The sequence below is a fragment of the Salmo salar genome, chromosome 16 (genome assembly GCF_965601325.2).
Source record: "Salmo salar chromosome 16, fSalSal1, whole genome shotgun sequence".
Classification (NCBI taxonomy): domain Eukaryota; kingdom Metazoa; phylum Chordata; class Actinopteri; order Salmoniformes; family Salmonidae; genus Salmo; species Salmo salar.
In genome coordinates, this window is record NC_138306.1 from 18952755 (window position 1) to 19024843 (window position 72089).

The 72089-nt window shown below is 42.9% G+C and overlaps 4 protein-coding genes across 7 annotated transcripts in view; 2 read left to right on the top strand and 2 right to left on the bottom strand.

The window, feature by feature from the left end:
- sspn (sarcospan (Kras oncogene-associated gene)) overlaps nucleotides 1-9354 on the bottom strand; it is an 18131-nt gene extending 8777 nt beyond the window's left edge. The window contains exon 1 of the mRNA NM_001146512.1: nucleotides 9008-9354. Within this exon, the coding sequence (NP_001139984.1) occupies nucleotides 9008-9268 (261 nt within the window). The 5' untranslated portion in view covers nucleotides 9269-9354. The remainder of the gene's footprint in view (nucleotides 1-9007) is intronic.
- Nucleotides 9355-14930: 5576 nt separating this feature from the next.
- bhlhe41 (basic helix-loop-helix family, member e41) lies at nucleotides 14931-19083 on the top strand. Its single transcript, XM_014148255.3, has 5 exons — nucleotides 14931-15248; nucleotides 15359-15422; nucleotides 15593-15700; nucleotides 15813-15924; nucleotides 16135-19083. The coding sequence occupies exons 1-5, from the start codon at nucleotides 15187-15189 to the stop codon at nucleotides 17085-17087; spliced, it is 1299 nt and encodes a 432-aa protein (XP_014003730.3). The 5' UTR covers nucleotides 14931-15186; the 3' UTR covers nucleotides 17088-19083.
- A 4530-nt stretch (nucleotides 19084-23613) lies between these two features.
- Nucleotides 23614-57965, bottom strand: LOC106573311 (ras association domain-containing protein 8). Of its 3 annotated transcripts, none has more exons than XM_014148256.3 (6): nucleotides 57620-57959; nucleotides 44137-44378; nucleotides 37979-38796; nucleotides 34552-34749; nucleotides 31659-31809; nucleotides 23614-28105 (listed from the first exon to the last, which is right to left on the bottom strand). In XM_014148256.3, the coding sequence occupies exons 2-6, from the start codon at nucleotides 44237-44239 to the stop codon at nucleotides 27984-27986; spliced, it is 1392 nt and encodes a 463-aa protein (XP_014003731.1). In that variant the 5' UTR covers nucleotides 44240-44378; nucleotides 57620-57959; the 3' UTR covers nucleotides 23614-27983. The 3 variants fall into 3 exon arrangements, with proteins under 3 accessions (XP_014003731.1, XP_014003732.1, XP_014003733.1); XM_014148257.3 differs by having other exon boundaries at nucleotides 44137-44414; XM_014148258.3 differs by lacking the exon at nucleotides 34552-34749 and having other exon boundaries at nucleotides 57620-57965.
- Nucleotides 57966-68817: 10852 nt separating this feature from the next.
- rask (GTPase KRas) overlaps nucleotides 68818-72089 on the top strand; it is a 16499-nt gene continuing 13227 nt past the window's right edge. The window contains exon 1 of one of the 2 annotated variants that reach the window (XM_014148191.3): nucleotides 68818-69086. The gene's annotated coding sequence lies outside the window, so the exon portion shown is untranslated. 2 annotated transcript variants of the gene reach the window in all.

Below are 72089 nucleotides of genomic sequence, written 5' to 3' on the forward strand. Positions count from 1 at the left end.
CATCCAGCCAGGACGGGTTGTGCCAACTCTACGCTCGAGACCTCCAGTGCGCCTCCACTGCCAAGTATATCCTGTGCCTGCCCCACGTACCCGGCCTCCAGTGGGTCTATCCAGCCTGGTACGCCCTGTGCCTGCCCCACGCATCTGGCCTCTAGTGCGCCTGCCCAGTCCGGTGTGTCTTGTTCCTGCTCTCTGCACTCGCCCTGAGGTGCGTGTTACCAGTCTGGCGCCACCTGTGCCAGCCCCACGCATCAGGTCTCCAGTGCGCCTTCCCAGTCCAGAGCTTCCGGCGGCAGTTCCCAGTCCAGAGCTTCCGGCGACAGTCCCCAGTCCGGTGAGACCTGTTCCGGCTCCACGTAAGAAGCCTCCAGTGATGATCCATGGCCCAGAGCCTGCATGGATGATCCATGACACTAAGCCTCCAGTGATAATCCATGGCCCGGAGCCTCCAGTGATAATCCATGGCAAGAAGCCTGTAGGGATGATCCATGGCCCGGAGCCTGTAGGGATGATCCATGGCATGAAGCCTCCAGTGATAATCCATGGCCCGGAGCCTCCAGTGATGATCCATGGCACAAACCTCACCCTCTCACCTTCCCCCCCTACACACAAGGCAGGCAATACGCTTGACCTCATCTTTACTAGATGCTGTTCTTCCACTAATCTCATTGCAACTCCCCTCCAAATCTCCGACCACTACCTTGTATCCTTTTCCCTCTTGCTCTCATCCAACACTTCTCACTCTGCCCCTACTCGGATGGTATTGCGCCGTCCCAACCTTCGCTCTCTCTCACCCGCTACTCTCTCCTCTTCCATCCTATCATCTCTTCCCTCTGCTCAAACCTTCTCCAACCTATCTCCTGATTCTGCCTCCTCAACCCTCCTCTCCTCCCTTTCTGCATCCTTTGATTTTCTCTGTCCCCTATCCTCCAGGCCGGCTCGGTCCTCCCCTCCTGCTCCGTGGCTCGACGACTCACTACGAGCTCACAGAACAGGGCTCCGGGCAGCCGAGCGGAAATGGAGGAAAACTCGCCTCCCTGCGGACCTGGCATCCTTTCACTCCCTCCTCTCTACATTCTCCTCTTCTGTCTCTGCTGCTAAAGCCACTTTCTACCACTCTAAATTCCAAGCATCTGCCTCTAACCCTAGGAAGCTCTTTGCTACCTTCTCCTCCCTCCTGAATCCTCCTCCCCCTCCCCCCCCCCTCCTCCCTCTCTGCGGATGACTTCGTCAACCATTTTGAAAAGAAGGTTGACGATATCCGATCCTCGTTTGCTAAGTCAAACGACACCGCTGGTCCTGCTCACACTGCCCTACCCTGTGCTTTGACCTCTTTCTCCCCTCTCTCTCCAGATGAAATCTCGCGTCTTGTGACGGCCGGCCGCCCAACAACCTGCCCCCTTGACCCTATCCCCTCCTCTCTTCTCCAGACCATTTCCGGAGACCTTCTCCCCTTCCTCACCTCGCTCATCAACTCATCCTTGACCGCTGGCTACGTCCCTTCCGTCTTCAAGAGAGCGAGAGTTGCACCCCTTCTGAAAAAACCTACACTCGATCCCTCCGATGTCAACAACTACAGACCAGTATCCCTTCTGTCTTTTCTCTCCAAAACTCTTGAACGTGCCGTCCTTGGCCAGCTCTCCTGCTATCTCTCTCAGAATGACCTTCTTGATCCTAATCAGTCAGGTTTCAAGACTGGGCATTCAACTGAGACTGCTCTTCTCTGTGTCACGGAGGCTCTCCGCACTGCTAAAGCTAACTCTCTCTCCTCTGCTCTCATCCTTCTAGACCTATCTGCTGCCTTTGATACTGTGAACCATCAGATCCTCCTCTCCACCCTCTCCGAGTTGGGCATCTCCGGCGCGGCCCACGCTTGGATTGCGTCCTACCTGACAGGTCGCTCCTACCAGGTGGCGTGGCGAGAATCTGTCTCCGCACCATGCGCTCTCACCACTGGTGTCCCCCAGGGCTCTGTTCTAGGCCCTCTCCTATTCTCGCTATACACCAAGTCACTTGGCTCTGTCATATCCTCACATGGTCTCTCCTATCATTGCTATGCAGACGACACACAATTAATCTTCTCCTTTCCCCCTTCTGATAACCAGGCGGCGAATCGCATCTCTGCATGTCTGTCAGACATATCAGTGTGGATGACGGATCACCAGCTCAAGCTGAACCTCGGCAAGACGGAGCTGCTCTTCCTCCCGGGGAAGGACTGCCCGTTCCATGATCTCGCCATCACGGTTGACAACTCCCTTGTGTCCTCCTCCCAGAGTGCTAAGAACCTTGGCGTGATCCTGGACAACACCCTGTCGTTCTCCACTAACATCAAGGCGGTGACCCGATCCTGTAGGTTCATGCTCTACAACATTCGCAGAGTACGACCCTGCCTCACACAGGAAGCGGCGCAGGTCCTAATCCAGGCACTTGTCATCTCCCGTCTGGATTACTGCAACTCGCTGTTGGCTGGGCTCCCTGCCTGTGCCATTAAACCCCTACAACTCATCCAGAACGCCGCAGCCCGTCTGGTGTTCAACCTTCCCAAATTCTCTCACGTCACCCCGCTCCTCCGCTCTCTCCACTGGCTTCCAGTTGAAGCTCGCATCCGCTACAAGACCATGGTGATTGCCTACAGAGCTGTGAAGGGAACGGCACCTCCATACCTTCAGGCTCTGATCAGGCCCTACACCCAAACAAGGGCACTGCGTTCATCCACCTCTGGACTGCTGGCCCCCCTACCTCTGAGGAAGCACAGTTCCCGCTCAGCCCAGTCAAAACTGTTCGCTGCTCTGGCACCCCAATGGTGGAACAAGCTCCCTCACGACGCCAGGACAGCGGAGTCAATCACCACCTTCCGGAGACACCTGAAACCCCACCTCTTTAAGGAATACCTAGGATAGGATAAAGTAATCCTTCTAACCCCCCCCCCCCCCCCCCTTAAAAGATTTAGATGCACTATTGTAAAGTGGTTGTTCCACTGGATATCATAAGGTGAATGCACCAATTTCTAAGTCGCTCTGGATAAGAGCGTCTGCTAAATGACTTAAATGTAATGTAAATGTAAGCCTCCAGTGATGATCCATGGCGCGGAGCCTGCAGTAATGATCCATGGCACAGAGCCTGCAGCGACGGCCTACAGTCCGGAACCTCCTGAGACAGCCCACAGTCCGGAACCTCCAGCGACGTTCCCCAGTCCAGAACCTCCAGCAACGTTCCCCAGTCTGGAGCCTCCAGCGACGGTCTGCAGTCCAGAGTCTCCAGCGACGCTCTGCAGTCCAGAGCCTCCAGCGACGGTCTGCAGTCCAGAGTCTCCAGCGGCGGTCTGCAGTCCAGAGTCTCCAGCGGCGGTCTGCAGTCCAGAGTCTCCAGCGGCGGTCTGCAGTCCAGAGTCTCCAGCGGCGGTCTGCAGTCCAGAGTCTCCAGGGGCGGTCTGCAGTCCAGAGCCTCTGGCGATAATCCACGGTCCGGTTCCTTCGACGACGATCCACTGTCCGGTGGAGGGATCAGCGGGCGGAGCGGGGGCTACGCCCCGAACCGGAGCCGCCACCATGAGTGGATGCCCACCCGGACCCTCCCCTATAGGTTCAGGTTTGCGGCCGGGAGTCCGCACCTTTGGGGGGGGGGGGGGGTTACTGTCACGCCCTGACCTGAGAGACGTTTCTCTCTGTTTGGTTAGGTCAGGGTGTGATATGGGGTGGGCATTCTATGTCATTGTATTTCTTTGTTTTGGCTGAGTATGGTTTCAAATCAGAGGCAGCTGTCTATCGTTGTCTCTGATTGGGAATCATACTTAGGCAGACCTTTTTTCCTCCTTCAGTGTGGGATCTTGTTTTTGTACAGCTCAGTATAGCCTGCAGAACGTGATGTTCGTTTTCCGTTGTTTGTTGTTTTGATTTAGTGTTCTGAGTTATAATAAATATTGAACATGAGCACTTACCGTGCTGCACCTTGGTCTCCTTCACCTTACGAAAACCGTCACACACATTGAAAGTTACTGAGCTCTTCAGTAAGCCATTCTACTGCCAATGTTTGTCTATGGAGAATGCATGGCCGTGTGTTCAATTTTATATACCTGTCAGTAACGGGTGTGGCTGAAATAGCCGAATCCACTCATTTAAGGGGGGAATACACTTTTGTATATATAGTGTAATTGTAATAGGCCTCTGATTATGAAAATAATGTGTTTTTTAAATTTCAAGTTTGTTAAAAAAAATGCAACATTAGGCTTCAATGGTAGGAAAATGTGTGTTAATAAAAAAAGGAGAAATTCTGTTAAAATCACATCAAAATGGATGAAAAGCATTGACATATAACACTGAAATTAAGTCCTATTTTGTCTGAAATAGCCAAATTGATCAATTCGATCATCCACATTTTTGTATTTCGCTATCAAAAAGATAGATATTTTCAATATATATGAACTATTTGTTGGGTTTTGTATGCATGGAGAACATCTACTGTAGTGGAGACTTGTCATAATATTTGGTTGTCCATTCTGGATTAATGTAGAGAGAGAACCTTCTATCTTACTTCTTTACCATAAAATGAATGGTCGTCAAAGGCAGTATTCTTACCTCGTATACTACACACAAAAAAAAGAAAAAAAAAAAAAAGAAAGTTTTTTGTTCTTTTGATGTGCAGAGGGGACATCAAAGTTACTCTTGAAGTATTTTGTTGTCCATATTTGCAGAATTTTGAAGGAGAACAATCTCTCTAATTTGTCTATCAATATATGAATGTGGCCCAATGGCTCAGTTTGGCAACCCTTTAATCCCAATGTTGTGTTTTTGCAACACTTACACAACTACCTCTAGCTCTGGCTCAGAATGTTTGTTTATCAATTCATATTTTTTTTACATAATCACTTTATCTTAGAGAAGACAGGAACAAATATTTCTAGTCATTTACTTGCATGGATAGCCTACAACATATGCTTGCGTAGGGGGCCAGTATGGTCTTATACGAGTCGGAGGGTTTCTAATGTTTCAGAGACTACTGATGCCACAATAATCACACAACAAATACTACTAAGAGATACATCTGGGTCTAAGGAGATGCACTATGTAGTGTTTGACATGATTTTTGCGTTTAGGACCTGTACCGGATGCAAGTTAGGAAATATTGCATTTTCACATTGGGTCTCATACAATGTTGTTTCAACTGTTACTACTGTGCAGTAATAACAGTAGGGTATAAGGGCAATGTAAAGTAAAGTGCTACCTTCAGTTTCTTTCAGTATTATTTGCTTTATTTATCTGTAGACATTAGCAAACTAAAGGATCAGGGTAAGAGGCTACTGCCCCACACCTGGCATTCTAGAGTTGTTGTTGTCATGCCATGACTACAGTTGCCATGACTACAGTTGGGAGAAAGTTTGAAACTTATAGAAGGGTCTGCCACGAAATGAGTGCCTTTTGCATCCCTTTGATATTTTAAGTAGAAATTGTGCACCAATATTGAAATTTCAAATGAAGACCACACAGAGAATTCAATAAATCTGATTTTTAATATGAATAAAGGCTTGCTGAAGTGCTCAAATTCAGCATTTTGACATGTCCCTCCGTCAACCCTCTGTCAGTTCTAGGAAGGTTTTTACCCACTTAATTACAAAACCTCTCCAAGTTTCCCCATCATTGTAAAGCCCTAGTTATTTTGTTGCTTTAACAAATTCATTTCTGAAGATTAACCCTGCTACGTGAACTCTCGTCTTAACAGGGTGAAACTATTCATTTTTAAATATTTATTTCAAAAGAAACATTGAACATCTATTTGTCAAATCATAGAATAAAAGTGTGAGCTGTTCTCTTTTTGGCCATTTTCTGGTGTTTTGTGGTGGAAAACTGAGTGGGTTGAGCATAACACGTCAATCCTGTTATCAATCGCTAGACAGTCTGGAAATGTTTTAACAATAAATAAAAAATTGTGAAGCTTGCATTCAATTACCACTCCCTGTTGCACACAACACTCTTCCAATTCCCCCTGTCACAATGGGATTTATGGCTGATTTAAGAAGAAATCGTAAACCCTGTTAGTCAATACTGTTAGTCAACCCTGTTACTTTATTTGGCAATTAATATGCACTTACTATCATTTTTTTTTATTTAATGGGAAAATGTGTTTTTATGAATGTCATCTTTATGACAGAAAGTTAAAATGAGATGAAATCAAATGTTTCTTTTGACCAAGTTACACTCCTTAAAAGGCACCGAAGTGGTAGAATGACCTAGAAACTCTTTAAGCCAGTTAACTATTTCTAGAGGGGATCGATCTAATCAACAGTAAGAGAGTGAGGGAGCTAATGTGAAAATAACATCAAGCTAATTGGTAGCAGTCAACATGTTGACATTTAGAATGTCACCCAATTTGTTGGATGAGACTGAGGGAGGTTAACGTGGGTCATCCATCAGGAAAACAAGGCAAACAAGGCAACTTTTAACCTGAAACTGGATCATAATTGTTATTTATGGTATCATTAGTTATTCTTTTGCCTGGCCAGAAATAAAATAACGGTATATGGAAAACTACAGCCACTGTATGTCACTGCACGGCACACTACGCTCCATATTGAATAGGGAGTACATCTGAAATAATTTCCTATGTAAAACCACATGGCACTAGTAAATGACTATGAGTCATCCTATCCATGTGTCATGTTTATCTCTGTGTCATATGAGGCGGGGAACTTTCCCATTAAAACACAAGTTGAAACAGCTATAGAAAAGGCAGTAAAGCATGATAAACAACCCTTATTTTGAGTTTAGATGTAACTAATGTAAGATAATGTGTGAATAGAGAGATAAGACTCGGCTGATAAGTAGGTATGTGTAGATACAGTGAGGGCAAGGTGGATGTACAGTAGGGACAAAGTCTGAGTAGAATGACGTATGGCGTACAAATTGAAGAGGTATCTTTGTGTTGAGACAAAGATGGCAATGAGGAGACAAGATGGTGATGAGGAGTACAAACGTCTGTGTGGCCATGCCATAGACATACAGTTGAAGTCGGAAGTTTACATACACCTTAGCCAAATACATTTAAACTCAGTTTTTCACAATTCCTGACATTTAATCCTGTTAAACATTCCCGGTCTTAGGTCAGTTAGGATAACCACTTTATTTTAAGAATGTGAAATGGCAGAATGATAGTAGAGAGAATAATTTATTTCAGCTTTAATTTCTTTCATCTCATTCCCAGTGGGTCAGAAGTTTACATACACTCAATTAGTATTTGGTAGCATTGCCTTTAAATTGTTTAACTTGGATCAAATGTTTCGGGTAGCCTTCTAAGAGCTTCCCACAATAAGTTGGGTGAATTTTGGCCCATTCCTTCTGACAGAGCTGGTGTAACTGAGTCCGGTCTGAAGGCCTCCTTGCTCGCACACGCTTTTTTAGTTCTACCCACACATTTTCTATAGGATTGAGGTCAGGGCTTTGTGCTGGCCACTCAAACACCTTGACTTTGTTGTCCTTAAGCCATTTTGCCACAAGTATGGTTGGGGTCATTGTCCATTTGGAAGACCCATTTGCGACCAAGCTTTAACTTCCTGACTGATGTCTTGAGATGTTGCTTCAATATGTCCATATAATTTTCCTTTCTCATGACGCCATCTATTTTGTGAAGTGCACCAGTCCCTCCTGCAGCAAAGCACCCCCACAACATGATGCCGCCACTCCCGTGCTTCACGGTTGGGATGGTGTTCTTCGGCTTGCAAGCCTCCCCCTTTTTCCTCCAAACATAACGTAATGATGGGCATTATGGCCAAACAGTTCTATTTTTGTTTCATCAGACCAGAGGACATTTCTCCAAAAAGTACGATCTTTGTCCCCATGTGCAGTTGCAAACCGTAGTCTGGCTTTTTTTATGGCGGTTTTGGAGCAGTGGCTTCTTCCTTGCTGAGCGGCCTTTCAGGTTATGTCGATATAGGACTCGTTTTACTGTGGATAAAGATACTTTGTACCTGTTTCCTCCAGCATCTTCACAAGGTCCTTTGCTGTTGTTCTGGGATTGATTTGAACTTTTCGCACGAAAGTACGTTCATCTCTAGGAGACAGAACGCGTCTCCTTCCTGAGAGGTATGATGGCTGTGTGGTCCCATGGTGTTTATCCTTACGCACTATTGTTTGTACAGATGAACGTGGTACCTTCAGGCGTTTGGAAATTGCTCCCAATGATGAACTAGACTTGTGGAGGTCTACAATTTATTTCTGAGGTTTTGGCTGGTTTCTTTTGATTTTCCCATGATGTCAAGCAAAGAGGCACTGAGTTTGAAGATAGGCCTTGAAATACATCCACAGGTACACCTCCAATTGACTCAAATCATGTCAATTAGCCTATCAGAAGCTTCTAAAGCCATGACATCATTTTCTGGAATTTTCCAAGCTGTTTAAAGGCACAGTCAACTCAGTGTATGTAAACTTCTGACCCACTGGAATTGAGATACAGTGAATTATAAGTGAAATAATCTGTCTGTAAACAATTGTTGGAAAAATGACTTGTGTCATGTACAAAGTTGATGTCCAAACCAACTTGCCAAAAGTATAGTTTGTAAACAAGAAATTTGTGGAGTGGTTGAAAAACGAGTTCTAATGACTCCAACCTAAGTCTATGTAAACTTCCGACTTCAACTGTACATACTGTATGTGTTTATACACATCATTAGGCCATGCATGCAGTGAAGGTAAAAGATAGGTCCATTCAGCTACATTCTGGGGGATGAGGCAGTACAACCCAGTGTGCATTGTAGGTGAAGTGCATGGGAGACACGGTAGATAGAGTATCAGGACAACAATAGTGGCCATATTGAGAGTGCATGCATGTAGATACACAAGGTTGCATTGGGTTGTTAGACGATGAGGACGAGGATCCATGCAGTCACGTAGTGAGGCGAGTTGAAGATGGACATAGGGACCTAAGTCACTTAAGGCAAAGGCCCATGCAGCTACAACAGTGGCACAAGGCCATATTAAGTGTCCATGCATACAGAAAGACGAGGTGGGTCCATGCTTACAATGATGCCGGCCCAGTGTGGTGTCTCCCTGGCCAGAAGTGAGGGGCTGATGGTGACCATGAGGAAGGCCACGGCTGTGATGGCCACCCCCAGCAGCAGCTGCAGCAGGGCAATGAGCAGGGGGAAGCGACAGCCACAGCACTTGTGGGCATCCTCGGGCGCTGGGCCTCCCTCGTCTGCTTTCCCCCCTTTCTTCTCCTGGATGGGGGGCGCTCCTCCGCTCTTCTCCCCTCCTCCAGATCCCTTCTTTCCTTCTCCCATTCTTCACCTTCTGCCTTGAGATGAGACTAGGGCGTATTCTTCAGCTCCTTGGGAGGTTGTTTTCTCTTTCTCTATTCTCTCTCTTTCCTTTCCCGTTTCTTTGTCAGTGTCTTACCGTTGTGCTGTCTGTCAGTGTGCTACCCTGCTCCCTGCCACGCCCCCCGTTCCCTTCCCCTCTCTGCTCAGGGTTCCTCTCAGTATTATCCCTGCTCGGCTGCTAGGCTATTTGGAACCAGAGAAGGCTCTGAACTAATATGGAAAACATTTAGGGCAGATTCCTGGAGCGGCTCCGGGCGCCACATATAGCAGAGCAGCAGCACACTGTGAAGTAAAAGAGGAGGAAAGGGGGGGCAGAGAAGACACAAGGGGGGACTCCAACACACGATCAGAAGCACCACTGTGAACAGACAATTGCATATAAAATGAAGAAAGCTTGTTTTAATATGAAATAAAAAAGCAAGTTCAGTAGCAGTTGGGCCTATGGGTTAAAGGAAGATTGGCACAGAGGACGTCACCAACGTCATTCTCGAATGAGAGTGGTTGGATCACTGTTGTCTACACCATTACACGGACAAGTGCTGGAAGTCAAAGTCACATGATTTAGTGGAAGAAGTAATGTGATCGGGAGACATGTGAAGGCATTACTATAGCTCTGATCCTCTATTAAAATGATCAAAACATGGATTAATTGGTCCAATTACAGTTCAGCCTCTAGGGTATATAAGGAATTTGGGGGTATTTTATTAAATAGCTATGCCAAAGTAATGGAATAAGTCATTACATATTATTATATGGTTTCAGAGAAACCGGGGCCAGACGATTTTCCCAGACGTCATGTGACTTGACCAGGAAAAACTCTTGGGATTATACCCTATGGAATCCAGCATTTTTATCTGGTCAGGTCACATGGTTAAGGAAAACTCATATGGCCCTAAGATGTTGGTTACCTATCCCAGAAAGTTAATACACAGCTAGCACATAACTTTCTGAGAACCATGTGTTTCTTAGCTGGGAATTTCAGTAGTTATGTATCTAATTAGCATAATAAAGAAATCCCCATGAAAATCGGTCAGTTTAAGCTAGAGATATCAGTTTGCATTGGATGTGTCTCAATCCACCGCATTCGCCTAAGTCGCCCTTCTGCATCTGCGGTAAAAGGTGACAGAGCTAGAGCAGTGCTTGTCAGACCATGAGACATCCCGAAAATCGGTCTTCTCACAAAATCGTTTGAATGGTTTGTGAAAAGAGGACTCTCATGAACACAATGGTGTTCTACGGTTTGCTCTACAACCCCTACAAGTGTCTTGGGACTCGTCTGAAGTCGGTTTAGCCGATTTGCCAAATTCTGTCTGTAGCGTCCGAACAGTTTGGGCTACACACTAATATGACCCCTCTGTGGAAAGATGAGAATCTCCTATATGTCAGTTGTTTTGCTCTAGGATTCCCACATGCCTCACAAGATTCATCTGAAGGTCCCCTGGTACCAGTTGAAAAAATGAATGGAAGTATACAGTGCATTTGGAAAGTATTCAGACCCCTTCACTTTTTCCACATTTTGTTACGTTACAGCCTTATTATAAAATGGATTAAATCATGTTTTCCCCTCATCAATCTACATACAATACCCCATAACGACAAATCAAAAACAGGTTTGTATAGATTTATGCAAATGTATTCAAAATAAAAAAACTGAAATAATACATTTACATAAGTATTCATACCCTTTACTCAGCACTTTGTTGAAGCACCTTTGGTAGCAAATACAGCCTTGAGTCTTCTTGGGTATGACGCTACAAATTTGGCACACCTGTAATTGGGGAGTTTCCCCCATTCTTCTCTGCATATCCTCTCAAGCTCTGTCAGGTTGGATGGGGAGCGTCGCTGCACAGCTATTTTCAGGTACCTCCACAGATGTTCGATCGGGTTCAAGTCCGGGTTCTGGCTGGGCCACTCAAGGACATTCAGAGACTTGTCCCGAAGTCACTCCTATGTTGTCTTGGCTGTGTACTTAGGGTCGTTGTCCTGTTGGAAGGTGAACCTTCTCCCCAGTCTGTGGTCCTGATCGCTGTAGAGCAGGTTTTCATCAAGGATCTCTCTGTACTTTGCTCCGTTCATCTTTCTCTCGATCCTGACTAGTCTCCTAGTCCCTGCAATTGAAAAAAAATCCCCACAGCATGATGCTGCCACCGCCATGCTTCATCTTAGGGATGGTGCCAGGTTTCCTCCAGACGTGATGCTTCGCATTCAGGCCAAAGAGTTCAATCTTGGTTTCATCAGACCAGAGAATATTGTTTCTAATGTTCTGAGAGTCCTTTAAATTCCTTTTGGCAAACTCCAAGTGGGCTGTCATGTGCCTTTTACTGAGGAGTGGCTTCTGTCTGGTCACTCAACCATAAAGGCCTGATTGGTGCAGTGCTGCAGAGATGGTTGTCCTTCTGGAAGGTTCTCCCATCTCAACAGAGGAACTCAGGAGCTCTTTCAGAGTGACCATCGGGGGCCTCCCGAGTGGCGCAAGGCACTGCATCGCAGTGTTAGAGGCGTCGCTACAGACCCGGATTCGATCCCAGGCTGTATCGCAGCCAGCCGCGACCGGGAGACCCATGAGGCGGTGCACACTGGCCCAGTGTCATCCGGGTTAGGGGAGGGTTTGGCTGGCTGGGATGTCCTTGTCCCATCGCGCTCTAGCAACTCCTTGTGTTGGGCTGGGCGCATGCACACTGACTTCGGTCAACAGCTGTACGGTGTTTCCTCCGACACATTGGTGCGGCTGGCATCCGGGTTTTGCAAGCAGTGCGTCAAGAAGCAGTGTGGCTTGGCAGGGTCGTGTTTCAGAGGACGCATGGCTCTCGACCTTCGCCTCTCCCAAGTCCGTACGGGAGTTACAGCGATGGGACAAGACTGTAACTACCAATTGGATATCATTAAAAAGTAAAATATATATATATATATATACATATCAATATATTCATTTTTAAATAAAACATAAAAAGGGTGACCATCGGGTTCTTGGTCACCTCCCTGACCAAGGCCCTTCTCCCCTGATTGCTCAGTTTGGCCAGGCGGAAATCTCTAGAAAGTCTTGGTGGTTCCAAACTTCTTCCATTTAAGAATGATGGAGGCCACTGTGTTCTTGGGGACCTTCAATGCTGCAGAAATGTTTTGGTACCCTTCCCCAGATCTGTGCCTCGACACGATCTTTTTGCTCTGATATGCACTGTCAACTGTGGGACCTTATATAGACAGGTGTGTTCCTTTCAAAATCATGTCCAATCAATTGAATTTACCACAGGTGGACTCCAATCAAGTTGTAGAAACATCTCAAAGATGATCAATGGAAACAGGATGCACCTGAACTCAACTTGGAGTCTCATAGTAAAGGGTCTGAATACTTATGTATATAAGGTATTTCTGTTTTAGTTTTTTAATATAAATTTGCTAAAATGTATAAAAACATGTTTTTGCTTTGTCATCATGGGGTATTGTGTGTAAATGTATGAAGATTTAAAAGAATATATATATTTTAGATGAAGGTTGTAACGTAACAAAATGTGAAAAAAGTTTTAAAAAGTATTTGTTGTTCCATGTTGTAAATATGTTATGCAGGTGTTTGTGTGGGCTAATAGCAATAAGCCCTGGGTGTTGCTTTGGGATTACCACTGTCATCGTAGTTTTGCCACTAGCTCGGTTTCCATCCAGCTGCCGACAGATTTTCATGCAAATAATCTAAAATCCGCATAAGAACAATATGGGCATTTTCCCACCAGAGATGTGTTTCCATAAAATTAACCTGTTGCAGATAACAGGCTGTGCGTGATGACGTAGTGCACATAAAAATAACTTTTGTGTTTAAATTCCCGTTTACCAAATAAAGAATGCAAGTTAAATGGTTTTGCATTGCATTTTCAACTCTACTGATCGTTTTGTCCCCACCAAAAATTGCGTTACATTGCTAATGTGCCCACTCTGGTCTTGGCACTTGCACTTTAGCCAACAGCTCGCAGATAGAATGCGGGTAGGATAGCCTTCATGACTAGATTATTATGGACAAAAAGAGCGAGATTATTTGTATTTGTCAAACCGGAGCCAAGCATCGATGATCAAGCAGCATCGATGATCAAGCAGCATCAATGATATGTTGTGTGGTCCTTCCACTCTGACTCGGGAAAGCATACAGTTTATTTGGCTACAGATAATATAAATGTATGAACATCACAAGGTGGTGAAAGTGCACGCGGTGATTGATGCTCCCTTTCAATAAATATCGTGAGAGACATTATGATCGATGCTTGGCTGCCGTTTGACAAATAAAAAGAATCTTGCTCTTTTCTTTTGTCCATAATTATTTCATCATGTACGCTATCCTTCCTGCACTGTAGGCTATCTGCCAGTTGTTGGTTAAAGCATGCCAACACCAGAGTGGGCACATTCGCTATAAAACGCAGATGGAAACTTGTTTTTTTGTTACTGAAGTTTATATTAAAGAGAGAGTTCACCCAAATTACACAATTACACTGGTTTCCTTACCCTTTATGCGTTATGTGTGACAGCAATCCATGCTTTGGTTTCGTTTCCCTGGCAGTGGCTGGCACTGTGTTTCCAAATGTTAACGTTTTAGCATTCAATTGTGGCACAAATCCCATTCAAGTCATGGGACCGATATTAGCATTTTTCGCGCATCGTGTTCAAATCATCCATACATGAGTTTGGTGAGCTTCACAATACAGTTTAGATACGTTCGGATGATTTGGATATGATGCGTAAAAAAAATGACTTGAATGTATGGGCTCTGTGCCACAAATGCTAAAATGTTAGCATTTGGAACCAGTGCCAGGGACACTAAACATGGCCAGTGTAAGTCTACTGAAGCTGCTTGGTTATATGGTGAAACCTGTTTTAAGTTAGTGTCAAGTCATGGCAGTAGGCTACACTATTTGCCTATGTATTACTAACAACATAACATATTTATTACATATTTATAATAGTGGAAGTTTATTTCTTCCAATGATCTCCAAAGTATCAATATTGGATCTTAATAAAATGGCATGTCTACTTAGTAAAACATGTTTCAATAGCCAAGTATGCATAAGTTAACACATATAATTGTTTATCTTCTCACATGGGCCATGTTCACATTAACTTCATGTGCTTAACAATAATGAAGCCTAATTGTAATGCATTGCGCATAGCACAATGAGACGATTGCATACATTGTTACGAATTTGTTCATTGGAAGATGTCAACACGGTTGATTAAGGAAGTGCTGCGCACGTTTTCGTGTAGCCTACTCAGACAGTGCCATGGTTACTGAAAACGCACCTCAGGGCGGCTGGCGAGCTGAGAGACTCAGCGCGAGAAGGGATGAGCAGCATACCTCGCCCCCGGGATGTGTGCGTGAGCGCCTTATGCACACTCTCCTTACACACACGCACGCACGCACGCGAAAACAGTCCAGTGTGCGCGTCGCATTCACGTACATGGTCAAAGCGGAGCTCAATTGGATGAGGATGTGCACCGGCAGAACGGACATGATATAATAAACAATTATTTCAGTCGTTTGACTATGAATTTGAACTCCAATAGAATACCATACATGAATAGATATGTCTTAGTTTGCATTGCCATAGAAACGGACTGTGACGTAGCCTACTAGACCGGGTCTTGCAAAGGTCTTAATTACCGGACGTTGTGCTGGTGCAGTTTACACGTGAGTTGGAGCTGTTCCGACTCGAGGCGCGCGTGCGCTGTGCACTCTCGCACAAACTGCTCGCGAAGTGGCAGTTGAGGAAAATAGACAGCATTCTAAAGCGCAGCGCTATCGAGAACAGTCGCGGTGCAACATCTTCCCAAACCTTCTCTGTCTGCTGGTTTTGGAATAACAAACATTGTAAAGACAAAGTGGAATAGCATACCGACAAGTTATGGATGAAAGAATACCGCGTCTGCAAGACAGACAATTTACTGATCATGAAAACATTTTTGGGTAATTATTTCATTTTTAGGACAGTATGGGCTCTGTCCATAAACTATTAGATGATCAGCCTTGGTACCTTTATAACTATGTGACTATCCTGCCCTCTTTATTTATTTCAGGTTGGAATACTCCTCACTCTACATGTGTAAATCGAAAAGAGGACTGAAGCGCGAAGATGGCAAGGTATGCGCTAATTTGGTCTTGTTTGTATCTCAATACAATGTCTGATAGCTAACAAGTCATTGTAGGATAACACAACTGTCTTGACTATGTGGCACTTGATGTAGAATGAATCTAACACTGTCATTCGTTTCTGTGGTCCTAATCGAATATATCTATCTTATTGTTCCTAGGACGCGTACAAGTTACCACACCGATTGATAGAGAAGAAGAGGAGGGACAGAATCAATGAATGTATCGGACAGCTGAAGGATTTGTTACCCGAACATCTCAAATTGACGGTAAGCTTTTGCAATTATGAAGGATGATGTATAGCCTAATAATGTGTGTTTTTATTTGACTGTTTTGTTCAATGATTGTTGAGTAATTGGATATCATGTTTTTCCCATTCAGACGCTCGGGCATTTGGAGAAAGCGGTTGTTCTCGAGTTAACTTTGAAGCATTTAAACGCTTTGACTGCAGTCACTGAGCAACAACACCAGAAGATTATTGCTTTGCAGAATGGTAAATTGTTACATAACCTCCAATGACTTCAATTTTTGACTTTTAGGTTTTTCTACATAGACTACTTTGGGTTTAGAGTTGGGCTTGGATAGGCTATGCGTAAAAGTGATTGTAGCCTAACTCAAATTCGATAGGCCTATTGGTTGTGTTCTCACAGTTGATTACGATTACATCATGTACTGTAAATTGTGTCGTTTCTAACTCTTTCAGGGGATCGATCGATGAAGACGTCCATTCACGCCGATTTGGATGCGTTCCACTCCGGGTTCCAAGCATGTGCCAAAGAGGTCCTGCAGTACCTCAACAAGTTCGAGAACTGGAATACGCGCGAGCAGCGGTGCGCGCAACTCATCAACCACTTGCACAAAGTATCTGCGCAATTTCAGCCCAGTGCGCCACTGCTCCATTCCCAGCAACCTGCCGGAGACGTGCTGGAGCGCGATGGCCAGAAAGTTGAAAGCCAAGCCGGACATGACCGCGTATCGGTCATACAGAGGAGCCACGGGGAGCTTAACGAGAATGACACAGACACAGACAGTGGATATGGGGGTGAGGCGGAAAAGACCGATGGGAATAAAGGATGTGACCGTAGCAAAGCAGTAAAGATAAAGCAGGAGTTCGGGGATGACCGTGCAGCAAAAAAAACGAAGATGAGCTGGGCCGGAAACAGTACGACGGGCGCAGACACGACCACCAGACCTGATCTGGCCTTTATGAACTCTTTGATGGGAATAACTGGCGTGGGACAGCAGACTCCATTTTGCATGCCTTTTTACTTCATCAATCCCTCTGCAGCAGCGACCTACATGCCGCTATTCGACAAAAGTAACCTAGAGAAGTTTGTGTACCCTGCTGCGGCAGCAGCAGCAGCTCTCTCATCCCCGTTTCCATGGTTATACCCCGGCCTTAACTCACACGCTTCGGCAACTGCAGCGGCTGCTGCTGCCGCAGGTGCCTTCTCCGGCATGTCGACAGTGAAGAGCTCTGGATTCGGTTCCAACTCCAAGCACTCTCTCTCTGACGACAGTGACATGTCAAACGTGGAGCCGGGCTCACCTGAGGAAAGGGAGGACAACCCTGAGAATGATGATGATGATGATTATGATGATGATGATGATGATGATGATGATGATGGTATTAGGGAACGACTCCCCAGACAATGAAAATGACTGTACATAATGAAGATAACGTTAGATTTTATTTCTTGTAAAAACGGTCTAATTTACCTGTGTAGCCTATATCCTAATTGGATCTACATTCTGCATATTATTTTGTTTAGGATTTTCTGATAGCTGTCTGTTTTTACCTTATTTTCGTATTTTCAATTATTTTAATTGATAGTAGGCGTTTCGAGACAAGATTCACAGTTGAATTTCTCCTGTATTTTGGCCAGGCAGGGGGAAGTTGTGACAGTCTGTGCCTTTTGCACTTAATGCAAGAGTAATCTGAATGATAATCGACAATGATTGACACTAACAACATGCACACGTCTGTTATTACTACAGTCCTAGGGTATATTGAGCTGGAGTTAGTTTTTCCATTGACACAACTTTTAAAACTGGCAATATCAGTGCCAAAACATCAAGATAAACAATCTGCTTCTATGCGCAGTATTGTCCTCAGATCCCCAATCAGATACTAGTCACACTGGATGTATGGAGTTGCAAATGACCTCCACCAAGGTTAGAATCAACATTGCTGACTCTGACTACAGTATGACTAATGGTGATAGATGTGTTTTGATCCATTTCCTTGTACATATGCACTAAATTGACCCCCCCCCCCCCCCCCATACACACACAAATTACTAACTAACTGGATAAATGACTACGTATTATGTAACTCCCTATCCATGCCAACACATTTTGATTTGTCTATTTAGTCTTCTGGAATTTTCAATCACCTCAAATAAGTTTTTCTGACCCGCGACTGCTGATATTTGGCATATTGAAAAGAAGCACTTCATTGGAAGATGTTGTTTGATGACAATTGACAATTATGTCCCTGATTGGTTGGCATCTCTTGCACACATAATGAGACACCGCGCGACCTGTCGGCTACCTCCAGCAAAATTATACTAGGTATGATAGCACCTTATACAACTTTGATATTGAATGTAACTACCTGTGTATTTCTTAGCTCTGGAAGTTTGTATGTATAGGATTAACGCCTAGTTCTTTACTATTTGAGAGATAAAGTGCACTTGTTTCTGCCTTTGGAAAAATCCCCCCTGTTCCCTCCCAACACTCACTTTCCAACTATTCTAGTCTATCACTGTATCTATTTTTAGAAAATCTCTAAACTAGAGGGCAGACATTTTACTCCAGACTGTACAGAGTGTGAATGTGTTTGAAGAACCAGATACTAGGCTACTAACAGATATTGAAGCTTTTTAGTGATTTTGTGCAGACCTTATAAGCCACTAATCATAGCTCATTTTTGGGTAATAAGTCTTATTGTACTTATAAAGCTACATTATACATCTGATACTCAGCCTCAGAATGTAGGATGTAGAAGTAGCTGTAGTATCACATTCTAACACAAACACATACAGGATAGGTGTATGTAGATGGAGAGGTAACTTTGGTCGGTGACCGATAGTTCTGATAAATGCCCTTTTAAAATGTACAATCCTTGTTTTTTTCCCGAAGAGATTCATTCCTGCAAATGTGGTGTTTATTGTGTGTTTTGAGTTCCTTGTGTGAGTAACTACATTTAATTTGCATACCCAGTATTGCTTATTTTTAGCTTATGTTCATCAGCTCTTGCCTCAAATCCGCTATGTTTTAAACCAGGGCTCTCCAACCCTATTCCTGGAGAGCTACTCTCCTGTAGGTTTTTGCTCCAACCCCAGTTTTAATTGACCTGATTCAGCCTATCAACCCGCTCATTATTAGAATCAGGTGCACTAGATTAGGGTTGGAGCAAAAACCTACGGGATGATGGCTCTCCAGGAACAGGGTTGGAGAGTTTAAACTGTCATCAAAAGTGGCACGTGTGTGTAAATAATTTTGTGAATATACTATGGAATATATGTCTGATGTCAATGTCCAAAAATATTTAACCGAGCAACTGTTGCACATTTCGTTAATGCTTTACACATATGGTGTTCTAAATTATTGCTGACAAGTTGTAAAATAAATATCAGACCAAAAACTATTTGGATGTCTTATTGTTATTTATTTTTTACCACAAAATGGATAGTTTGCTTCATCGACACACTATATATACAAAAGTCTGTGGACACCCCTTCAAATTTGTGGATTCGGCTATTTCAGCCACACCTGTTGCTGACGTGTATAAAATCAAGCGCACAGCCATGCAATCTCCATAGACAAACATTGGCAGTATAATGGCCTTACTGAAGAGCTCAGTGACTTACAACGTGGCAGCTCATAGGATGCCACCAATCCAACAAGTCAGTTAGTCAAATTTCTGCCCTGCTAGAGCTGCCCCGGTCAACTGTAGGTGCTGTTATTGTAAAGTGGAAACATCTAGGCGCAACAACGGACCAGCCGCGAAGTGGTAGGACATACAAGCTCACAGAATGGGACCAACGAGTACTGAAGCGCGTAGCGTGTAAAAATCTTCTGTCCTCAGTTGCAACACTCACAGAGTTCCAAACTGTATCAGGAAGCAATGTCAGCACAAGAACTGTTTGTCTGGAAATGGGTTTCCATGGCCAAGCAGCCTCATAAAAGCCTATGATCACCATAAGCAATGCCAAGCGTTGGCTGGAGTGGTGTAAAGCTTGCCATCATTGGACTCTGGAGCAGTGGAAACGCATTCTCTAGAGTGATGAATCACGCTTCACCATCTGGAGGTCTGATCGACAAATCTGTGTTTGGCGGATGCCAAGAGTTTGGTGGCGGAAGAATAATGGTCTGGGGCTGTTTTTCATGGTTCGGGCTAGTCCCCTTAGTTTTACATTTACATTTACATTTAAGTCATTTAGCAGACGCTCTTATCCAGAGCGACTTACAAATTGGTGCATTCACCTTATAATATCCAGTGGAACAACCACTTTACAATAGTGCATCTAAATCTTTTAAGGGGGGGGTTAGAAGGATTACTTTATCCTATCCCAGGTATTCCTTGAAGAGGTGGGGTTTCAGGTGTCTCCGGAAGGTGGTGATTGACTCCGCTGTCCTGGCGTCGTGAGGGAGCTTGTTCCACCATTGGGGTGCCAGAGCAGCAAACAGTTTTGACTGGGCTGAGCGGGAACTGTGCTTCCTCAGAGGTAGGGAGGCGAGCAGGCCAGAGGTGGATGAACGGAGTGCCCTTGTTTGGGTGTAGGGCCTGATCAGAGCCTGAAGGTACGGAGGTGCCGTTCCCCTCACAGCTCCGTAGGCAAGCACCATGGTCTTGTAGCGGATGCGAGCTTCGACTGGAAGCCAGTGGAGAGAGCGGAGGAGCGGGGTGATGTGAGAGAACTTGGGAAGGTTGAACACCAGACGGGCTGCGGCGTTCTGGATGAGTTACAGTCAAGGGATATCTTAACACTAAAGCATACAGTGACATTCTAGACGATTCTGTGCTTCCAAATCTGTGGCAACAATTTGGGGAAGGCCCTTTCCTGTTTCAGCACGACAATGCCCCCGTGCACAAAGCGAGGTCCATACAGAAATGGTTTGTCAAGATCGGTGTGGAAGAACTTGACTGGCCTGCACAGAGCCCTGACCTCAACCCCATCGAACACCTTTGGGATGAATTGGAACGCCAACTGCGAGTCAGGTCTAATCGCCCAACATCAGTGCCGACTTCCCTAATGCTCTTGTGGCTGAATGGAAGTCCCAGCAGCAGTGTTCCAACATCTAGTGGAAAGGCTTCCCAGAAGAGTGGAGGCTGTTATAATAACTCCATATTAATGCCCATGGTTTTGGAATGAGATGTTCGACCAGCAGGTGTCCACATACTTTTGGTCATGTAGTGTAGCTATAACATATGCTTTCATTGATAGAAGACACGCTAGAGATGATCACAAACATTACAATGATCTACTTAACATTGACACATTCACTTATAGTGTATTAAAGTAGTCAAAAGTTTAGTATTTGGTCCCATATTCCTAGCATTCAATGACTACATCAAGCTTTTGACTTTGCAAACTTGTTGGATTCATTTGCAGTTTGTTTTGGTTGTGTTTAAAATTATGTTTTGCCTAACTGAATGGGGAATAATACATTCTGTCATTTTTGAGTCACTTTTTTATTGTAAATAAGAATAGAAGATGTTTCTGAAAACTTCTACATCCACTATCACAGTAGCATCCACATTTAATTGGATCTCCAACAACAAGTGGTGTGAACACCAAGTCATACTGTACACCCTGATACTGTTAAGTCCTCAGGTTGATCTGTATTGTTACTAGCTCTCTAATCAGCTGACATCAAGCCAGCTGTGGAATGTATAGTAAGCTAAGGCTTAGAGCTAGTGTCATCCCACTGGGCACAGATGTCAATTCAACGTCTATTCCATCATTGAAATGATGTGGAAACAACGTTGATTCAACCAGTGTGTGCCCAGTGGGATGTGATAAGAGAATGATGAAGTGTGTTTACACTTACACACACTGACTGCGCTGGCTGGTGCAAAACAATAAAGTTTTTTCACTACTTTTGTGCTGTTTGGAAAGGTCAACTCCAGTGGAAAGGACAAAAGGGCTTATGTTCCTAATAACACCTTTGAGTAGGCCTAATGACAAAGACCACCTCCAGTACCTTAGGTCTATGTTATCACAATTAGTTGAATACCTTGATTTCTTATTAGGTTGTTATTTGTAAACCAGCCATCACTGCAAATGTCACCAATTGTCACTATTGTACATTTTGGTATCGACCAAACACAGGTGGTTGATACCTTGGAAAATAGTGCAGACGGATAGGGCTGCCGTGCTTCAAGGTCTTAGGCAACTGTTCAGTATTACATGTTTTTTCTTACATTAAAATCACATGCATTTTCGCTACACCTGCAATAACATTGCTAAACACGTGTAAGACTAGTTGATAAGTCAAAGTTGTGTCAGCTATTTGAATCAGAGAGCAATAAGCTGATTTCCAGTCACTTCTTACTTCTGTTTTAGTCAAGGTCAGTGAAGGACAGACACAGCCTTGGGGGGTTCCCTGTATCAGTAATGATCTGCATAGTAATGGATAAGCAGTCTCGTAGTTAAATATTCCAAACTGCAACATTTCCACCCTCACTGGCGAAGCACAATACTTTCTATCTGACTAAATATTTACACAGTTGTCACCAGAATTCAGGACACTGGTGAAAGTATCTTATAGGCTAAAAGATAAGGAGGGTAACTAGTATGTATATCAAGTCAACTTATTCTAACCCTTACAAAAAAAGATTGCAGTCAGAGTGCAGTATAACTGCAGTGCACTGCAGTTATAGTTAGAGTGCAGTATAACTACAGTATGCTGCAAATACTGCGTCCAAAATAACAGTTTTTTACTGCAGTAATTTTGCAGTATAACTGCAATTAGAGTGCTGTATAACTGCAGTTCAGCTGCAGTACACTGCAGTTATTCTGCAATTACTGTGTCCAAAATACCACAGTCGACTGTAGTTACAACACTTTTACTGCAGTTTCAAAACTGAAATATTTTTCTGTAAGGGAATCAAATAACTGCAAAATTACTTATTTTGGTCACAGTATTTGCAGCATACTGCAGTTATACTGCACTCTAACTGACTGCACTCTGACTGCAATCTTTTTTCGTAATGGTTAGAATAAGTTGACTTGATATACATACTAGTTACCCTCCTTATCTTTTAGCCTATTAGATACTTTCACCAGTATCCTGAATTCTGGTGACAACTGTGTAAAGATTTAGTCAGATAGAAAGTATTGTGCTTCGCCAGTGAGGGTGTAAATGTTGCAGTTTGGAATATTTAACTACGAGCTCTGTATCTCAGTGCTAGAGGTGTCTCTACAGACCCTGTTTCGATTCCAAGCGGTATCACAACCGGCCATGATTGGGAGTCCCATATGGCGGCACACAATTGGCCCAGCGTCGTCTGGGTTAGGGTTTGGCCGGTGTAGGCCGTCATTGTAAATAAGAATGTGTTCTTAACTGACTTTGCCAACAATAAAGGTTAAATACAATTTCAAAAAATGCAAGTCAACCCCACTGACTTCTATAATACAATTCAAGGTAAAACTCTTCATAAACCAGACATGAGTTTAAAATGAGAAATATGTCTGACTTAACCTTGTTGCCTGAAGTGTTTTCATGACCGCTAATAGTTTAGAAATAATTCACGTGGTTATTATTATGCAATGATTTCCCACGGTCAACGAGAACCACCAGAGCCATCCAGTTGTCTATGGCTTTGTGATTATTGGATGGACAGCGCCATCTAGTGGAGATGCAGACAACACGTTTTCCATCTCCATCATCAAGTAACTCGCACTTCTTTCACCATAGGGCTTTTCACACTACTTGAGCCGAACCGAGGCAAGCCAAACCAAGTTGTACAGACCTGGCCTAGTTACACATCCACTTTAGTTGCTCACACTGTACTGGAAAGGACAATGTGAAAAGAAAATATCTGAGCCAGCAGGTGGTCCGGGACGGCATGGTAGTGTTAAAAGGGCACGTTTCTCCGGTGTACTCTTCCTATGTCCTGTGCCTCTTTCAATTAACATTTTATAGAATAGCAAACTCATGGACAACTTCATAAAAGCTGACAAAAAGTTTGTCACATTCTTTTATTATAATAATGCAATCCATGTCATATCAGCAGCCAGTAGCCATACATCTCTGAACAATTTGCTGTGAATTAAGGCAGAAAAATAAAACATGTATGTACAGTTGATTTCTTAACATGGGAGAGCACAGGACACAAATGTTAAACACTGACCAAAACAACCTGTGGAAACATACAAGTGGTTTCTTAACTACCTATTTCTCCAATAAACATCTTACTCGCACAATGAACAGAGCTAGCCTGGTCCCAGATGTGTTTGTGCTGTATTGCCAACTCCTATGGTCACTAGCGTAACAATGAGTATAGGAATTGGCAAGACTACAAACACATCTGAGACCAGGCTAGAACAGAGCAGGGTCATTGTTGGAATAATCCCCGGTAAAGCTTGACATCAGTCGTATACAGTATATGCAGAAATAAGTATGAGTATAAGGCACTTGTTAAGAACTTATTAAAAGCTGAGTAGCAGAGAACCATTAGTTTATCAAAACCAATAAGAGGTGTTCGGTACAATGAGGGCCACTGTTGCATACATCACATTAAAATGTGTCCATTTGATCAACTCGTTTTATCAGGTTTTAGTCAGTGCTATAGTGTTACATTAGCCTGGTTCCAGATCAGTTTGTGCTGCTTTGGCAACTCCTCTGGTCATTGTCACGCCAAGGAATTGGCAAGACATCAAAAACAGATCTTGGTCATTATCCACAAAGCTTCTCAGAGTATGGGTGCTGATCTAGGATCAGGTCCCCTCTGTCCATATAATCATATTCATTTTGCTATAAAAGATAAAACCGATCTTAGATCAGCACTTGTACTCTAAGACACTTTATGAATACAGGCCCTGGGACAAGTCTAGTTTTGCATATCTGTCAATTGAGCCAAACCACTCCCCCTTAGGATCTAACAAAAGTTGTTTTAGTGTTACTTAGGCCTCGATTTAATCCGTAGCGCTGAAGATCTGCGCTGTAGCATGATTGAAATGTAAAGGTCATTTCCCATTGAGCCGACATATGCAGCGTTTACCATGAAGGCAATCCCCGCGAATGCAGGAACATTGCTTATAAATTGCTATCGCCCTGTAGCACAGGTCTTCAGCCCTAGCGATGAAATCGAGCCCTTAGGTTTGAATAAGTATTCAGATATGGCTACTTGGAAAAAAAAACACATGCAATAAGACCTCTAATCTTTGGACCCATTTCTTTACAGATGAACAAGATTAAACATTTTGGCAAAGTAATACATATTTTCAACACAAGATAAAGGAGAAAACTAACACTGTCGGTTCATTTGATACTGTTACATTAACAATACTGCATAAGTGTACATACACAGTTCTCCTTCTTCCTCAGCAATTGGAAATAAATGTGAATGGTGACCGAACTTCATACTATCTACAGTATTCTAATATTTCAATAAGTGATTATATCAGTTGACATTTCACATATCGTAACAATAAGTGATCATATCAGTTGACATTTCACATATCGTAACAATAAGTGATTATATCAGTTGACATTTCACATATCGTAACAATAAGTGATTATATCAGTTGACATTTCACATATCGTAACAACAAGTGATTATATCAGTTGACATTTCACATATCGTAACAATAAGTGATTATATCAGTTGACATTTCACATATCGTAACAATAAGTGATTATATCAGTTGACATTTCACATATCGTAACAATAAGTGACATATCAGCACTTTTGGACAGTTCATAGGCTACTATCTACTCTTTCTTCAGTAACAAAGCCTTGAACCATTGGCTGTATAACTGTGCATAGTGTATAATGACAATCGGAACAGAGCAGAAACAGTCTGCCTGTTGGTTGATGTGAGCCGAGGGTCAAAGTTTGTTATGATACAGATGCAGTATAAATGCTTCAGAAACAGACATCCTTTATAAGTTACTTTGCCCAATAGGGCCACTGTATAGACATCTCATCCACGACTCAACGCAGTCCATACATCAATCAATACACTGGATAAAATACAATTATTTACCACAGAATCACTAAACTCTTCAAATTTACAGTATCAGTCAAAAGTTTGTACACACCTACTCATTCAAGGGTTTTTCTTTATTTTTACTATTTTCTACTTTGTAGAATAATAGTGAAGACATCAATACTGTGAAATAACACATGGAATCATGTAGTAACCAAAAAAGTGTTAAACAAATCAAAATACATTTTATATTTCAGATTCTTCAAAGTAGCCACCCTTTGCCTTGGTGACAGCTTTGCACACTCTTGGCATTCTCTCAACCAGCTGCATGAGGTAGTCACCTGGAATGCATTTCACATAACAGGTGTGCCTTGTTAAAAGCTAATTTGTGGAATTTCTTTCCTTCTGAATGCGTTTGAGCCAATCAATTTTGTTGTGACAAGGTAGGGGTGGTATACAGAAGATAGCCCGATTTGGTAAAAGACCAAGTCCATATTAAGGCAAGAACAGCTCAAATAAGCAAAGAGAAATGACAGTCCATTATTACTTTAAGACATGAAGGTCAGTCAATCCGGAAAATTTCAAGAACTTTGAATGTTTCTTCAAGTGCAGTCGCAAAAACCCCCAAGCGCCATGATGAAACTGGCTCTCATGAGGACTGCCACAGGAAAGGAAGACCCAGAGGTACCTCTGCTGCAGAGGACCAGTTCATTAGAGTTACCAGCCTCAGAAATTGCAGCCGAAATAAATGCTTCACCGAGTTCAAGTAACAGACACATCTCAACATCAACTGTTCAGAGGAGACTGTGTGAATCAGGCCTTCATGGCAGAAACCACTACTAAAGGACACCAATAAGTAGAATAGACTTGCTTGGACCAAGAAACACGAGCAATGGACATTAGACCGGTGGAAATCTGTCCTTTGGTCTAATTTGAGGTTTTTGGATCCAACCGCCGTGTCTTTGTGAGATGCAGAGTAGGTGAACTGATGATCTCTGCATGTGTAGTTCCCACCGTGAAGCATGGAGGACTAGGTGTGATGGTGTGGGGGTGCTTTGCTGGTGACACTGTCAGTAATTTATTTAGAATTCAAGGCACACTTATCCAGCATGGCTACCACAGAATTCTGCAGCGATATGCCATCCCATTTGGTTTGCACTTAGCGAGACTATCATTTGTTTTTCAACAGGACAATGACCCAACACACCTCCAGGCTGTGTAAGGGCTATATTACAAAGAAGGATAGTGATGGAGTGCTGCATCAGATGATCTGGCCACCACAATCACCTGACATCAACCCATTTCAGATGGTTTGGGATGAGTTGGACGTGAAGGAAAAGCAGCCAAAAAGTGCTCGGCATACGTGGGAACTCCTTCAAGACTGTTGGAAAAGCATTCCAGGTGAAGCTGGTTGAGAGAATGCCAAGAGTGTGCAAAGCTGTCATCAAGGCAAAGTGTGGAAATTTGAAGAATCTCAAATATAAAATGTATTTTGAATTGTTTAACACTTTTTTGGTTACTACATGATTCCATATGTTATTTCATAGCTTCACTATTATTTTACAATGTAGAAAATAGTAAAAATAAAGAAAAACCCTTGAATGAGTAGGTGTGTCCAAACATTGGAGTGGTATGGTATAGTTCACAATTTCAACAGCAAGTTTTTCAGTTTGGAGCGATATTTTCCAAAATGCAAACATTCATAAAAAATAGTGTTGAATCTCTTTACAGTATGTTGATATAATGGATAAAATATTAACGTTTCAAAACTTCTTTATTTATTAAAATGAAAATAAAGTAATTGCATACACTTTCAAGGGATGAAAACTACGATGATGCTGATGATGATAATGAAGCATCACTTTTAGTTCCAAGGTTTACATAGATAGAAAACCATTCGGGCTATGACACACGGTGCTCATGTCTGTTGCTATATTGTCTATTTCAACTATCTCTGTCTGTCCATTCAAGCGCCCTGCAGTCAGATATGTTACCAACATTTTTCCTTCATCATTGGAGCTATCATCGTCACATGTTGGCCCATGTCGAAGACTTGGAGTGCTTGTACACAATGGCCTATAACAATATGATCTCTTTAAGTCTTCCTGTTCTCCATGATATGTAGGTATCAGAACAGAGCATGGACCGGAGAGTGCTACTGAGGTAACCTGTACTTGGATGTCCCATCACAGGGATCCTTTAGCACTGGTCCTAGATCTGTATTTAGCCAACTTATTTGACTAGGAGTGACTGGGTGTTGAGGAGTTGGCTAAAGCACACACAGATCTGGGATCAGGTCTTAGTGGAACCAGGCTACCTTTAGGGTGGTATTCAGGTGTCCAGCTAGCACGGGAACAAAGTCACCCCAAGTGTGCCCTCTTTTCTCTTACACATAGATCCCTTCTGGGTTTAGGCCAGATGTCAGTGGACTGTGCAGGACCCGAAGGTGACCAGGCATCGGGTGAAAGGAGACGGGACGCTTCAGGGAACCAGACATAGGAACCAAGTCTGAGAGAAAGGGAGAGAGAGAGAGAGAGAGAGTGAGCATAGCCTTGCTATTGAGAGAGGCTGCCAGGCAGACCTGGCTCTCATGAGAAGACAGGCTATGCGCCCACTGCCCACAAAATGAGGTGGAAACTGAGCTGCACTTCCTAACCTCCTGCCAAATGTACGATGATATAACATACACATATTTCCCTCAGATTACAGGGACCCCAAAAAGATTTGAAAACAAACATTGATAAGCTTCTGATTCTGTTAGGTGAAATACATGAACAATTTTGTAATTTAGCAGATGCTCTTATCCAGAGCGACCTACAGGAGCAAATAGGGTTAAGTGCCTCCCTAAAGGGCACATAGACAGATGTTTCACCCAGTCGGTTTATGGCTTTGAACAAGCAACCTTTCAGTTATTGGCCCAACACTCATAACCTGTAGGCTAACTGCTGCACCATAAATATACATAAATACAGCAGTTTGCAATCATCGCAGCAAAAATGGTGACCTCTTGCAATAAGAAAAGGACAACCAGTGGAGCAGAAACACAAGTAAATGTAACCTATATTTATCTTATTATTTATTCCCCCTGCCATTTGTACTTCTACTATTCGCACATTGTAACAACACTGTACATACAGTAGTTAATATTAATATAAAATGTAACATTGTAACAACACTTGTAACATTGTAACACATGTAACATTGTAACAACACTGTACAACATATGTAAACATATGTTTTCCATGCCAATAAAGCCCCTTTGAATTGAATTGAAAGAGAGAGAGAGGAAGAAAGAGATAGAGAAGGGAACGAGAGAAGGGGGAGGGAGAGAGGGAGACCATGCAGTGTGTGCATTTGTTCCGCCCCCTCAAGTGACACTTATGGTTTCCATGCCAACGGCTGCCTAGATACGGCTGCCGGCTTGCCTAGCATCACACACTCCGCCAGCTCAGCTCTCTCTCTCTCTCCCTCCATCATCATATTTTTTTTACATTTAAAATGTAAGTGTTTAAGTAGACGCTCTTATCCAGAGCGACTTACAGTAGTGAGTGCATACATTTATCATATTTGTTCGTACTTGTCCCCCGTGGGATCATATCCCTCCATCACTCTCTCCCTTCATCCTCCCTCCATCCCATGCTCAGCAGTTTCTGTGGTGATGGACTCAGTGGACTGTAGTCTTGCCTACCAAGAGGCTGGCCTGGCAGAGAGAACAGAGTTAGACAGAGAGCTAAGAACACTGTGAACACTGAGGCTTGTCAAAAGGCTATGGGAGCATACACAAACAAACTATTCTAGTCACCAGGTGCTCTTGGAGAACCTTTGAATACCTTAGAAGTTCAGTCTCTTTATATCAATCTTGAATTTTAAATGGATTTCGGAGGTGTAGGATAGTGCCCAAGTGTTTCATGTTAGAGAATGTAAAAATATTTTTTTATGCACCAAACCAGACCTTGTTAAAATATCCTCTATATCAACTTACGCAATAGTACACCTTTAAATCCCACCTCACCCACCAAGTTTTTCCAGATCACTTTTCCAAATGTTTTTTTTATAACTGTGCATGACCATGTGCTTACCATTACCTAATGTAAAGGGGTTGCTCTTGAGATAGAGGGAGAGACAGAGAGATACAGAGAGAGAGAGAGAGACAGACAGAAAGAGACAGAAAGAGAGAGGGAAAGAGAGACAGGATGAGTTACTACAATCGCTTAAAAAAAGGACACCCTCAAATCCACTTTTCAGATTTGAATGCGTGTTCCTCTATGCGTTACTAGATCTGACCACACGGTGTCAGCGTTGAGCCGTGCAGGACGCCAGCCATAACAGTTAATTTAATGGCCAAACAGAGGGCTCTTGCTGATTGAACACACATGTCCTGCTAGGTTATTAGAAGGACATGAACATTAAACTCATTACTTGACATAATGGAAAACCATTAGCATGAAGTCTAATATAAATACAAGAGCAACTCCTTTACATGAGGTAATGGTAAGCACATGGTCATTGCACAGTTATAAAAAAACATTTGGAAAAGTGATCTGGAAAAACTTGGTGGGTGAGGTGGGATTTAAAGGTGTACTGTTGCGTAAGTTGATATAGAGGATATTTTAACAAGGTCTGGTTTGGTGCATAAAAAAAATATTTTTACAGTCTCTAACATGGAACACTTGGGCACTATCCTACACCTCCGAAATCCATTTAAAATTCAAGATTGATATAAAGAGACTGAACTTCTAAGGTATTCAAAGGTTCTCCAAGAGCACCTGGTGACTAGAATAGTTTGTTTGTGTATGCTCCCATAGCCTTTTGACAAGCCTCAGTGTTCACAGTGTTCTTAGCTCTCTGTCTAACTCTGTTCTCTCTGCCAGGCCAGCCTCTTGGTAGGCAAGACTACAGTCCACTGAGTCCATCACCACAGAAACTGCTGAGCATGGGATGGAGGGAGGATGAAGGGAGAGAGTGATGGAGGGATATGATGATGGAGGGGGAGAGGGAGAGCTGAGCTGGCGGAGTGTGTGATGCTAGGCAAGCCGGCAGCCGTATCTAGGCAGCCGTTGGCATGGAAACCATAAGTGCCACTTGAGGGGGCGGAACAAATGCACACACTGCATGGTCTCCCCCCCTCCCTCTCCGTAGCTGAGTCATCCTATCTCAGCAGGCACACAGTGAAAGAGAACTGCCGTAGAAAAGCCTAAGTGGGACTGATTGAGTGACCTGACAAACAGAGCAGTGGAAGAGCAGAATGGTGTTTTTTCATGAAAAGAATATGGCGTGATGGCAACGTGATAACATTTGAAGGTTTAAAGTATTTTTGCACAAATCTGTGCTCTTTTGCTGCACGAAAATATCGCCCGACAAGTCACACGGCACGTGAATGCACCTCCTGCACAGTGCTTAGAGATGCAGCCAGTGTCATGAAGTTGTCAATCATGCCTCTTTATTCAGTGTGGACAAGTTTGTTAGGCATTATGTTTAATTAATCAGAAATAAATCACATAATATGTGATTTTGCCCTTTCAATGAATAAGCAATACTCAGCAATATGATGTGACCACGAGCAGTAGTCAGAACAAATGTTATCGCAGAAGCCTCCCAAGTGACGCAGCGGTCTAAGGCACTACATCGCAGTGTTGCGGCGCCACTACAGCCTTGGGTTCGATCCCAGGCTGTGTCATATCCAGCTGTGACCGGGAGTCCCATAGGGCGGCGCACAATTGGCCCAGTGTTGTCTGGGTTAGGGGAGGGTTTGGCCAGTAGGGCTTTACTTGGCTCATTGCGCAGTAGCGACTCCTTGTGGCAGGCTGTGTGCCTGTAGGCTGACTCAGTTGAACAGTGTTTCCTCTGACACATTAGTCAGCAGCTGTCTTCCAGGTTAAGCAAGCGGGTGTTAAGAAGCTTGGTGGGTCATGTTTTGGAGGACGCATGACTCGACCTTCGCCTTTCCCAAGCCCTTTGCAGCGATGAGACATGATCATAATGACGATATTGGGGAGAAAAAGGGGGTAACAGGATGCACCCACAGAGGATCTATGAATCTAGCTCATTTGACAGAAATTACCTGTGCCCTGTCCTGTGTGGGTAGTCCCCTCCTCTTCCTCACTGGGCTCGGCTGGCAGCACGGTAACCTTGGTGCCAGTCTGCTGGATAAACTGCTGCAGGTTGACCTGTCTCAGCTCCTTGGTCAGCTGCTCCAGCTCATGCTGCATGTCCTAGAGGGGAGATAGAGATTGATCAAGGATATAAATCTATTTTTTTGCCATCTGTTTTTACTCCACTGTATAATCTGACTGCAGCTATACTGACTGGTCATCTGTTCCTGGGGCCTCATTTACCAACCATGCAAAAACTCTCACTAAATTCTGCCGTACGTGGAGATTCTTGGATTTGCACACAACATATACGCATGTTTTCACTGATAAATCAGAGACGTATTATATTTATGCGCTCGTGAAGGAGCGTTACAACCCTGCCTAGAAATCGTCCTCCATTCACCTTTCATAGTAACAAAAACGCCCTAATTTGCTGTGTGATTTGGAGATCCTGTGTGGCGCAGTTGGTAGAACATCATGCTTGCAATGCCAAGGGTTGTGGGTTTGATTCCCATGGGGGACCAGTATGGAAGTTTATGTTTTCACTACTGGATAAGAGTGTCTGCTAAATGACTGAAATGTGATGCAACCAACTTTTTAGGGCGGTTAAGAGCATTGGGCCAGTAACTGTAAGGTCGAATCCCTGAGCCGACTAGGTGAACAATCTGTCGATGTGCCCTTGAGAATGGAGCTTAACCTTAATTGCACCTATAAGACGCTCTGGATAAGAGTGTCTGCTAAATTACTTAAATGTACAGATTTTATGTTGTAACTGGGCCATGACAGTTTCTAAAAGAAATGGCAAATTTGCTCACATTTCTGTATACAGTAGGTGTGGGCAGAATGTTTCAATCTCACTAACCAGGTTTCCATCCAACCTTTCTATGTGAGATTAAAAAATGTCATGACAGGCCTGAGGAAACAGCAAATTTGTCAGTAAACTTTCCAAATGTAGACAAAACAAAATACGCTAGACAAGCTGGGATCTGTTTGTGTCTGTAAAATGTATTTTGTGAGAAATGGAGGTGGAAATGCTTTATGCGCAAATATTGATATAATAACCATCATATCGGAGTAAACTTGGAGTGACGCGATGACAAGTCTGTATGGTCCTCCCACCATGACTCGGGAAAGCATGCAGTTTGTTAGGCTACAGATTAAATAAATTAAGACGAACTTCACAGGGTGGTGAAAGTGAAAGCTGATGAACTTGATGCTCCTTTCCAATAAATATCTATGGTCTTAATCTGGTGACATGATGATCGATGTTAGGTTGCCATTTGACAAATAAAAATAGTATTTTGTCCATAATAATCTAGTCATGTAGGCTATACCAGCACTGTATACGCGAGCTGTTGGCTAAGGCGCACGTGCCAATACCAGTGTGGACACATTTGATATATAACACACATTTTTTGTGACAAAACCATCAGGAGAGTTGAAACCCATTTAACTTGTTTTTTTTTAAATCCGGTACATGGAAATTTAACTGCAAAAGTTTGTTTTATGTGCACTACCTCATCACGCACAGACTTTTATCCGCAACAAGTACATTTAAAGGAAATACATCTCTGGTGAGAAAATGTTTTTATGAGGATTTTATTTTTTATTTATTTTAGAATATAAACCTAGCTATTAAAAAATGTCATTATGCATGCTGCCTACAGCGAGTGCCAAACATTGGTCATACATTCTACAAGATTGATTGTCTATTCGAACAATTTAAAGTAAATGCTACAGCCCAAACTATGCAAAAGACAAATTGTTGTTCAATATTTTATCTCCTACCCTGGTGTAGGCTCTGAGATTAGGTTATGATGTTGAGCTCCTATCGCACAGCAATACTGTAGCCTAACCATACTGTAAAATATTTGAAATAGGCTATGGGTCTATTTACTTTCGAGCATGCTTGGCTATTGAATGAGTGATGGATAAACAGTAGCCTATTTGAAGAGTTTATTTCCAAAACTCTATATATCCATTTTCAGAAATGTTGTTAAATTAGCTTATTGTTTAAAATGTATGAAAAATAATTGATGTTTTTTCACTATCTAATCATGGCATTGGGATGTTCAATGACATATGTATTTTTTTTTTAAATGTATCACTTCATCACCCTTCCTATGACTTCATGTAGTGTTGAGAGACTCTTCTACACTACATGCCATATCAAAACATTAATCAGATCTTACACGCTCACTGCATGCCTTTGAAAGGGAACGTCTATGTCTTCTGCTGTAAAACGTGAAACACACAAGAAAGGTAAGCCTGAATACTGTTTATTTATGATTTAGCCTAATGTTTTCATGCCTGTCTTGGTAAGCCAGGCTTATATGTGTTTGATTCTAAGTGAGCTACTGTATTTGTACCTGCTATGATTTAAGGCTATGTATGATGATTTCCTGTTTTTCTCCCTGCCTTGCTAGGCCAGGTTTATGTTTGCTGATTGAAGTAATTTTTTGGCAGCTGCTCATGACGACTTCGATTTTTTTTTTGAATCATAATTTGATTAATTTTTTTTTTTTAAAGAATGTCCCTTATAAGGGTCTGTTCAGACTCCCTATGTCCACACAGTGCTATGTCCTGTTTATCACATAGCATAACTATGTCCAGAACCACTTTGATGTGATCACGATTCCTCTCTACAAATTAATAGTCCCTGGCCTTGCCGTTAAGTTGATTTAAACCAAATCCCAGGCTTTGTTTGCACTGCCGTGGCTTCGCTTCTGGTATGCTTCTGGTATGTACTGTATACTGTATATGTAAAAACACTATATGTGTTTCTACATGCATTTTTTCATGTGTATGCTCATGCATCAGCGTGTGTGTATGTTAATACATGTGTCAATGCCTGTGTCTGACCTGCAGTCTCTTGCCACTCAGGCCGAGTGACCTGTCCACGGCTCTGCAGCTGCTCTCCAGCTGGACAGACTGTCTGTCCTGGGCCTTGAGCTCCGTGCGGGCTCTGAGTACCTGCGCCTTGGCCTCCACCTCGCTCACCCTTTGAGTCTCCTGTCTCTCCCTCTGCAGACGCTCCTCCTCCAGACCTGCCTCTACACCCTGACACACAGACAGGTTTGAGTTTTAGACCAATAGGAGTAGGAGATGGTTAGGAGAACATATGCTTCCCAGCACACTAGCTACATCATCGGTTTTGCTGGTAGTCTGTTATATAGACCAGGGTTTCCCAAACTTGGTCCTGGGGCCCCCCTTGGGTGCACATTTAGTTTTTTTTGCCCTAGCACTACACAGCTGACTCAAATAACCAACTCATCATCAACCTTTGATTATTTGCATCAACTGTGTAGTGCTAGGGCAAAAAACAAAACCTGCACCAAGGGGGGGGGCCCCAGGACCGAGTAAGGGAAACCCTGATTTAGATGGAAGTGCATAGAAAGGCACTGCAAGAAATTCAGAGAGAGGATATGCATTATCTGTCTTTAAAATGATGATGCAAGGTGCCTGCAAACTTTTAATGTTATGTGATTATAACAATTTATAAAACTGATTGGATGAGCAGCGTTCCAAGCCGTGCTGTATTGGCTGTCACAGAGACACACCTAAGTTCCATCGGAATCACTGCGCCTCCATAAGAATATCATGTCTGAGTCTCTTTATTATTTTTATCTCTTTATTTATTTATCCCAACTTGCACATTATTTCCCCTTGCTTCCAGCCTAGCATTTAGTTTGGTACAGCAGGCGTTAATATAAGCCTCGCTGTCTGTTTGACCTCGGAAAAAATGTTTCACTTTTTAATTTCCTTCTCTGTAGTATAATAAATAGAGTGAATGGTGCACAGACGAAACGAGACAACTTTTTCTGAGCCAGTTAAAATCACGCATAAATAGAAAATAAGCTGAAAGTTGGCTAGCTAGCTAGCTAGCAAGTGACCAGAATGTTAGCTATCCAGCCTGCATAGCAACCATTTTGTTTAGAACAGACAACCAGTTCTTTTGCATAGCTAGAAACTTATTTTGGTCTGTAGCAACAAACAACCAGATAACCAGATGGTGGAAGAATAAAATTGTATGAATTGACTTATCAAAATAACATTTTAATGAAAATATGTAATTCATTGTTATTTTAAATATGTCAGGCCGAAAAACAGCATTTACCTGTGACTGTATTCATGATACAGCACTGCCTCTTGTGCCTTATTGCTTAATTATACCATGCTGGAATTGTTAAATTCTAATTTCTGATTTCCTTGAAGAGCATTCTAGAGTGTGCATTATTTCGCTATAAAACACGGCAATAACCAACTGCTATCAATAGTCGAATTGAGAACATTATTGGCATTGTTGAATTCAATTTTTATAGCTAGCTAATATTTAGGAGGGCTGATGGTTTGCTTAGCTAGCAAGTCTGTTTGCTAGGTTACCAAGGCAATTACTGTGGCTATCCAGTAAACTTTCTAGCAACTTGTGGATGTTGAACACATTTCTACAGGTAAATTAACTCAGTAATGTGTATGTTAAATTATAGCCGTGGTATAAGCGGGATAATCAACTTGGTGCTGTATGTGTCCTCTGGAAAATAATGGCACTCTGCAAAAGGTTAGTGCCACTCCGCTGTACTTCGTGGCCACGGCCGCCCCGCTCAGTAGGCATGATTAGGTGGTGGCAGATTGACAAGGGCTGCATGTTCTGAGCAAAACTGACAAAGACGGAACTCCAACAACAACACATAAAACCTCACACAATTCTGCCCCAAAACAATGACAATTTCTTTCAACCAGTGACATGTGGGCTTTTTAGGTGAGCGCTGATGCCACCCTTTGATAAGCAGTGCCCACTTTGTCAAAGGCAGGGGGGGAAATGATTTTACGTCTCCATGGTGCTGTTGGAGAGACTCTGCAGCGCTCCACCAACGTTCCGTCAAAAAAAGAATCTAATATAAATCATGTAGCAGATATAGGATATGGTAGAATGACTATGTGGCCTTTTCTGTAGCCTACAGGCTGGAGATAAAATGGATGTAATGAGACGGCGCTCAAAAAAATAAAAAATGCTGTCATGTTAACAAACAATATATCCTAAAAACAGCACAGGTCAAAGTAAAATGCATAATATCTAATGGACAATCACAACTTTTGTCGAGGAGTTCCACCCTATTTCATGATCAGTGGTTTCAAGTTTGTGTCCGTACATTTTTGATAATCTTATCATAGTGAAAAAGAAATACTTCTGCATCTCCTGCTGTGTAAATACATTGCTAGCGATAACTGGGTATCTAATATTCAGAGCTTAAATAGCCAAATTGATTTGTCACAGGAATCAGGACTAATAAAGCCAATGCAATGGCCTGTTTTACAAACGGTGGGCCTACCACATTGATTGACATTCATAACATTCTATTGCGGTCTGACATATTAGGCTACACCCCAGTAATCACGAACCAACGTCTTTTGGACGTCTTGTTATGGTCCTGTGCGAACGTTTGGTGTTTTACAACCGGTAGGCTTCCCACATAGATAGATGGGCATACCTAAAATTCAATTTCAGGCAACACTGTAGGCTACACCTCAGTAAGCACGGACTGATGGCTTTTGGACTTCTTTTTTTTGGTGCAGTTCCAGACCGGCCTTGATTTCCACGGACTTTGGTTTTTAGTCCGGTTCAGACCAATCATAGACATCTACGTTTGGTTAAGATTTTGCCTGGTCTGGACCAGCTTTGATTTGGCCCAAACATAGACATCTAGAAATGACTTATTTTCAACTTTCATTCAGAGCCAAAAATTTGCCTGATTTCAATATCCGGAAAATACATATTTTCCACGTCTGTAAAATACGTATTTTCAACATCCGGAAAATAAGTATTTTCAACTTTCATTCAGAACAGAAAATTAACCTGATATCCATGTCCAGAAAATACATTTTTGTTTTACCATCCGGAAAAGATGCCTTTTCAACATCCTGGAAAATATGTATTTTAAACATATGGAAAATTCCTTTCAACCTTTCATTCAGAAATTAAATCGAACTTAACATCAACGTCTGGACAATACGTCTTTTAAACGTCATTTTGCTCACTGGGACTATTCTAGTTTTGCGGGGGCGGCATTTTTTGGTCTCGCCTATGGCGGCAGAACAGCAAGGACTGGCCCTGTTCGTGGCACACACCTTTCGCATCATGCATTATTTTCCTTGAGGTCACATAGCCCCTTACACAATATACAACAGAAATCGTAACATTTAGGGGCCCTTTAATAGTGTCCATGCCACTTGATCATACCGTATCTAATTAATGCCCATGGGTCATAAATCCGAAGTGTGTCCCACCCACCTGTACCAGAGCCATCCTGTCCCCCAGCTCGACCTCAGCGCACTGAAGACGCCCTCTCAGCTCCTCAAGCCTGTCCTCCAGCTGCCTCTCACTCTCCAGCTCAATCTGCAGCTCGCTGGCCCAGAACTCCTCCTCCTCCATCTCCACTTCGTTCTTCCTCAGCCGTCTCTCCAGCCTCACTATCTCCTCCATCAGCCCCACTGCTCCTCTGGCCTCCTCTCCCCCACGCCCTCCCCAGGTCTGCAGTTCAGCCTCGTAGGCCTCCAGTCTCTTCTCCAGCACGCCCAGAGTCTCTCTCTGGAGCCCCACCAGTCTGACCAGGTCCTCCATGCGGCAGGCCCACATGCCGGGGGACACGGCCGCTCCTGGGGCTACCGCTGTGGCTGCCGCTGCTGCATGGTGGTGGTGGTTCTGGTTCCCACCGTTCCCCTGGAGTAGGAGACGTCGTTTGGCCTCGAACTCCCTCCCCTCCCCCACCCGGCCTCCACTCAGGATGTCCCGGAGGCCCCGGGGCCCGCCGGTGAAGGTGAGGGACTTGCGGCGCGGCTCGCGGCGATGGAGGGCGTGCTCGCTGGGATGGCGGAGCTTGGCGAGCGGCGGGAGGCTCTGCCGGTGTGGGCCACGTTCCGGACCCCGGAGCAGGGGACCCTCGGAGGGGGGGCGTTCGGTCAGGGAGGGACCCGTGCGGTGCAGGATCAGCTGGACGTCACCGGCATACTGGCCCCAGGTGTTGAGGGAGGCCACCGGGCTCTCGTGGGGGGCCAGGTGGCGCTCTGTGTCCCGCCATTTCTCCACCAGGGTATAGCGACCAGTTCGGCCTGGGAAAAACAGATAGGACAAGTTCAGTTATGTCAGCTTTTGTGTATGTTTTAGTGTATGCTTTGTGCATAGTTTTGTGCATGTCTTCTCAGCCTACAGTGAGGGAAAAAAGTATTTGATCCCCTGCTGATTTTGTACGTTTGCCCACTGACAAAGAAATGATCAGTCTATAATTTTAATGGTAGGTTTATTTGAACAGTGAGAAAAAAATCCAGAAAAACACGTCAAAAATGTTATAAATTGATTTTCATTTTAATGAGGGAAATAAGTATTTGACCCCTCTGCAAAACATGACTTAGTACTTGATGCCCTTGTTGGCAATCACAGAGGTCAGACGTTTCTTGTAGTTGGCCACCAGGTTTGCACATATCTCAGGAGGGATTTTGTCCCACTCCTCTTTGCAGATCTTCTCCAAGTCATTAAGGTTTCGAGGCTGACGTTTGGCAACTCGAACCTTCAGCTCCCTCCACAGATTTTGTATGGGATTAAGGTCTGGAGACTGGCTAGGCCACACCAGGACCTTAATGAGCCTTGAATAATTTAACATCTATCTATTAACAGAGATGAATAACCCTGTTCGTTTTTTTAGGTAATATGATATTTGCTTTAGTGGAAATTATATTTTAGTGGGACATTTTATTTTCCAATTTCCAATTTTCACACAAGAAACAAGGCCAAAGAGACTGAGGCAAACCCCTTGATATACACAGTCTCTTTCCAGTGCTGGTCCCAACTAGAGATAAACCCCAAAAACCTAACATTAATCTCGTCATTAGACATTTGTACTGTGTATAGGAATTTCTATATGGAAAGTAGGAGGAGGGAGGAGGGAAGAGAGGAGGGGGCTTCGTCAGTGCTTTTGCTTCCCCCTGCCTGCAAGAGATGGAGAGATGACTCAGACTTTCCCTCCTCTCGCCTGCCCCACGCTTAATGGGAAGTGATGTCAATACAGTCTGCTCCATTCCTCTACTCTCACTGAGAGAGAGGGGGATGGAGAGATGGATGGAGGGTTTCTGACTAAGACCCTCTCTATCTCTCACTACAGCACCAGATTGAGGCGTAGGCTGGAGGAGAGGAACAAATATTAGTTTTCAGCAGTAAGCCGAATTGTAAGACAGCTCCTGATTAAAATTGGAGTTTAATTAACCACCATTTCTTATACAAGCAAGTGGCGCAACACATTATAACAGAGAATCAGTATATCCTCTTCACTGTCGCTATACTTGAGTACTACTATGTAACACTGGCCCAAATTGCTACGCAGTCCATCAACTATGGCTTGGTGACAAAGACAGTAGACTACCTTACGAAAAGTCTCACAGGTAAATACTATAGGTTAGGTTAGAGGTACATTATACTATCATTCTATTATTCAATATCATCCATAACAAAGGGGAATGCACATGCAGATAACAAAGTATAGGCCTACATTCTTAAATGCTAATATTTTAAATGTTAGTAGCCAACACACATAAAACAAACATCCTAAAGCCTTTGTTAAAGGGATTTTCCAGAAGTTGTGAATAATTTCAGCCAGTAGTTTTGAAATTAGTGCTCACAAACCAAAGCAGGTCTCTGAAAATTGTGCACAATTGTGTACAACATCACATAATTTTTCTAGAGCCTCTGTAGCATGTGCCCGAAGAGAGTAAAAAAAAAACTCTGTGGTGTTCATGTTGGGTGTACATCCCACAACCTCATTGGATTATACTGGACCGACCTGATCCCGCCTTCCACTTTAACCATGCAACCTCATTGGACATCATTCCACCTGCCAATCAACCTTGTCCATCACGTTTGGTTGTTGTAGGCCTGTTCCCAAATTCCAGTAGTTGCATGGATTGTCTCATCAGAATAGTATGGAAAATGAGCAAGCAAATGTGAAAACGTAATTTCATACAATGGAAAAGTTGCATCAAATGTCCTACTCCTTGAAAGTCGTGTATGGATTATATATAACATTTGCATACGTGATGAATTATGATCGCTGGCAGTTCAATTGCAGTGTTGTATTATTACCCCATATCATGGAATACCTGTGTGAATGTTTATAAGGACAAAAGGTGGACACATGGAATTATTCGATTTGGATAGATGGTTGACACAATAGAAAGGGCAAATGTTTTATTGTCTAAAAGGTGGGTGAAAGTTTGCTTCAGTATGTATTTCTTGAGTGCATTAATATGTGTGTTCTGCCGTGATTGGCGAACGGGACAAATTAATGGACGGACGCCTGGTAAAAACCTTATAGACTATTGTGCATTATATTCCAAAATTCACCAGTGACACCATTTAGAAGCTAAAGGTTGTCAGCATAGTGTTTCTGATCGGCAGGGCCGTGCACAGACCTAAAAAGGGCACCTGCTCCTGCTCCCAAAAAACACACACAAAAAAATATCTGTTGACTTAAAATTCTTACAGTGAGGGAAAAAAGTATTTGATCCCCTGCTGATTTTATACGTTTGCCCACTGACAAAGAAATGATCAGTCTATAATTTTAATGGTAGGTTTATTTGAACAGTGAGAGACAGAATAACAACAACAAAAAATCCAGAAAAACGCATGTCAAAAATGTTATAAATTGATTTGCATTTTAATGAGGGAAATAAGTATTTGACCCCTCTGCAAAACATGACTTAGTACTTGATGGCAAAACCCTTGTTGGCAATCACAGAGGTCAGACGTTTCTTGTAGTTGGCCACCAGGTTTGCACACATCTCAGGAGGGATTTTGTCCCACTCCTCTTTGCAGATCTTCTCCAAGTCACCTTCAGCTCCCTCCACAGATTTTGTATGGGATTAAGGTCTGGAGACTGGCTAGGCCACTCCAGGACCTTAATGTGCTTCTTCTTGAGCCACTCCTTTGTTACCTTGGCCGTGTGTTTTGGGTCATTGTCATGCTGGAGTACCCATCCACGACCCATTTTCAATGCCCTGGCTGAGGGAAGGAGGTTCTCACCCAAGATTTGACAGTACATGGCCCCGTCCATCGTCGCTTTGATGCGGTGAAGTTGTCCTGTCCCCTTAACAGAAAAACACCCCCAAAGCATAATGTTTCCACCTCCATGTTTGACGTGGGGATGGTGTTCTTGGGGTCATAGGCAGCATTCCTCCTCCTCCAAACACGGCGAGTTGAGTTGATGTCAAAGAGCTCCATTTTGGTCTCATCTGACCAACACTTTCACCCAGTTGTCCTCCGAATCATTCAGATGTTCATTGGCAAACTTCAGACGGGCATGTATATGTGCTTTCTTGAGCAGGGGGACCTTACGGGCGCTGCATGATTTCAGTCCTTCACGGCGTAGTCTGTTACCAATTGTTTTCTTGGTGACTATGGTCCCAGCTGCCTTGAGATCATAGACAAGATCCTCCCGTGTAGTTCTGGGCTGATTCCTCACCGTTCTCATGATCATTGCAACTCCACGAGGTGAGATCTTGCATGGAGCCCCAGGCCGAGGGAGATTGACAGTTCTTTTGTGTTTCTTCCATTTGCGAATAATCGCACCAACTGTTGTCACCTTCTCACCAAGCTGCTTGGCGATGGTCTTGTAGCCTATTCCAGCCTTGTGTAGGTCTACAATCTTGTCCCTGACATCCTTGGAGAGCTCTTTGGTCTTGGCCATGGTGGAGAGTTTGGAATCTGATTGATTGATTGCTTCTGTGGACAGGTGTCTTTTATACAGGTAGCAAGCTGCGGTTAGGAGCACTCCCTTTAAGAGTGTGCTCCTAATCTCAGCTCGTTACCTGTATAAGACACCTGGGAGCCAGAAATCTTTCTGATTGAGAAGGGGTCAAATACTTATTGTTGTGCTGTTAGAGTGGCCAGTTACATTAGACGTTATTGTTGTCATATCGTTTTGCATGTGGTACGATACTGTTGTGTTCCGCCTAAAGCCGCCCCTCTAGAAAATGTGTGGGTTAAATTAGTGTTCCGCGTTGCCACTATCTAATAACGGATGGAAAAAAAGAACGATAGCAAAAATGAGTTATGTAAACATTATTTCATACTCCACATTTAGGGGGGCCACAAGGGGGTCCAAAATAAAATTGTTGTCACAGGGGCACTGCCCCCCCCCAGAACCGCTAGTGGAGGAGAGATAACTAGAAACGATTCGGTTGACCGTTTTATGTGTGGATTAACTGTCGGAGTAGAGGACCTTGTGCATTTCAGGTAAAATAACAACTCAATGTTTATATCCCCGGACAAATTAGCTAGCAACAGCAAGCTATTTAAATAGGACAAATTAGCTAGCAAGTGCAAGCTAGCTACCTAAATTGCCATACATGTTTAATGCTTTTCGACCTGTCCCCAAATTAATGTAATTTACAGTCTGTTGTGATCGCGTTTGGTGTGGGGGGACAAAATACATTTATGCACGATGGCGCACAAGCGCAGCCGGTTTGGGTTCTGTGTTAGCCTACTGCCGTGTGCACATTGCTGCTCTTATAATGTGAAGAAATAATAGTTTATCAATATTTTAAGATAAGCCTTCTGATCTGTTGCATCAGCCTCATTGCTTTAAAAAAAATGTAATGATGTACAGTGATTTAGGATCTATCATCCCAGAACTGCTCCAGAGTCTGTTTTAAACCGTCCCAGACATATGCTTTATCGTTCCGGGACGCCCTTAATTTATAGCCCTGGCTGGTAGCCTCCGCCTGCAGGATGAGTGCAGTCAGTGTGCCCTCGAGTGGGGGAAGAGGAGTGGGATTCAAAACTAGTTTGATGAGGATTTCATTTAAACAAGAGAGAAAATAGATCAAAAGTGAAATAGAAATGTCATAATAAAAAAACACCACCAATCTGAAAGGGCACTCATTCTCTCTATCTGTGCACGTACCTGCTGATCAGGTTGACAATTATCTTCTCAATGTATTTGTGTGGCTAAAATGAAATTTTTAGCGCACAACATTTTCTGGTTTGCAGAAATGTATTGAAAGAGAGAAATACAAGTCCTACCGAGGTCGAAAAGATCTAACTTCTACTTTTGGATGCTTTCTAACTTCTGATGCATGAATTTGATCGATTTATTCAGTGTATTGTCGCTGTTATCAAAATAACTAATAGTAAGTGCATGCAGCCACTAATCCCACTTGCTTCAGAGCACGCATTCCCTACATGACAGGAACGAGCACGTAGATCTGATGCACTAAATGGCAGGTTAGAATGTAAAGATTCTGTGCCCCTTTCCACAGGCTGAGGACTGTAGATAATTTATTATGCATGTATGAGCCGTACAATGACACGTCAAGTCCAAAATGGGAGGTTTAAAAAAATAACACGGTCGTTTTCAATCCTCTGGAATATGTCTTTAGAGTCATAGTTCAGAGGACACTCACCTATGGCTTGAGCAAGAGCGATGACCACTTCCTGGCAGGTGGTTGCCTCTGTGACCCCACAAACAACCCTCTGGACCCCGTCGACCCAGACCTTGAGCTCCATGATGGGTCAGGTGAGTCAGGTCAGGTGACTCAGGTCAGGTGCTGCGAGGGGGCCGGCTGCGATGGGTTGGCCCCGTCATTCCTGGAAGCTCCAGCAGTGCAGGGTGGCTCCAGCTGCAGCACCTCTGGCCACCAACTCACTGAGGAGGAAGAACACAGAGCAAACCAGGAAGGACCTGGTCAGGAAGCAGCACATTTAAGAGGACAATGTAGTTTAACTCTTTGCCCAGAACTGCACAAAACTGGACCAAATTATGCAATTTCAACCAGTTTTCACCCCACTGGGATGGATCTTTTAAATTGTGTAAACCTACTGTATTTCTTCGCTAGATGTAGAAGTTGTTGTCAGTGTAGTCTGTGATGAGACAGGTAGTAGCAATGGGAGATTCATCATGGCCTGAAAACAATATCAGCCTGAAAATATGTGCCACTATTTTTAGCGGCTGTTGTGGAAAAGGAGGACGGCTCAAATAGTTGGGGAATGGTAGAACCGTCCAGCCAGGCATAGTAGGACCAGCTGGACATGAAATGGTTGTTTTCATCCCAGCTCTGTGAATAGATACATGTCTTTAGGGGGGTTGGACAGAAAGAGCCTGCCAGTACTGAAGGTCTGAGCCAAGTTCCTGCTATTGTACAGAGATGAAGGAGGAAACAACGGTGAGGAGAAAGCCGGAAGATGGCGTCAGTGAAATGGAGAGAGGGAGAGCAGGAAAAGTGGGTGAAATATGAAATGGAGAGGGGAGGGCAGGATGAGAGACTGCAACAGAGGAGGGAGGGAGAGAGGGAGAAGGAGGGGAACAAGGACTTTCTTTTGATGTCTCGGCGTCGAGGGTCTCATATTTTGCTGCAGATGTGGTAACTTTGTATGTTTGGGTGTCTGGCTTGATTTGACGAGGAACATTTGATAAGAAACTATTTTTGGTTTGTTTTCTGTATAATGCTCTGTGTTGTTTACTATATGAGTTTCAAAATACAGGTACCTGCCAAAATAAAGGAAAAAACATAAAGTCATCTTAATAGGGTGTTGGGCCACCACGAGCTTATTGAACAGCTTTAATGCACCTTGGCACAGATTCTAGAAGTGTCTGGAACTCTATTGGAGGGATGCGACACCATTCTTCCACAATAAATTCTATAATTTGGTGTTTTGTTAAGGCTGGTTGAAAACGCTGTCTTGGGTGCCGCTCCAGAATCTCTCATAAGTATTCAATTGGGTTGAGATCTGGTGACTGAGACACAAACACATACACACTTTAAACCACCTATGCTCCTTTAAGACCTCTGTTTCAAAGTCACAGATCTCTTCTTCTAGCCATCGTAGGCAAAATAATGGGCAACTGGCCATTTTTATAAATAACCCAAAGCATGATGGGATGTTAATTGCTCAATTAACTCTGGAACCACACCTGTGTGGAAGCACCTGATTTCAATATACATTGTATTCCTTAATTTACTCAAATGTGTTTACTTTATTTTGCCAGTTACCTGTAGCTTCACGGTAGTAATCCAATGAAGTATGTGGTAAAGACATTCATTTTGAACCGCATTCATCTCCCAGTCAAGTTCATTCCAGACAAAATGAACAAGACTGCTTTTGTGACTGTAGTAGACACTCAGCCTGGTGTCAAATGATAAGCGAGTGGGAAAAAGCATGACCTGTGGCCTTGGTCCATGCAGTCTGACACATTCTATATTCCATCCTCTCTCCACAACGGACCAAGGATAAAAAGTCAATATGGAATTGCGAAATCAGATCAAATTAGGGACATTTCAAAGGAAAAACCATCTGCATTGCAGTCCTCTTCAAGGAGAGTCTATGGAGAGTGGATGTATGGCTAGTGTCCAGAGCTGTGATGCCCCCTAGAGGGCTGACCTTCACACTGCACTGCACTGCTCTATCCTCCTGCTGGTCACTTAACCCCCCTTCACACCTCCCCCACCCCAGTGGGTTCTCTTCGTGTAATGTAATTTAGACCAGCCTCGGCATGCTGCTGTGCTTTACACACACACACACACACACACACACACACACACACACACACACACACACACACACTCACGCACACTCACGCACACACACACACACACACACACACACACACACACACACACACACACTCACGCACGATTGCACGCACACACACACACTCCACCTCTCACATGGTGCTTGCTAAAAACAGTGGGTTCAGAACACTAAACATCACTGCAAGATAAAACCAGTTCAGCTTATTAGAACTAGGTATGGGCTTTGAGAGAACAATCTCTCTTTTTAGGGCCAGGCAAAGGCGGGATGTCAAACAAACACTCTCTGTATGTGTGTCTCTGTGTGTGTCTCTGTGTGTGTGTGTCACCTTTGTCTCTTGCCTGGCTGATGATCTCTCTATTCCTGGCATATTTACAGCTGGCTAGGAAGTGCTTTTGTCCTTCATCCAGATTGCCCTTAAATGGCAGCAGAGTGCAGATAGAGGCATGGAGGGAAATGGGCTGCGAGTCACACACAAAGAGGACTCTGGGAGATTTTTCTGTACTGACACATAACTCTGTCACTATTTTTTTAAACTTTTTTTCCCCAGGGGAGTGTGAAAAGTGAATTGACATTGGAATACAGAACATACATGGCCAGGGCTCTAAATGAAAAAATGTAATTGGTAACAATGGTGCTGCTAACTTGGAAAAGTTAACAAGTACTACATAAAATTCAGGAGCGCAATAAAAATAGATTTTTAAATTGATTAAGATATAGCCTACAGATGTAGGATCTTAATTTGAGCCAGTTTGCTACAGCAAGACACTAATCCTACAGCAACAGAAAATGTGAATCATTTTGTGGATTATAATAATTCATATTTTTGTAGGGATAGATACATTTTTTGTTAGGGCAAATCAGGTCTGAAATGTTAAAGTGGAAATTACATTTTATTTTGTATTTTTCAAACTCAAATACACTACAGGTTTGAGGAAAATTCTCAGCAATAAAATAGTGATCAAATTAAGATTCTACATCTGTACATTGGGCCTATATGAATCCTACTTACTTTTGAAGCACATCTCCTGAAGAATATATCTCTTTTCTATGGTTGGTGTTGGTTGGCACGACAACAAATGCAAAAGCCAGATAGGAGTTAGGACAGTGTAGGAACCAAAGTGTTGGTCAGTGTTTACCAGGGGAACCTAATCACATTTGAATAAATGTTGCATTTAGACAAAGATTTTAGAATAGTCTATCTAATTCAGAACACACCGTTGCACAAACAACATGGTGATCTATACCACCACCGGTAGCAACCTGTATTAGAGCTAATGTTTGCTTTGCCCTAGCTAGAGCATTTAGCTAAATGGCATTATGCTAGCCAGCTAGCTAGTTAACCATTAGCATTATCGATTAGCATTATTTTAGGCACATGCCAGCTTCCTTAGACTAACTTGCGTTTTGCAGAGAGCAAGATACACAAATGAATAGTATAATAGAGAAAACATGTGGATTCATATTTAGAGGCAATGTGGAAAGCAGCATCATTCTTGTTTTGGAAGAATATGCTGAGTGAATTAATTCTTCTTCTTCTTCTTTGGTATCATGGTGTTCACACATTTTGTTTGTGCATGTCATCACCTACTGTGTGGTAGTGTGTGTTCAATCACGTTACATTTTGTGATACAAAATTTAAAAAAAGGAACAGGGAAAAGGAAAAAAATTGCACCACCAACTAATCCTACACCTACAGTATATACCACTATTTAATAAAAAATATAATCACCACCCCATTCCACTAGTTTGACCCTAACTGATCCTACACCAGGCCGACGGCCTGGGACGACGGGACTCTTTCATTCAACACACCTTGTAACTCTTCTGCAGTAAAACCTCGTACACCCAAGTACTTCTCTGCAGCTGCCACCATAACATCTATTTTCTGTGATTTACGTTCCATTTCTGTGGTACAGTTGATAACCATGGCAATGAATGCTAGAAAGCCAACCTTACTGAAGCACAGATTCGTGTCACTCTGTATTGGCTTAGGCCTACTACTCACCTTTGACCCATCATCCTCTACTCTCTTCACTGCCTCAGCATACGACCCCTTCTGTCCTACTCTGACCCTGGCAACCTCAACCTGTCTCTCTCGAACTGGACACTTCTGATCCCCAACTACATGGGCACCCCCACAATTGGCACACAGTTTTTTCCACGGATACTACACATTCCTTTGTCCCATGCCCTCCTGTACACTTCTCACATCTCAGAATCGTCGTCCTAAATACTGATGCAACATGAACATAAGCTCGGCATCTGAAACACCTTAGTGGGTTTGGTACAGACGCTCTCACTGGATAACTGACATAACCTAATCACTCCTTTCAAAGGCGCCCTGCTCTGGAGAGCAAAGCAAGTCACAGGTCTTGTCCCTAGTCATGTGACGCGAAGCGCCTGCTCCCTCTGAATGGAAGAAATCCATAAAATCCACTTCGAGCTACCTTCAAAAATGTAATAGTACCCAACTTATTTTCTACCCAGCCTAAGACTACATATGGATCAGCCAAAAGGCAGGGATCCATTTTCTCCAAAAATGTCACTCCTACTGGGCCCAAATTATCCTTTGCATGACCATCGGGTGAGGTTTGGACTCAGAGGTCTTCACAACACCAGCCACCATAGGTAATTCATCCTCACACTCGTCAGGTAAAATTTTTGACCATCAGAGGCAGCAGAATATTGTTTGTACTTGGCGCGCGTCTTACCCAACACATACCTTTCCACTACACTCAGCTCTTCTCCTTCTTCCTTACTGTCCATAACCACGTCTATCCGATCACCGCGCTCTTGTTGCGCCTTCATCCTCTGTATTGCTTGCAGAGCACGCACTGATGGCGTTTCTCCAAAACCCAACTTCTGTTACTTAGCCCAATTTACAAGTCTGGCTGTCTCTGGCCTCTCCATGCTTCCCCAGCCGCCGAGTGCATGAATTGACAGTATGCTGAGAGAAAAAACAGCATGGAGGAACTGTGTGCTAATGATGTACAGTTCACAAATGATTCATTCTTTTTGAATTACTATTTTTACCGACTTGAAAGTCATGATTCGCTTTTCTGAGTGATTCATTCATTTTATTCGTTCATTTGACGACTTGGCTGCAATGAGTCCTACAGCAGGATTAATACACGCTCGCCCGGATTAGCGGCTCCAAAGACGTGCTCCAACCACCAACTGTCTGTCATATGCGCAGGAAAATAGAGAAGAAAAGGACGTTAAGAACTGATAATTGATCACATGGTGCAAGAAGTTACACAATGTTATGATGGACACCGCTCTGTAGAACCAAAACAAAACAAACTCGAACTTGAGAACGAATTGCTTGGGGAGCTGCAGTTTGTGAATGATATTGTGCTTATCACCCTCAAGGCAGTCAAGCAATACATTCCGCCAAGAGTCGTTCACAATCTAGACCGCTTCTAGACCTTGTTTCAAATGTATCAAGAAATAATCGTATTAGTATGCCAATAGCAATCAACAAATAAATGTACATTGTTTAAAGCACCTGTTTACAAGTCTCAGTCACAAATGACAGCTCCAATAAGCCCCCCATGGTGAATGAGAAGTGAATGAGAGGCTTGTAGTATTATGACTTTTTTGAGTTTTCCGTTCATTACATGACAGATAGGTCCACAGGGGAGGTTGGGTTACACTGAGGGTGTGTGTGTGTGTGTGTGTGTGTGTGTGTGTGTGTGTGTGTGTGTGTGTGTGTGTGTGTGTGTGTGTGTGAGAGAGAGAGAGTGTGTATGTATGAGAATGTGTGTGTGTGTGTTATATAACTAACCTTTCACCTCTCCAGAAGTCCAGGCTATAAAGTATAAAGCTGGTTGACAGTTTTGTTCCAACCCCCCCAGGAAAACAGCCAGTGGTTATGTCTACACAGTGAGGGGACTAATGCGTCTTAATACCATGTTGTAACACACATTGGCGTGTACTACGTAATACAATATGACATAAGGCCGCAAAACTGGTGATCCATATAAGATTATCCATATAAGCTTAGCATATAGTAATCATATAACACAACAGAGAAAATACAACAGCAAATCCAGTACAGTACTGTATAACTGACAATGATACAGGATAACATAGTGGTTGGTGCCAAGCCAGCACAGTGGCACAGGGCACAGGTCCATCTCAAGATCTGCCCCTTTGCCCTGCAGAGATGACCATGGCCTGATCTGTAGAGCTGCTCACAACCCTGAGCCAAAGAGCATTCCGTGAGAACATGGCTTACAGTACATTCCAACAGATTCCATTTTAGATCGAAGAACAGCTAAAGAGATGCTTTACTGCTGTAACGTAAAACCAAAACAGACCAAAAAGCAGATGACCCAAGTAAGGCTGTTGCGATGACCATATTACCGCCACACCGGCGGTCACGAGTCATGAAGGCAGTCAAATTCCACAGGACCGTTTAGTCACGGTAATTAGGCTTCTCCAAGCTCTGATGCTGCTGATGGTCATTAGTAGCCTACCAAACTTGCTAACTGCCTGGTACTCAGCACTCTGTTGTCCCTCTTATCACTCTGACATCAATGCAAATGTAATGGAAAATCTAATCAAGCACTTCATGAGAGCCCATGAGCTCATGTTGCGCAACATTTCTATAGGCTATGCAATTGCGCAAGAAAACAGGGTGATGGCCTCTATTAAAAAGAGGAGGTGCCCATCAGCTGTCTATAGGCTAGGCCTACTATATTTCTCATCTTTCTTAATATTAAGCACATTGTTTATCTTTACAACAGGAGTATAGCCTACCTGGCTGGCATGGAAATGAACCACAGGAAAAGCGTCCTCCATTTGCTATTTAAGTTCATAGAGGACATGTATTTTTTCCCGCCGCCCCTGTTTCGTGACAGGTGCATGATAATGGTCCATTCTAAATCAAAACAAATTTGACACATATATTATTTAGTATATGTAAAGACAAGATTAAATCAAGAATAGTCTGATGGGTGACAATATTAGCCCATCACTTGTGAATTATATATTATGACTTGTGAATGATGCCCAGCATAAGGCAAGAAACAATGCCTTTTTTTTGCGACTTTTTTAAATCATAGTCGCACACCTCATGTAGCCTAGCCCATTGGCCTATATGTTTTGATAAGGTTTGTATCACAACTAAAGTGGCCAAATAACTTCTTAAAATTAAGCACATTAATCCGCTTTACAAGGGGTGTAGAGCCTAACTGGCATATATAATCAGAGCGTGAGTTTCAAGTTTGGGGAAGATAATCTTCACCATAAAAAATGCACCTTTATAATAAAAGCATAACATGCATAATTGCATTTGTGGTCACTTTTGATAATGGTGTTTTCCCGCTAATGGAACATTCGTGCTTATAGCCTACGGCAATGTACGCATTGCTGCGCTTATAATGTGAAGAAATAGCCTAATAGTTTATCAACATTTAAAGCTAAATGTTGTGTCAGCCACATTGGGATGCTAGTGGTTGTAATAATTTGGGATCTATTGCATCCCACAACTGTCCCAGAGTATGTTTGGAATATTTATTTCTCACACAGAATATAATAGGTCAACTTTTGTACTATGGGGGATAGTAGATTGACATAGGCTAGTGCTTTTGCTGTTAGCTAGGCCTACTCATCTTGTTGGCTGATGAAAAGTAAATGTGGACAGCTCTTCCAATATCTTCAATATGCACCTCGGAATGGGATAAGGACGAGCGCAGTTGCGTCCCCGATGTGTCTGTCTTCACTTGTAGCCTGTGAGAAACACCCGATCACGTGATGGAGAGCCATGTGAGTGAGATGTCCTTTGGAGCGCGCAGCACTCAGGGAGAAGGGCACAACGCAGCACTCCGGGAGAAGGGCACAGGCCCAAAAGGCATGGATTTTTTTAGGGTGTATTATGGCCACACAAAGGGGATGCCGCTATGAAATTCGAGGCATTATCAAGTGCTTGTCAAATTGTGAATAAGAGACTGATGAAGTGTGTACAGCCTGCGCAAAAAATAAAACAGAGCTCATGCCTTTCAAGCGACTTTTTTCAAATCATCATTAGAGTTGCATCATGCAGCCTTACAATGTATTAACAATCAAAACATATAGCCCAACGTTTGTAGAACTAAAGTTACATTAATAACTCTAAATTAAGCATTTATGAGTACATATTTCTTTGTTAACCGCTTAACACAGAATAGCCGCATGTGCGCACTCCCTCAAATCGTTTGGAGAAAATATCCTTTCTATTTTATTCAGCTTTGTTCAATAGTATTCTTCATACTATAAAATAATATAAAATAATGCCACAGAATTCTAAGCGAATCTTGTCTGCTAAATGAACTAGTGTAGCCCACAGCCATTTGGCATAGCCAGATTGTCACGTGTGCACCCTCTCCGTCCTCTAGGTCACCAGGCTGCTCGTTATGGCACACACCTGTCACCATCATTACGTGCATGTGCGCGTCTTCAGACTCACCTGGACTCCATCACTTCCCTGATTACCTTCCCTATATGTCACTCCCTTTTGTTCCTTCCCCAGGCGTCATTGTTTAGCTTTCTGTTTCATGTCTGTGTGCTGTTAGTGTTTCTTGTTTTGTATTATGTTCCATTTATTTTATTAAAACTTTCACTCCTTGAACTTGCTTCCCGACTCTCAGCGCATATTGTTACAGAATGACGCCTCACCTAAGAGAAGCATCAGGGAGTGTTTTTTTCCCCCGGTGGGAATGACGTCAGGTCTGGGAGCCGCTACAGGCTCCCCTGCCTCCGCCGGTTTGTCAGGCTCTCATGCCTCAGCCTCAGCCGGATCGCCAGGCTCCCCTGCCTCCGCCGGCTCATCGGGCTTTCATGCCTTCACCGGATCACCAGGCTCCCCTGCCTCAGCCGGTCTGTCAGGTTTGTGTTAATTACTGGCCAATTACCATGAGACTGACAGTTATTTGCTTGACAATCACCAGCTGACAAAATGTTGTGACCGCCACAGCACTAGACCCAAGATGCATTTGTCATTTGTCTCAATGTGGCATGGCTTCAGAGTTCAGGCTGGTGGTCCCTGGGCTGGCTTCCTATCTGCCCAGTGAGGTGTGCGTGTACAAGGTACTGTGGGCGGTGTGTCCGCTGAGACCCAGGCTGCTGCCATGGCTGTTCCCGCTGTTGCCAGCCCAAAGATCCGGGGCTACAGGAGCCCAGAGAGTTGGCACGAGGGTTAGGACTTCCACTGACTGATGCTAGTGTAAACAAGCCACCATATGTCCCTCTGGGTCCTCTCACACACAGGGACACGGCCAGGCACTGCTATCTCTCTACCAGGCCAGGAACTGGCCCAGGTTCCCAACCCCTACAACAGGTCACTGCCACAGAGATAATATCCTATATAGAGTGATCATGTACAGTTCTGAGCCATGGGAAATATGGCTGTGCTGGGGTGAGGTTTCGTGACCATAGATAGGAAGGATAAGGACATCCCCTTACATCATTGTCTCTAATTCCGTTTGCACTGATTCCCTGTCAGTTGAGGGACAAGCAGCAAGTAGGAGTGACGCCACTTGACGTAAGACAATGCCCTTACACGTCACGGATAAGATGATCATATTTATTTAGGCCTACAAACTATGATGTATTCCTGCTGAACTGTACTGCAGTGGACTGGAATGAATATCATACATTTCCATGAAGAACAAATGGCCGTTTGAGGAGAAACAAAATGGGTATTCATCATGGGGCTAAAACAAAGAATCAGGCACAACTTGACTCTGGGAGTTAGGAGAAACCCCTTGGGGAACCACTGAACTGTTTTGAGGACAAAAGATCTTCTAGCAGGAAAACAGTCCACGTCTGCTTTCTCTGCGATTAGACCTTATTAACCCCTGTGTTCCCCTTGTACTTTACAGGCCATTGTTCACTATGGGGGAAACAATTTAATCAAGTCTTGGCAAAGGAGAGAGGTTGAAGGCCATTGAAGGTCTGAGAGCAGAGCAGTGACCTAACACCAGAGCTAGTGATATATAAAAAACAAAAACAAAAGAAACATTTACTTCAACTCTATCCTGATTACAAAAAGTAAAACAGCCCAACCCCCACAATCCATAATGAGTTTTTTTTTTTTTACAGGGTTGTGCGATAGGGGGTTCTGGTGCTTACAAACTATTTCCAACATCGAACTTTAATTCAAAATGCACTTCCTGTTGCGGGGCTACGTTGTAATTACTAACCATTTATACACTCTAGCATAATTGGTACCAGACTAGATCTCTTGTGAAATGGATCCCTGTTGCCCAGCCACAGCCAGACACTGTTTTATTGTGGTGGTGGTGGGGACTCTTGTTTGTGTGTGTGTGTGTGTGTGTGTGTGTGTGTGTGTGTGTGTGTGTGTGTGTGTGTGTATGTAGTGTGTGTGTGTGTGTGTGTGTGTGTGTGTGTGTGTGTGTGTGTGTGTGTGTGTGTGTGTGTGTGTGTGTGTGTGTGTGTGTGTGTGTGTGTGTGTGTGTGTGTGTCTTGGAGTAGGCTAAGAAACAATGTATTTAAATCCCCCCAGTTCGCCATCAAGTGCTGCCCTGGCCTCACACTCTCATGTCTCACACACGTAGCAGACCTGGGTAGTTGGTCATACTAGGGCCTCAGGCCTTATATACCATAATGTCAAACAGCCTGGTATATAAGACTGGGTTGTGGGACCCCAGTGGTTGAGGAAGTTGTGCATAGAGGAGCATTGGGTGGCTATAGGGAGGAGTTCTTGAAAAAGGTCTCTGATCAAAAACATCAGCACAATAAATACACAGAGGTATTAAAGTGTGTGCAGATATCTTTTCTATAGGAAGGAATTCCACTACATCTCCATGTCAGTGCCAGGCATCCTGGAATGCAAAGGTATTAAAGTGTGTGCAGATATCTTTTCTATAGGAAGGAATTCCACTACATCTCCACGTCAGTGCCAGGCATCCTGGAATGCAGAGATATTAAAGTGTGTGCAGATATCTTTTCTATAGGAAGGAATTCCACTACCTCTTCACGTCAGTGCCAGGCATCCAGGAAACTAATAACATCGAGAGTGTGGATTCCTGGCCGATGAGAATGCAATGGGCCGTGACGTGGAGATAAGGAACTCTGTGGTTCTGTGCACAGCCCTCTGATCTCAGGGCTGCGTTTAACATGAATACACCTTAGATTCTACTCACAGTTAAAGGACTACATAAGTTATACAGTCTATACAGTGGCAGGCTTTTTTGTTGGTGATTTTGTGGGCTGACTATTTTTATATTGGAAGGAAGGAATTACAAAGAATACACCGTAAGGACTGTATTACATTCTATCATTAAAAACTAAGCTAAATAGGCTAAATCTAGGGTAAGTACTATTGAATGACATAAAACAAGCATTAGGCTACACTTTTTTTTTTACAAACAGAAGCCCCACTCCCAACTAAATACCAAAACAAGAAAGAGGAAGGAATGTCAGACAAGAGTCTTGTGGTGGTTCTCTGAAATCTAATCACTAAAAGCCTCCTCCCTCCTCCACAGGAGCTAGCAGCAGCATCTCCTCAGATCAGACCAGGTCCTAAATTACATTTGCCTGACTACAATGACAAAACCTACAGTCTTCAATAAAGTTTATTACAAATGAGTGACAGATTAAAGCCACTATTTAAAACCAAACTGAGTTCTGCTTGTGTGGATGGGGTGTCTGTGTGTGAAACACTTCACATTGCCTTGTAAGTGGAAAACATTTGTAGACATTGTAAACATGTTTGTAGACATATGCAAATTGTGCAACTTTGAAATGAGCATAAAATAAATATGTCTAGACAGTTAAGAAAATACAAAAAGTTTAGTTAAGGTAACTACAAGGAAATTACATAAATTATTCCGCTGGTAAAGTTTGGCCAGAAAATATCCTGTACTTATATTAGGCCACCTGAAAAACATAGGCTCACCTCGAGCACACCCTTGCTCAGAATTTAGGCTAACCCCCTCCATCCCCTCAATCCAAAAATCTCTAGGGAGACGGCGTTTGAGACGTCTGTCCCTCACCAGGGATTAAAACCAGCCCCAGTCATGCCACAGCCACAGTTATAGCCCCAGCTCCTGTAAAGCTTTCCATTAGGAGCTTCTGGAGCCCCACACTCCTCTCCCTCCCTAACATCAGGCTGGCTGGATGTTATATTAGACTCCAGAGTGGCCCCCGCCTCCCCTAGTCGGGAGGTCAACACTGGCAGGATCTCGAACATCTGGACGGCACGTTTAGCCAGCAGCAATAATACAGCCTTTGTTCCCCTGCCATGATCGCTCTATAAGCAGGCCAGCTTTGAAGTGCCAGCCTGATGCTAGGAGCAGGGCCTTAGGAGCAACACTGATTGGGGCAACAGACCCGATCTCCTGGCTTCTACTCTGGCCAAGGGTTTGGAGGGTTGGTTTGGACATGATGAGGACATGGGTTTAGTTTAGTCCATGTTCTGGCAGTCCCATCAGTCATTAGTGCAGTAATTGAACACGTTTACCACAGCTGTGGGATTAAGCTAGTACAGCTTTGAAGGAAAATTAAACAGGTTCTAAGAAAAGTTTGACAGAGAAGGCCTATGTTTCTTTAATATTATCAACAAAATGACAGTGCTGTGCAGTAGGCAGCTCAAAACAAACAAGACTCAGATACTGATATAGAAGAGTATCTGCTGGCCAACACTGTTTGCTTCAACATGTGTGTAATAGCTGATTGTATGAAAAAAGTGTCAATACACAGATGCTGAAAGCAAGAAAGAAGCCATTTGCATTCTACTACTGCTCTAATACATCATTATGCCAAAAAATATTGGAGTGAACTACTCTACAGGTAGTTTCAGTCTCTAATGGTAGAGTGGGTAACTGGAAATATAAACTGAGTTCGCATAAACAATAGCCCTACAGGTATATTAAATAGTGTTTAGCTTAATTATGAGTGGGAAATAGGCTATACACAGAGGAAATGCTGTGTTGAAAAGTGGGAACGGTGTAATGTTTTACAGACATCACAATGTAGCCATTATCAACCATTATTAAATGTTTATAAACATGTCATAAACCCATCGGCTATGGGCTATTCTCAGGTAGAGATCCAATGCATGTGTTGATGTAAAAGATATGGGCCACATTGTAAACAAGTGTGGCAAATGGCTCTGAAATGTTCCGCTCTTGTTTTAAAAGTGTGATAGTATTCACCGCGAGAAAGAACCCGCGATATTGTAACGGGCACAACTATTCCACTACACCGCCTGATAATAATGTTTCCATTATCCCGGCCGCCTGTTATTACCGATTACTACACCTGGGATACTGTTGTAAAGGGTTAGTTAAGATACTGTGTAACGTTAACATCTTAACATTAGGAGGGAAACTATAAACGTAACCTTACCTTCGTGTTGTAGGCTAGGTGCCGAAAAAAACAGAAGTCCCCCCAATATTCTGTAGCCGGACTGAAGTTTAGGAAAAATAGATGCTGTTGAGTAATGGAATCTGCAAATGTGACATTTTCTCGGTGCAAGCCTATAAATCACTTATATGAACTGCGACAAAGTGATACGGTCCACAGCAAAGAGAACTGCATCAAAAGAAAATTAGGTGCATTGAAATATCCATGGCTGAAAGTTTTTCGCTGCGCCGTCTCTGCGTTAGCCCTTGGGGTCGGACCAATACGCTGCGGAAAATCGCCCTCTGCCTATTTCATTACTCTTGCTTGTAAATACATTGCATCGGAACTGGGACACCGCAAGGCATTGTGGACCATTTTAAAGCTGCAATACACTGTAGAACAGGGCCTACTCACCTAAAGGAGTGGAGTTCCTGAAAGTGGTTGGGTAGCCTACTTGAGTAGGTACCATATGGTGACATTCAGGTAGGGTAGGCTACATGGTTCTTTAATACAGAATATACACACACATATTAACAACATTATTTGTAATATATATTAAAAACATTTAGATGTTTGGGTTAAAAACCTGCCCAATTGACCCCATCCCCTCTTCCAGACTATCTGGAGAATTTCTCCAATTCCTCACTTCCCACATTACCTCATCCCTGACCACTGGCTTGCGTCCCATCTGACTTTAAGATAGTCAGAGTCAAGAAACCAACACCCGACCCCTCTGACGTAAAAAAAAAACTATGGACCAGCATCCCTTCTTTCTTTTCTTTCCAAAACAATTGAGTGTGCTGTCTATGACCAACTCTCTCGTTACCATGGGAGACTTTGGGACGATTCAACACCAGGCGGGCGGCAGCGTTCTGGATAAATTGCAGGGGTTTGATGGCACAAACGGAAAACCCACCCAACAGAGAGTTGCAGTAGTCCAGACGGGAGATGACAAATTCCTGGATTAGGATTTGCGCCGCTTTGTGTGTGAAGAAAGATCGTACTCTATGTAATATTCATATGTGTAAACATACAGAATTATAATTGGATGCATTTTACCGCCATATCATACTGTGCTATGATTGGTTAAGACCACCCAGATGGTTAGGTCATGGTCAGTTGATCATGGTTGGAGATAAGTGAACATGCAAGTTGTAGCTAGCTAATAAAGAGCTACGTTAAGAAATATCCTGTAGTACTGCATTTTATTATTTTGTACAAAGTGTGCAAAACAAGTCAGTGTAAAAGGTCTTAAAAGATGGATTTTGCTGGAGTTCCTTCACCTCGAATGGACTGGGGAGTCTACAAACCTACCCGATGCATGGCGTAAGTACAAACAGCATGTGGAGCTGATGTTCACGGGTCCTCTGAAGGAAAGAGGAGAAGAGGAAAAGTGCAGCTACCTGCTCCTCTGGATCGGTGAAAAAGGGAGAGATATTTATAACACATGGACACTTACCGAGGTTGAAACAAAAGTACTGAAAACATACTACGATCGTTTTGAAGCATATGTTGTGCCCGAAGACCAATACGATTTTCGCTAGGTACAAATTCCATGCGAAAGTACAGGGAGCTAGCGAGTCTTTTGAACAGTTTGTGACTGAGCTGCGTCTGCTTGTGAAAGACTGTGATTATGTGTAACAGTGTAGGTTCCGTCCCTATCTTCGCCCCAACCCGGGCTCGAACCAGGGACCCTTGCACACATCAACAACTGACACCCACGAAGCATCGTTACCCATCGCGCCACAAAAGCCGCGGTCCTTGCAACGCAAGTGGAACAACCACTTCAGGTCTCAGAGCGAGTGACGTCACTGATTGAAACGCTATTAGCGCGCACCACCGCTAACTAACTAGCCATTTCACATCGGTTACATATGCAAACAAGGATGAGATGGTCAGGGACCGTATTGTATTTGGAATACACTCACTGCAAGTGAGAGAGAAACGTTGGGTCTGTGCTAACGCTGGACAAAGCTATCGACATAGCCAGCTCTCACGAGCTAGCACAGGCTCAGATGAAAACCATTTCGCGCCGCAGCACGAGCGCATCACGTGAACAAGCAGTGCACGCGGTCAGGATCAAAGAGAGAGAGCGCGTTTTAGAACGGAGAGAGACATAACTCCAAAACAGAGCGACACAGACTGACTCAAAACGCCCCAAAACATGTGGATATTGTGGATACCAAGTGCATGGCGAACAAGGAAATTGCCCAGCTAAAGGCAAACTGTGTACTAAATGTGGAAAATGGAATCACTTTGCAAAAGTGTGCAGAGTTTACCGGAAAGACAGTACACTCAGTGAGTGAAGATGAAATGTCAATCAGAGAGTCAAACACTGATAAACTGTTTATTGATTCAGTGATACAGAAAACTCAATTATCAGAGACAGAGCAAGCCTTTGTTGACATTGAGATAGGAACACAAGGCACAGAGCTAAAGTTCAAACTAGACACTGGTGCACAAGTAAACATTATTCCTCTGAATAAGTACCACAGCTTGACATCTGAGTGCGAGCACCATGGCAGACTGACTGGTTATGGTGGTGAACAGCTCCCAGTAAAAGGCACATGCACTTTCAAATGCAAATACAAGGAAAGTGACATGATGTTGGACTTTTACGTTGTTGACACTAGAGCACCTGCAGTGCTAGGTCTTAAAACCTCTTCAGCGTCTCATCCCGTCAGCGGGATCAAAATCCAGCGAAAAATCATATCGCCAATTAGCATTAAAAAAAATCATAATTTAAAAAAAATATATATATATATATATATATATTTTTTTTTATAGATACACCTCTCCTGAATCGACCCACGTCGTCCGATTTCAAAAAAGTTTTACAGGAAAAGCAAATCATTAGATTATGTTAGATGAGTCCATCGTAAAAAGCAGCAACAGAGCCATTTTCCGACCAACCACTTGCATCACATATAACCAATAAACAGCTAAATGCAGCACTAACCTTTTACAAACTTCATCAGATGACACACCTAGGACATCATGTTATACAATGCATGCATTCTTTTGTTCAATAAAGGTCATATTTATATATAAAAACAGCATTTTACATCGGCGTCTGACGTTGACTAAATAATTTCCCCTCAAATGCGTCCCGGTAAACAATGCTACAATTCCCTAAATTACTATCCGATAACGATTTTTAAATTTATATTGTCAATCTAACATTTATAGATGAATATCTCTTGAGAACACCTGTCATACCAGATTTTAAATTAACTTTACTGGCTAATCACACTTTGCGATAAAAGGAGATGCAATACTCAGAAAATGAGCTAATATACAGAGCTCGGCGCCATCTTGGACCAATCGCATGTCACATCTCATCTTGTATAATATTGTCAATAATCGCCTACCTTTAGTTGTCTTCATCAGAAAGCATACCAGGTCCACAACAGATGTATTTTCGGTCGAAAAAGTCCATACTTCACGTTCCATTAGCCTGCTGTTGGTAGCGCGTCCTAGGGCTCTCTCCAAGCGCAGGGCTGAAGTTCCGGATAAAATGAGATTCTCCCGCCTGTAGGTTCGTTCAAACATGTCAAACGTTGTAAAACATTAATCTTCAGGGCCTGTAACACCAAGAGAGCCAATAAGATTCGAGGGGGATGATTTCATTGCCTTTAAAACCGTTTCCAAAGGTGGGGGTAGACATGGCCGCCGGCGTCATAATGGTGATGGCCCATCCCCTGTGACCAATTTCCAATGACTCTCATTCACTGAGTTTCGACTGTATAAGGCTCAAACCACTGTGAAAAGACTGGCGACATCTAGTGGAAGCAATAGGAAGTGCTCACTGAACCATGGTTAACGGTGTGATTTATAGGGAAAGATGAGAAGTCGAGTCCACAATTCTGAATTCCACTTCCTGTTTCAATCGGTCTCGGGGTTTTGACTGCCATTTGAGTTCTGTTATACTCACAGACACCATTCAAACAGTTTTAGAAACTTTAGGGTATTTTCTATCCATATATAATAAGTATATGCATGCCCTAGCTTCTGAGTTTGATTAGTAGGCCGTTGAAAATGGGAACGATTTTTTTTCAAAATGCGCTGTGGCGCCCCCTATCCTAGGGTATCCTCAAGAGGTTTTAAAGCATGTTTAGACATGGACCTCATCAAGCTAGTTTTATCAGTGACAGCACCAGTAGAGACAGAAAATGTACTGGAGGAGTTTGCTGATGTTTTTACAGGAATATAATTATTCCCAGGAGAATGTACCATTCACCTTGACCCAGACGCAACCACCGTGATCTACCCACCGAGAAAGATTCCCCTTGCTCTCCATGCCCATCTGAAGAAAGAGTTGGAGAGCATGGAGCAATCTGACATAGTCACCAAGGTTACAGAACCGACTAACTGGGTAAACGCGTTAGTGGTGGTGGGCCACGCCAGGCAAGCCCGAGTATGTCTCGACCCAAGATACTTGAACAAGGCTATCAAATGCCCCCATTACCCTTTACCGACACTAAATGGCATCACACACAAGCTAGCGGAAGCACACTACTTCAGTGTCATGGACGCTAGATCAGGCTACTGGGCTATCAAGCTCACAGAAGAGTCATCTAAGCTCACAACATTCAACACACCGTTTGGACGCTACAGGTTCCGTCGCCTGCTTTTTGGGATTATCTCAGCCCAAGACGAGTTTCAGCGAAAGATCGACGAAGTGTACGAAGGCCTCGACGGAGTTGTGGCAATTGTGGACGACATCCTTGTCTATGGTTGAATCAAAGAGGAGCACGACCGAAACCTCCGCGCGATGCTGCAAAGGTCCTGCGAGAGAGGAGTCCGGCTCAACCCCGAGAAGAGCACAGTCGGCGCTAAAGAGGTCAGCTACTTCGGACATCTTCTCACAGCGAATGGAATCAAGCCAGATCCACAGAAGATCTCAGCCATAAAAGAAATGGAGCCACCAAAGAATCGATCTGATCACCTGGAACAACGAGGACTACATCGTAACAGTGGACTACTACAGCAGATACTTCGAACTCGACAAGCTTCACAGAACCACATCTGCAGCTGTGATACACAAGCTGAAAGCAGCCTTCGCCAGGCATGGCATTGTAGAGACTTTAATATCTGACAATGGGCCCTGTTACAAATCAAATGAGTTTGAATCCTTCACAAAAGCATGGGAGTTCACACGTCACCACAAGCCCACATTTCCCTCAAAATAATGGCCTTGCTGAAAAATCTGTGCAGATTGCTAAATCACTCATGGACAAAGCAAAAGCAGACAAGAGAGACCCCTACCTCAGTCTCCTTGAATACCGCAACACTCCAGTTGACAACTTCAAATCACCAGCCCAGCGTTCGATGAGCCACAGACTTCGCTCAATCCTTCCCAGCACCAACCAGCAGCTGCAACCTGAGGTCGTCAGCTACAAGGAAATGCATGAAAAACGTGCACAGAAACAACAACAACAAAAGCGATACTACAACAGGTCAGCTAGACCACTGCCACCACTGATCGACGGAGAGTCAGTTAGAATCCAGGAGCATGGCCTCTGGAAGCCAGCAGTCGTCATCCAGCCAGCTGACACTGAACGTTCATATCACATCCGCAGCGCAGAAGGAGCGGTGTACCGCTGCAATCGTCGTCTCCTACTGAACACAAAAGAACAACACACTGATGAGATGAACTGTTCCCCTGAAAGAGAACGTGATGGAATAAACAAACACACAGCACAACATACACCATGCTTACCTGCAACACCACAAGAACTGATGACTGACACAGAAGCATGCTCAGCATCATATCGCACAAGGTCAGGAAGAGAGGTCAAGCCCAGAGCTGTCCTAGACCTGTGAATTGTCAAAGGGTGTAGGCGGATCGCTGCCCTAAAAGAGTTCCAGACTGTAAACGTGTTATTGAAAGTTCACTTGAAATGCTTTGGTATTGTATTTGTTTGAAATTTTAAGATGACATTTCTACAGTGAAAGCTGAGTTGCTGAGAATCCTTTGTTCGAAAAGTAACAGTATGTTGGATCATTGTTTCAGAATCTATGTTGATTTAGTTGGTGTAGTATGCAATATAAATGGTTACTTACATTGAGTTCAAACTGCAGAGCATGTATTCAAAAGAAATGCTTAGAATATGTAAAACATTTTTATTTTGTTTTAGAAGGGGGATGTAATATTCACATGTGTAAACATACTGAATTATAATTGGATGCATTTTACTGCCGTATCATACTGTGCTATGATTGGTTAAGACCACCCAGAGGGTTAGGTCATGGTCAGTTGATCATGGTTGGAGATAAGTGAACATGGAAGTTATAGTTAGCTAATAAAGAGCTACGTTAAGAAATATCCTGTAGTACTGCATTTTATTATTTTGTACAAAGCGTGCAAAACAAGACACTCTACGGATGTTGTAGAGTATGAACCTGCAGGCAAGTGACCGCTTTGATGTTTGCAGAGAACGAGGATGTTGTCAAGGGTCACTCTAAGGTTCTTTGCACTCTGGGAGGGGACACTGTGGAGTTGTCAACTGTGATAGAACAGGCAGGCCTTCCCTGGGACGAAGAGCAGCTTGAGGTGGTGGGCCAACATCCAAGCTGAGATGTCTGCCAGGCACACAGAGATGTGTGTTGCCACCTGGGTGTCAGAAGGGGGGAAGGAGAAAAGTAGTTGAGTGTCATCCACATAGCAATGATAGGAGAGACCATGTTAGGATATGACAGAGCTGAGTGAGTTGGTGTGTAGAGAGAAGAGTCTTGAAGCTAACCCAACTGACACTGCTCGCCTCTGTCTCAAGCAGGCTCTCTCCTCTGTTCTCATCCGACGGCATGAACCACCAGATCCTCCTCTCTACCCTCTCAGGGCTGGATTGCATGCAGCCCTGGATTGCATCCTACCTGGCAGGTCGCTCCTACCAGGTGACGTGGAGAGAATCTGTGTCTGCACCACATGCTCTCACTACTGGTGTCCCCAAGGGCTCCGTTCTAGGCCCTCTCCTCTTTTCTCTATACACCAAGTCACTCAGCTCCGTCATATCCTCACATAATCTCTCCTATCATTGCTATGCGGATGACGCTCACCCTGTAAGCAGTCTCTGGACATGGTATGACAGCAACCCATGCTTTGGTTTTGTTTATCTGTCCACTGTTTCAAATGTTAACTTTTCATCATTTGTGCCACAAACCCAAAGCAAGTCAATGGTATTGATATTAGCATTTTCAAGCTTCATGTCCAAATCACCCTAAAGTATCTAAAAATGTATTGTGTAACTCAATGATGTTGTCACAGGGATTGGACCAAAATGCAGTGGGAATGTGTATGCTCATTTTCTCTTTTATTGAAGAGACAAAACACACGAACAAAAAGCACACCGAAAACCAGTCCTGTCAGGCACACAGCTTAACAAGGAACAACTACCCACAAAATCCCATAGAAAAACACCCCTCTTAAATAGGACCTTCAATTAGAAGCAACTAGGAGCAGCTGCTTCCAATTGAAGATCAACCCAACAAACACCACATAGAAATAGACATACTAGAACTAACATAGAAATAGACTAACAAGAACATAACCCAACAAACCCCGAAACACTAAACAAACACCCCTCTTAATAAATATGAACATAGCCCAACAAACCCCGAAACACTCTAAACAAACACCCCCTGCCACGTCCTGACCAAACTACAATAACAAATAACCCATTATACTGGTCAGGACGTGACAGATGTTACTTGTATATGATTTGGATATGAAGCGCTGAATTCTAATATAGGTACCTTTGAATTACATTGGATTTGTGACACAAATGCAAAAAAGCCAGGTAAACAAAACCAAAGCATGGGTTGCTGCTATCATACCTGGTCCATAGTCTGCGTACAGGGTAAGAAAGTCACACCTGGTCCATAGTCTGCGTACAGGGTAAGAAAACCAATATGTCATTTGGGTGGACTTTGCCTGTCTTACTCATTGTTAGAAAAAAGTTTGGTCAAAATTGGATGTTAGGTACTATAATTATTGAACATTATATGAATCCTATTCATTAAAATGACACTTTTAAGTGCAATTAATTATATTTTTCAAGGATCCTATAATGTATCAACAAAATAATGTTTCCGGAATTCTTATCGTATCTGTTTCTAACTACAGAAAAGATTTCAGAACAATCTGAAATGGTTGGTGTCATGGCTTGCTGAAATGACATAAAACGACCCGACTGTGATATGTGGTTGTCTCACCTAGCCATTTTAAGATGAATGCACTAAATGTAAGTCACTCTTTATAAGAGTGTCTGCTAAGTGACTAAAATGTCAAATGTAATTATATTCATGTATTCATATGATATTTAATATAAGTCTATGATTCATGCAGTCTGGGGACATTACAATTCAAAGTCTGCAGTTGATTTTGAGCCTCATCATAATCTCTATGAGTAAACAAGTATCTTGAGAGTTAATCAGTTGTCTGCGTATCTTTGAGCGTCATTTTATTGACCAAGACAGAAGACACTTGAAAGTCTGCAATGGAGGCACTGATTTACTGCTGCATTGGGTTGAGTCAGTCAGTCAGTCAAGATGGCAAGTTACATGTCCTAATTAACACACAGTTTAATGCTCCAGTGAACTTCTGTGGTAGTCTGCATATAGACTTTTAACTGGAAAATAGCTAGGTGACTGGTGGTGAACAGTAATCTTATATTTACAGACATGATATGTGCTTTGGCAAAGTGGGTGGGGTTATATCCTGCCTGTTTGGCCCTGTCCGGGGGTATCATTGGATGGGGCCACAGTGTCTCCTGACCCCTCCTGTCTCAGCCTCCAGTATTTATGCTGCAGTAGTTTATGTGTCGGGGGGCTAGGGTCAGTCTCTTTATATCTGGAGTATTTCTCCTGTCTTATCCGGTGTCCTGTGTGAATTTAAGTATGCTCTCTCTAATTCACTCTTTCTCTCTTTCTTTCTTTCTCTCTCTCAGAGGACCTGAGCCCTAGGACCATGCCTCAGGACTACCTGGCATGATGACTCCTTGCTGTCCCCAGTGCACCTGGCCGTGCTGCTGCTCCAGTTTCAACTGTTCTGCCTGCGGCTATGGAACCCTGACCTGTTCACCGGACGTGCTACCTGTCCCAGACCTGCTGTTTTCAACTCTCTAGAGACAGCAGGAGCGGTAGAGATACTCTCAATGATCGGCTATGAAAAGCCAACTGACATTTACTCCTGAGGTGCTGACTTGTTGCACCCTTGACAACTACTGTGATTATTATTATTTGACCATGCCGGTCATTTATGAACATTTGAACATCTTGGCCATGTTCTGTTATAATCTCCACCCGGCACAGCCAGAAGAGGAATGGCCACCCCTCATAGCCTGGTTCCTCTCTAGGTTTCTTCCTAGGTTTTGGCCTTTCTAGGGAGTTTTTCCTAGCCACCGTGCTTCTACACCTGCATTACTTACTGTTTGGGGTTTTAGGCTGGGTTTCTGTACAGCACTTTGAGATATCAGCTGATGTAAGAAGGGCTATATAAATAAATGTGATTTGATTTGATATGTACTTTTGTTATTCGTTATTCACTGTGTATTTATTCCAATTGTGCATTTCACTGTTAGTTTACGCCTGTTGTTTACGAAGCATGTGACAAATAACATTTCATTTGATCTAGTGTATATATAAATCATTGGTAGAGACCCCGGTCTACTATGGGATCAGTGAAGGTCATTTAGCAAAAAATCGCCGTTTTGATCAGGTTTATATTGGATTAATGCATGCCTCATACTCAGGATTCAAATGAGCAAAATAGTGTATTTTCTCTGTGTTATTGAGTGGACCATTCATTTGAGAGAAAATGGCGAATTTACAGACAGTGGCATTTCAAGCATGTACAATTAAGAGGATAAGAAAACATAAATCAAGACGTCTCCTACACCACGTGAGACTACTTACACTATATCTGCTTATGTAACTACAATGTAAATACATAGATTTATGAGCAACTTAAATGGTCCTACCACAAACTGTTTTCAATATCAATCTACAGCATAAAACAATAAATATGCACAGAGCATACTTCATGCCACACAAGACTGAATGAAAACAGCTGATGGAGCATTGGCAATGGCATTGTTTGCGACCTCATAAATGGAGACCTACTGACCCCTTGTGGCTCCATCTAAACTCAGTCTCAATGCTTCAGTCCATCCATTTGATATGTTATATTATTTTTCTCAGATGGGTTGAGAGAGCTGAAACTCAAACGTTTTATCCTCTAACTTAAATATGAGATTCACATTTTAGTTATATTTATTTTTGAATGACTAAGTGTGCACAGGATACTGTCTCCAGAATGGTGTAATATTTGATTTGATAACTATGTAATTAGTATCCAGATGGTTAATCTTGGCTAGGTGCCTAAAATAGGTTTTTCAGATACATTTAGTTGTATGACAAAGCACTGGTCACTAAAAATAATTGAGGATATACATTGTTTGAATTCTCACAAACAGCGAGGGGTATGGATCTGTCCATAGCTGTCTTGCGCAATGGTGCCCCGGTCTGACACCCACACAAAAAAAATAAACATAAACCTGCATAGTTGTTACGCACATGCGTAATTTTGTTCTAATGCAAATTTATACTTGTGTGAATTGGTTACCGTCTCTTCGTTTGGCCTTCCTGAGCCTAACGTTAACTGTTTGTTTTTACCACAGAGCATACTGTCCTGTATCCCCCCCACTTTCTATTTATATGCACATATTCAGCGCTGAAGGTATACCAGTGAAAGCCGAGGAAAACTGACAAAGGGATCGCCAAATCATTTCCTTGCTTGGGAATGACGTCCCTACAGTACATTCCAGTTATATTTAGAGCCTATATATAGTGGTCCCCCCCTCATCCGTTGTACCCGCTTCACTGGGAAGAAGAGGGCTATCTATTCCCAGAGACAGGTCTTGAAATATTGATGCTAGATAGAATAATTCAATTCACACAGTCATAATGATCGATGTATTTGTGCGCAAATATCTCAGTCCTATCTGTGAAAAACATATCGACCCAAAACGTTTCAAAACACAGTCTACCAACACAAGCATCCACCAGAACAATATATTAAGGTAAACTATAAGTGAATTGAGTGGAGAACAAGTGAGCGTCTTTATAATGCTTATTGCAAAACTAGTGTAGTGATATCACCGAAACCAGTTGAAATCCCCTGCTTTGCTTTCTGGGTAAACTGTACGACGCTGCACCCGGTATCCGCCCATATTCGCGTCAGGCCAACCTCAGCTGAATCGAGAGTAGCAGGCCAAACGTTGTATCAAATGGAAAGTTAAATCGATTAATGTCCTTACTTTTGTCTGCTTTTTTAAAAGAAGTTCAATTTACACAAATGCGGCCGTTTCAGTGTAAAGTAGGAAATGCAGAGATCGTGTGAAAAAGGAGGATTATCTGCTTGACTTCTTATTTGGTCGCTACTTCGGACGCGGAACTCCACACGCTATAGGTAAAACAATTGGAAAGATCACTACATTTGTATCAATTTACACAATGGATACGGGGCGACATTGTGTCCCCTCGCCTATATCTTAATTTGAGGGTTGGGCCTGTAATGATTTCATAATTTCCTGTGCAATTGCAGCTAAAAGTATCGTTAATACAAACTACGCCCAATTGTTAACCTAATGTCTGGCCCTTTAATGCGCAGACCTATGCGGTATTTATGGCGGCTTCAAACTCATCCGCTCGCCCATGAATGCTGCAGGTTCTACCGGGTTTACGCATAACATTCAATCCATTGTGCTAAAGAAATTTGCGCAAGACAATCCTAGTTCACTAACACTTATGGGATCTGCATATGCTAGGCTACTCTATAATTGTGGACCTACTCCAGTTAATTGTAGGCTACAGACAACTCGACTTTATACAGTTGTAATATTAGGGTGTAGGCCAATCTAAGGTTGTACTCATCAGTTCACATGTACAGGTATTGTTCAAATAACTGGGTCCTTCCACGAAATGAGTGCTTCTTGCGTCCCTTTTGATATATGTATATATTTTTTAATTGGGCATAAATATTTAATTTCAAGAGCCTGTTATTAAATAGTGCCCTTTTTAATATAGACCACATGGAAAATTCTATAAATTGGATTTTAATATGAATTAAAACATTTCAGCTTTTTGACATGTCCCTAGGTGCATCATGACTTGTAGGAAGATTAACACACTTAACCCAAACACTTCTCCAAGATTTCACCATCATTATGTTTAGTTATTTTGTTTCTTTGACATTATTTAATGTTATTAGTGATTCATTTAAGGTAAAAAAACAACAACCCTGTCCCTCATTTTAAGGTAAACCCTGTTACGTGAACTGTTAATATGGAGAAACGATTCCTTTTTAAAATAATATTTTTTTTCAAAAGAGAATTGAAGATGTAATCAGTGTAAAAGCAGCTGAGCTGGTTTTACTCTTTGGCATTTTTCTGGTGTTTTGTGGTGGAAAACTGAGCAGGTCGAGCATAACACGTCAACCCTGTTACCTTTAGATTGATAGACAGGCTAGAATTGTTTGAACAATTACATTTTTTTTTGTGGAGCTTGCATTCAATTGGCCCTCCTTTGCGTACAACAAACTTCCATTCCCCCTGTCACAAGGGGATTCATGGCTGACATGCAGCCCACGGTTGGCTGCATGTGAACTACAATTTACTGTTTTAACGTTTAGAAACGTCAATAATCATCGCTTGCGAAACGGTTTTAGAAACATGCTGATATGCTCCTTATCTTTTATATCAGTGAGAAAGAATCTTTCAAATAAAACAGATGCAGTTACTGTAGCAGTTTTGCACAGACTATATGCTGTGTGTGCCAACAGTTACACTCACACACAGGTGTTCGGGGCACTCTAGATAGCTAATTAGCATAATGGTCACCTATCTTTTCTGTAAGCAAGAGCTGTAACATCAACCCTATAAAGGTGTGTAGTAATTTTATCCTTTTGTTATTATTTCACGTTGGTAGGAAAAATATGGTCCTTATGTTTCAAAAACCGTACCGGGAGCAATGCGTTTTAACGTTCAGAACGAGCGTCTGGGCTTCTAACCAAACTTCCCCGACCAGAAGATGCATGTACTACCGTCAATAGGCGCTAAAGGTAGTTGGTTGTCTATGAATTGGTTACGGTCAACCCTGCTACTTTATTTGGCACTTAATAAACACTCACTGTAGTCATTTTCTTTTATATCTCTTCTTAAAATGGGAATATGTTTATTTAAAAAAACATTTATTTTTTTTAACTTTTTTTTTTTTTACATGTGCTCTTTATGACAGAATGGTGAAATGTAAGTTTACATTTTTTTTTTTCACCACCAAGTTACACTAAAATGGTGGAACAACCCAGCCAGTAGTAGCTAGTATTAGGCCTTGGTTGACTGCCAATGAAAATGGCTGTTTGTCTAACATCAGATTATGCCAATAGGCAATATGCATAAAATGGACACAGTGGGTTTTTCATAGGCTATTTGTCTACTCTTTCACAATACATTCCTACAATATTGGCATGTATTTTACAGTAACTTGTAATTGATCTGAAAACAGAAAACTAATGGAGAGTGCTTTATTCTGACATGACAACTTTGTTGATGACTGGTAATTACAGCTGACCGTACAGGTGTCATGACTAGCCAATCATGAACAAGCTTTCGATTTCATGCAGTGTAAGGATATGAAAATGGTTGACAATATTGCATCCACATTGTAAGCATGGTTGCCTAGTTATTAGGCCTACTGTACAATAATTTTAGGTCAGTGGGAGAATTGCAATGTCACAATTAATCTTTATTCATCCTATTCACACTGTAGGCCATAGTTTCTGATGATTAGGCCTATAATGGCATTTACAATAGAAATAGTAGGCCTTTCTGAGGGAGTACAGAAATGAGTGTAGACCTTAGGTAAGTTTGAAAAAGGTGATGGAACACTAACTTTGATATAATATATACTAGCCTAAACAATATATACTAGCCTAAACAATATATCACTGCATACTACAGGTCACAGAGGGACCTACAATAATTTTTGTTGTAGAATGACGGTGAGAAGATCAATTCTGGTGAATTGTTAATAGGACATTACTCTGAAATGAATGAAAATTAAATGATGCTGTCATCAAACATATATCATTTCCCCCCCTCCAGAAATGAATCCAATAACATGTTGGTCAATATTATCAGGAAGGTGTCCTCTTCAGCAATAAGGATTGTCACCTGCTGTAGCCCAACTGATGCAGCGTAGTGGCTATAAGGTTGAGGCATAGGGTTGCACATCTGCTTTTACCCCACTGGGCTAATCGTTAGCTAGATCACAAACTCTAAAACATGATCTTGTTGCTAGTTAGCAACATATTGATGGCTTGAAGGTCCCCAAAAAACATTCCACTGGAACTCAGCCAAGGATCATGTACTGTGAATATAATGTAGGCTTACCTGTTACACCTGACATGTTACAT

Excerpts from the sequence above, each read along its gene's own strand:
- bhlhe41 (XM_014148255.3), top strand. The coding sequence starts at position 15,187 with ATGGATGAAAGAATACCGCGTCTGCAAGACAGACAATTTACTGATCAT. Across the intron at positions 15,423-15,592 it reads TGAAGCGCGAAGATGGCAAG|GACGCGTACAAGTTACCACA; the intron begins GTATGCGCTAAT and ends TATTGTTCCTAG. Across the intron at positions 15,925-16,134 it reads GATTATTGCTTTGCAGAATG|GGGATCGATCGATGAAGACG; the intron begins GTAAATTGTTAC and ends TAACTCTTTCAG.
- LOC106573311 (XM_014148256.3), bottom strand. The coding sequence starts at position 44,239 with ATGGAGCTCAAGGTCTGGGTCGACGGGGTCCAGAGGGTTGTTTGTGGG. Across the intron at positions 34,750-37,978 it reads ACAGGATGGCTCTGGTACAG|GGTGTAGAGGCAGGTCTGGA; the intron begins GTGGGTGGGACA and ends TCTGTGTGTCAG. Across the intron at positions 31,810-34,551 it reads TGAGTGGCAAGAGACTGCAG|GACATGCAGCATGAGCTGGA; the intron begins GTCAGACACAGG and ends TCTCCCCTCTAG.